Source organism: Helianthus annuus, chromosome 6 (assembly GCF_002127325.2).
Source record: "Helianthus annuus cultivar XRQ/B chromosome 6, HanXRQr2.0-SUNRISE, whole genome shotgun sequence".
Classification (NCBI taxonomy): Eukaryota; Viridiplantae; Streptophyta; class Magnoliopsida; order Asterales; family Asteraceae; genus Helianthus; species Helianthus annuus.
The window spans coordinates 3,823,024-3,895,112 of record NC_035438.2 but is presented as its reverse complement, the minus strand read 5'-3'; the positions used below and the strand labels follow the sequence as shown (position 1 = coordinate 3,895,112).

At 35.7% G+C, this 72,089-nt stretch overlaps 4 protein-coding genes and 1 long non-coding RNA gene across 7 annotated transcripts in view; 2 read left to right on the top strand and 3 right to left on the bottom strand.

The window, feature by feature from the left end:
- Positions 1 to 28,019: 28,019 nt before the first annotated feature.
- On the top strand, positions 28,020 to 28,884 carry LOC110864418 (probable E3 ubiquitin-protein ligase RHA1A). Its single transcript, XM_022113475.2, has one exon. The coding sequence runs from the start codon at positions 28,149 to 28,151 to the stop codon at positions 28,632 to 28,634; it is 486 nt and encodes a 161-aa protein (XP_021969167.1). The 5' UTR covers positions 28,020 to 28,148; the 3' UTR covers positions 28,635 to 28,884.
- An 11,965-nt stretch (positions 28,885 to 40,849) lies between these two features.
- On the bottom strand, positions 40,850 to 43,961 carry LOC110864417 (leucine-rich repeat extensin-like protein 1). Of its 2 annotated transcripts, XM_035974325.1 has the most exons (9): positions 43,599 to 43,961; positions 43,478 to 43,499; positions 43,035 to 43,091; positions 42,851 to 42,932; positions 42,678 to 42,773; positions 42,469 to 42,593; positions 42,097 to 42,115; positions 41,235 to 41,335; positions 40,850 to 41,135 (listed from the first exon to the last, which is right to left on the bottom strand). In XM_035974325.1, the coding sequence occupies exons 1-9, from the start codon at positions 43,699 to 43,701 to the stop codon at positions 40,961 to 40,963; spliced, it is 780 nt and encodes a 259-aa protein (XP_035830218.1). In that variant the 5' UTR covers positions 43,702 to 43,961; the 3' UTR covers positions 40,850 to 40,960. The 2 variants fall into 2 exon arrangements, with proteins under 2 accessions (XP_035830218.1, XP_021969166.1); XM_022113474.2 differs by having other exon boundaries at positions 40,850 to 41,335.
- An 868-nt stretch (positions 43,962 to 44,829) lies between these two features.
- Positions 44,830 to 46,861, bottom strand: LOC110945161. The gene is made up of 3 exons (XR_002595070.2): positions 46,434 to 46,861; positions 45,439 to 45,494; positions 44,830 to 45,014 (listed from the first exon to the last, which is right to left on the bottom strand). It is a non-coding gene; the product is annotated as an uncharacterized LOC110945161 (long non-coding RNA).
- A 749-nt stretch (positions 46,862 to 47,610) lies between these two features.
- LOC110864416 (general transcription and DNA repair factor IIH helicase subunit XPB1) lies at positions 47,611 to 57,090 on the bottom strand. 2 transcript variants are annotated; one of them, XM_022113471.2, is made up of 20 exons: positions 56,992 to 57,090; positions 56,828 to 56,874; positions 55,262 to 55,340; positions 54,997 to 55,165; positions 54,682 to 54,904; positions 54,302 to 54,358; positions 54,084 to 54,218; positions 53,883 to 53,963; positions 53,251 to 53,338; positions 52,838 to 53,175; positions 52,672 to 52,747; positions 51,649 to 51,842; positions 51,405 to 51,568; positions 50,459 to 50,531; positions 50,267 to 50,380; positions 50,055 to 50,135; positions 49,610 to 49,669; positions 48,877 to 48,960; positions 47,970 to 48,118; positions 47,611 to 47,899 (listed from the first exon to the last, which is right to left on the bottom strand). In XM_022113471.2, the coding sequence occupies exons 1-20, from the start codon at positions 56,999 to 57,001 to the stop codon at positions 47,818 to 47,820; spliced, it is 2,304 nt and encodes a 767-aa protein (XP_021969163.1). In that variant the 5' UTR covers positions 57,002 to 57,090; the 3' UTR covers positions 47,611 to 47,817. The 2 variants fall into 2 exon arrangements, with proteins under 2 accessions (XP_021969163.1, XP_035830217.1); XM_035974324.1 differs by lacking the exons at positions 54,682 to 54,904; positions 54,997 to 55,165; positions 55,262 to 55,340 and having other exon boundaries at positions 56,992 to 57,016.
- A 6,657-nt stretch (positions 57,091 to 63,747) lies between these two features.
- LOC110864415 (ethylene receptor) overlaps positions 63,748 to 72,089 on the top strand; it is a 10,394-nt gene continuing 2,052 nt past the window's right edge. The window contains exons 1-5 of the mRNA XM_022113470.2: positions 63,748 to 63,980; positions 68,067 to 69,017; positions 69,476 to 69,844; positions 69,913 to 70,179; positions 70,252 to 70,379. Of these exons, the coding sequence (XP_021969162.1) occupies positions 68,112 to 69,017; positions 69,476 to 69,844; positions 69,913 to 70,179; positions 70,252 to 70,379 (1,670 nt within the window). The 5' untranslated portion in view covers positions 63,748 to 63,980; positions 68,067 to 68,111. The remainder of the gene's footprint in view (positions 63,981 to 68,066; positions 69,018 to 69,475; positions 69,845 to 69,912; positions 70,180 to 70,251; positions 70,380 to 72,089) is intronic.

Here is a 72,089-nt window from a genome sequence, read left to right as displayed (position 1 = left end):
GGTTTTAGTCAGCTAAGAACGTTGCAAACCCATGATTTTATCCCACTAGAAACTAAAGTAACATGTATTTAGAGTTAATTTTGTGAACAAAGAAAGTGATTTCTATATATGTGTGCTTGCTTACACAAATGTGTTTTTTTAAATGACGACATTTTACTAGATAAAAAAGGACGACTAGAAAGTTGCTAGATTAAAAGAGAACATCAACAATGAATGCCTAGATTAAAAGAGAACATCAACAACAAATGAAACTATCAAACTATCAAAAGGAATTGAAATTACACTAATTCAAACATTCTTATGGATGCTTAGTTGTATTTGTTATAGGCTATTAAACTCATTCAATGGTGGTTAGGGCTGTTCAAATTGCTCGGCGCTCGACACTCGTTCGATGCTCGCTTGAAAAATGCTCGAAATTTGCTCGTTCGATTCTGCTCGATTGAAAAAATGCTCGGTCCGGATCGGTTCGGTTCGGTTTGTAAACGAACTGAGCACGAGCAAAGGTCCGCTCAGTTCGGTTCGACTCGGTTGGCTCGATTTGTTTTTGAATATATATATATATATATATATATCTGTGTGTGTATCATTTTTAATTAAAATGACTAGAGACTAACATCAAGAATGTTTGGTCTAAGATCCAAATAGAGGTCATTTTAGTAATTAGAATTGAAATCCAATACCAATAGTCAATTGTCCAATATTTAAATATCCATGTGAGTAATTGAGTCAAAATTTCAAATACTAAAATGTGAAGCATCGATCAATACTTGAGTCTCAACCCACCATTCGACTCAAAAGTACAAGACCCTAATGAAAACCTCTCTTTTGCCATCGTTATTCGATTTCTCCATCGCCACTCACCAAGACGCCAACTCGCCAAGGTTTTACTTCAATCGGTTCATCCAATCTCAAACTTCCGATAGAACAAGGGTATGTTTCAATCGGTCGATGATTTATCTTCCCGCTTAGTTAATCTTGATAAAACTTATTGAGTTTTTTCGTATTCCTTGTCATTTGTTAAATTTTTACTTGTGTTCTATTGGACGAAACATCAAGGATGAAAACTGCCCTTTATTCTAATAACTAGCACTCCCATCATCACTTTCCTTGTTTGTTCTATGACGCTCGATACTCGCTCGACGCTCGTTCGAAAAATGCTCGGATCAAAAGACGCTTGCTCGACTTTGGCTCGGTTGAAAAAACGCTCGGTTCGGTTCGGATCAGTTTGTAAACGAACCGAGCACGAGCAAAGATTTGATCGGTTCGGTTCGACTCGTGAACAGCCGTAATGGTGGTTGATTATTTTCTTTGTTAGCCACATTTTTATGTAATTTTATAATGTAATAAATTATTAACGAAGTTTGATGTTAAAATAAAGGAATAATGCTTGCGTATTTTGACAATGACAATATTTTTAATCCTTCAACATTAATTGGATATCCGAAAGAACTTAATGACAAAAAGACAAGAAAAGAGCTTTCCTATATTTTTATAAATAATCTCGGTATCATATATGTAAGTTGGGTTTCTTATTCTTAACGTATGTTCTTGGCTCTCTTGATAAAAACATATAATTTACGTAAACTAATTAAAAATTAGAATACCAAGCAAAACAAAAACAAACAACCTCTATTCCTTTATTTTAACAATAAGTATATTTTTTATTGAATCATTAATATAGAGAAATATAATAATCATATTTTGAAAGATTAAAAATACATTTTTGTTGAAATTTGAAATGAATGATTGGAAATTTTTGAAAAGAAAAGAGATTCACTCGATTAGATACTAGGATTTTCATGTGATGACACTTGATGGTACACTCCCATTTGTTAATAATAGGAACCATCCATCACTTATTATAGACAATATTTTTTTGTTTTGCCCCGAAATGGGTGGTATGGCATCTTGTTTGAAATGCTAGCATCATTTGGTCATCTTTGGGGTCTAAATCACTTTATTTTTTTAATTATGTTCTATAATATATTAGTAAACATGGGGACATTACAATATAACAAATTAGAAAGATATATTTTTTGTAGTTTTGTCACCATGCGTTTTGTGCCCTTTTGTATTTTATTTTTAGTAGAACTAATTTCATGAAATGTAGGTGTGTAAACAAGCCCAGAGGCTCGAGAGCTACTCGTGATCGGCTCGGTTAAAAGCTCGAACGAGTCGAGCCTTAACGAGCCCGAGCTCGAGCTCGAGTCTGAAATAGAGCTCGTTTAGTTATCGAGCCCGAGCTCGAGCCTGAAATACAAAACTCGTTTGGACTCGCGAGCCCAAACGAGCATAAACAAAATATTAGTTTTTTATATATATAATATCATAATGATGATGATAACATTGGTGAGCCGAGCTCGAGCCGAGCTTTGGCTCGCTTAATCGCTGTTGAAACGAGCTCGAGACGAGCTTTTAGCTCATTTGAGGTTGTTATCGGAATAGCTCGAGCCGAGCTCGAGCTTTGGGTTTTACTCGCGAGCCTAGCTCGAGCTCAGAGAAGTAGGCTCGAACCGAGCCGAGCTCGAGCTCGAGCTTCATAAATACATAACGAGCCGAGCGTGAGTCTAGTCGGGATCGGGCTCGGCTCGGCTCGTTTACACCCCTGATGAAATGTTTATCAAATGACGAATGTTATACCATAAGATGAATGGAAATACGAATGTGTTCTCAAGCATATTGTAAAACTTTTAACTAATATGACTCTAGTTTTGAGTCATATCATCGTATATAATTGTTAAGAGTAAAATGCAAAAATGGTCTATGAGTTTAGATATTTTTGCCAATTTAATTCGAAAAGAAAACTTTTTGTATCTGGGTTCGTAAGCTTTCATTTTTGTTGTCATTTCCATCCAACTGACAACTAGGTTAGAATTTTTTGTTAACTTCTCTTTTTTGTTTTCCTCATTTAATTAAAATATATTATAGCATAATTGACGATTATACCCTTCATTTAAATGATGAAACCGACAAAAGGGGGAGAAGTTAACAGAAAATTATAAGCCAGTTTGTCAATTGGATGAAAATGACAACAAAAATGAAACTTCGAGAACCTAAATACAAAAAGTTTCATTTTTTGACTGAAGAGTCAAAAGAGACCTAAATCACACGTGTATATGTTGACATTTAAGAGATATACAGTCAAAAAAATCAAGAGCAATGGTGATATATATGCGGATTAGACACCAAAAAATAAACACTCAAAAAATGGCTACAATTTAAGGAATGTGTTTAGTGACGGCATCAGATTCCTAATTGATGGAGAAAGGTCTGGTGGCAAGAAAAGCTGCTTCCAGGAGGTTGTCAAGTGTTTTTCCTCGACGATTCCATTCTTGGGTGGTTGGTTTGGCCCTTGTTCCTGTAACTCGAATCTTAGCCCGGTATATCCCATTTTAGTTTTACACCATTGTGAACCTTACGCCTTTTTTACTCTCTGATCGAGGTTCTCGGCATTGAAAAATCTTCGTAAACTAAATCACACGTGTATATGTTGAATTTAAGAGATATACAGTCAAGAAAATCAAGAGCAATGATGATGTATATGCGGATTAGACACAAAAAAATAAACACTAAAAAAATGGCTACAATTTAAGGAATGTGTTTAGTGACGGCATCAGATTCCTAATTGATGGAGAAAGGTCTGGTGGCAAGAAAAGCTGCTTCCAGGAGGTTGTCAAGTGTTTTCGTACGACGATTCCATTCTTGGATAGTTGGTTTGGCCCTTGTTCCTGTAACTCGAATCCTAACCCGGTATATCCCATTTTAGTTTTACACCATTGGGAACCTTACGCCTTTTTTACTCTCTGATCGAGGTTCTCGGCATTGAAAAATCTTCGTAAACTAAATCACACGTGTATATGTTGACATTTAAGATATATACAGTCAAGGAAATCAAGAGCAATGGTGATATATATGCGGATTAGACACCAAAAATAAAACACTTAAAAAATGGCTACAATTTAAGGAATGTGTGTAATGACGGCATCAGATTCCTAATTGATGGAGAAAGGTCTTGTGGCAAGAAAAGCTGTTTCCAGGAGGTTGTCAAGTGTTTTCGCTCGACGATTCCATTCTTGGGTGGTTGGTTTAGCCCTTGTTCCTGTAACTCGAATTAGTAAATCCCATTTTAGTTTTACACCATTGTGAACCTTACGCCTTTTTTACTCTCTGATCGAGGTTCTCGGCATTGAAAAATCTCCGTAAATTAAATCACACGTGTATATGTTGACATGTAAGAGATATAGAGTCAAGAAAATCAAGAGCACTGGTGATATATATATGCGGATTAGAGACCAAAAAATAAACACTCAAAAAATGGCTACAATTTAAGGAATGTGTGTAGTGACGGCATCAGATTTCTAATTGATGGAGAAAGGTCTGGTGGCAAGAAAAGCTACTTCCAGGAGGTTGTCAAGTGTTTTCGCTCGACGATTCCATTCTTGCCTGGTTGGTTGGCCCCTGTTCCTGTAACTCGAATCCTAGCCCGCTATATCCCATTTATTTTTACACCATTGTGAACCTTACGCCTTTTTTACTCTTTGATCGAGGTTCTCGGCATTGAAAAATTTTCGTAAACTAAAATCACACGTGTATATGTTGACATTTAAGATATATACAGTCAAGAAAATCAAGAGCAATGGTGATATATATATGTGGATTAGACACCAAAAAATAAACACACAAAAAATGGTTACAATTTAAGGAATGTGTTTATTGACGACATCAGATTCCTAATTGATGGAGAAAGGTCTGGTGGCAAGAAGAGCTGCTTCCAGGAGGTTGTCAAGTGTTTTCGTTCGACGATTCCATCCTTGGGTGGTTGGTTTGGCTCTTGTTCCTGTAACTCAAATCCTAGCCCGGTATATCCCATTTTAGTTTTACACCATTGTGAACCTTACGCCTTTTTTACTCTCTGATCGAGGTTCTCGGCATTGAAAAATCTTCATAAACTAAATCACACGTGTATATGTTGACATTTAAGAGATACACAGTCAAGAAAATCAAGAGCAATGGTAATATATATATATATATGCGGATTAGACACCAAAAAATAAACACTCAAAAAATGGCTACAATTTAAGGAATGTGTTTACTGACGGCATCAGATTCCTAATTGATGGAGAAAGGTCTGGTGGCAAGAAAAGCTGCTTCCAGGAGGTTGTCAAGTGTTTTCGCTCGACGATTCCATTCTTGGGTGGTTGGTTTGGCCCTTGTTCCTGTAACTCGAATCTTAGCCCTGTATATCCTATTTTAGTTTTACACCGTTGGAGAAAGAGCTTTTAAGGTGTAAGGGGGCGCACCCGCTTCCGCTAATGTTTCGGTTAGTAGTGTAACTTTCTGATTTTTCGTCTGAAATTTTTAAAATTATGCCCCCGCGAATTATTTTGCCTATAAATTCCCTACCCCACCAAGTTTATTGTCCAAAACATTTATACATATTTCCGTATTGGGTTAAAAAACGTGAAGAATTGGGCTATTAGTAATTTTTTTATAACCGTTTTTAAATTTGTTGTGAGTTAAAATAAAGTTTTAAACTAGTTTTAATATAAATGAAACTTGAGTGTTCAAATTTAATTTTTTTATATGTAAGAACGGGTCCTTTGAATGAATGAAGATTATTTAGCTCTATTTGGAGTTATTATTGTTTGACCCGACCCGAATCAAATAGCCGACCTGAACATATAATCCGAAACATTGCGATAAGAAAAAAATTTGGGTCTCCTGACTTTCCGTCTGAAGAACCAAAAGCCGTGGTTAGGCCGGAGCCTGTAAACGAGAGTTTAGATCTTGTCAAAGGTTGAGAAAGGTTCCTGCAAAACAGAAAACCGTTAGGCTCGCCGCAGAGATGGGAGGGCCTCTCTGCGACCACCCTCCGGCGTGAGGATAAGTATTTGTTTAGAGAGAGAAAATAGAGAGAGAAAGTAAGGACGGAAGCTCAGAAAACTGTACTTGGTTTTGTACTTGGCAGGGTATTTATAGTAGTCAACTGAGATGACGTCATCCGGCCCGACGCACTCGAATGGAGGTTCGTCTTTGGAGGTGCGTGATGTGGAACGGACACGTCATAGATGCTCGTCCCGGTGGAGCGCGATTCGTCCTGAGGATAATGTCCGGCTTCGGATATGCATCTTCAAGTCCCCTAGTTTGTTAAGTCTTGGTGAAGACTTTGCAAACTGAAGTTTCAAGTTTTTGTCTTATGCGGATGACGTGTCGTTGCTGGAATGGTTTTGAATAAATGTCGTGGTGTGTTTTGAGTGGTGGTGACGTGGTGTGGGTGACTTTTGTGATTTGTCCGTCAGTCACCTACACGTGATCTTTACGAATCCTGGTGTTGGAATTCGTGGGAGCATGCTTGATGCGACGGTCTGATTTGACACCCCCTTAACCGACTCAAGCCTTTATATAAACTTGCCCCTTTTCACTTTTTACTTCTTATTTTCCTGATTCTCTCTACTTGTGATCCTCTTTACCTTCTTCTTCTTCTTCTAAGAAAGGTGCGTACCTTCTTGTTTATCTTTTACAACATGGCTCCTGGTAAGGATAACCTTGCGGATAGCGTGAGTGTTCTTACCCCTCATCAGTTTGACAAGTTTATTAGAGAGTATAGGATTCCCTTAGACCTTCATCCGGTCCTTCCTTCCAGAACGGAGGCCATATATCCGTTCCGTCAAGGGAAGTTTCCCTTTTACACTCGTGTCTGTAATTTTGCTAACTATAGGGTTCCTTTCTCTCGCTTCTTGATTAAGGTTTTGCAATTTTTTAGGGTTCATATCAGTCAGGTTAACCCATTTGGTCTTAGCCGTGTAAATCATTTTGAACTTTCTTGCCGAGCCCTTGATCAGAAACCCGATTTAAACGTTTTCCGATATTTTTACAAATTTATTACGGCCGGAGACTGGTACACATTCGCACACCGGGAGAATGTTCCTTCTCCGTCCTCTAACGAGCGGTCTAGCTTGAAAAACTGGAAAGATAATTTCTTCTGGTTAGACGACCGTTGCCTTCCGGAGGACATGAGGTGGCGTTTTAAAGACCAGTCGATGTCCTTTGATCTTGACGAAGGTTTTGAATTTAACGAGAGTCTAGGCCGTGCCCTGGTTGAGCATCAGTCCCCTATTCGTCCTCTTCCCGAGCATTTCCTTTGGTTAGGTCGAATTAGTTTTTCATGGGCCCGAGGGGATAAGGATTGGCCGATTATTCGCCGAAAGAGTGATCGTAAGTTTCGGCTCTTTATATCCCCTTCGGCACCCTTGCTTAATTGTTTTGCTAACTCTCTTTTTGTTTTGGAAATGTAGGTGCCGCAAAGTCGCTTCTTGATGCTCTAAAAGTTCCGAGCATGGATGCTTTTGATTGGAGGATGTTCCGTTAATGAAACAGGTGGCGCCCTCGGCTCATCCAATCCGTGGCCAGACTGATCCGAACGTAGCCACGTCATCTGCTGCTGAGGCGACTTCCTCTGTTCCTAAGAGTCCATCCGAACAAGCTGCTATTGAAAATGTTTCCCTTGTTCCGATATCTTCAAAGCAGGCTGGCGGTTCATCCGGATCCCAAACTGGCCGGAAATCTATTCTTGACGACGTGGATGACGATCCGGAGATTCGTGGCTTGGATGAGGCCCTTCTCTCTCGGCCTTCGTCTTTAAAAAGCAAAGGTGTTGAGCAGGGTGCGGATTTAACGATTCGTTCCCGCAAGAGGAAAAATGAAACGGTGCAGATACGCTCCAGTGATCCTCTCCCAATGCCGAAGTTGAAGAAAACAAAGGGGGGTTCTCATTCCGAAGGTAATATAATGGACGAGCTAGATGAACACCTAACCGGAGGTAAGTTTTCGAGGGAGGAGGCAGCATTAGCTCACAACAAACCAGCTCCTATTTATTCAGGTGGTTTTGTTCCCGACAGTGAAGTGGAGAGCATGGAGGTGGAGAATCCGGTGGGTACAGATAAGGGCAAAGCCCATAGTGAACCAAAGGTGGTGACTTTTTCAGGTACGCACTTGGGATCATCTTTGGGTCCGGACTGTTTTTTGGATGATGAGGAAGATCAAGTGTCTTCGCTTCCCTCATCTTGGTTCGGACCTGAGTTGATGTCCTTTTTTCGATATGCAGATTTGTTTTCGGATGATATGGAGATTGACCCAGTGACTGCTGAGGAAAAATTTATTCCTGACTGGGATATCCGGAACAAAGATACAGTGATGGATACTTTAACTGCTAGGACCATGCTTTTTAATATAAACACTCCGATAGATCATGTCAGAAGCCGAAAGATGAAGAATCCGGATCTGGGAGCTGCGGTTTTGACTAACCAGGCTCAATCGAACATTTTCGTGACGGAGCTTTACCGTAGGTGGGTTGAGGCGGAATCTGTGCGGGAGAATCTAGAGAAAGAGATTCGTTCGTTGAAGCGCAAAGTCCAGAGGAGTCCGGAGGTGGAAAAGAAGATAGCTCAGTTGACCCAGGATCTTCGAACCCAGCAAGAGAAGGTCAATTCTTTGACTGCTCAGAATCAGTCGTCCCAAGCGGCTGCCGCTGCCGCAGCCGAGGACAGAGATAAGATCTCTTCGGAGTTCAAAGTGTTTTCTGAATCGATGAAACAGAAGGATGAGGAGCATAAGATGGTTTTGGCTAAGATGGAGGAATCTCTCAACAAGGCTCGTCTTGCTTATGAAAGCATGATGGCCGGTACGTCTATCTTTTTGCTTTACTTATCTCTTATTTTTTCCTGTTTTTCTAACATTTTCCCCAGAGCGTGATGCGCTTAAATCAGGGGAAGCTGATTTAAAAGACCGAATTGAGGAGATGAAGGCGGAGAATGCTTCTCTGAGAATAGAAGTGGACAGTCTTTACGAGACAAAAATTTGGATGCTTTCGGAGGGAGCTCAGCTTTTGGCAAAGAGTATCCACAAGGGTAAAGAGATGACCGCTGCCGTGGCTGGAGTCAACAATGCAATGAGTGCGGTGGGCATCAACTCAGGTCTGCATGCTGGTTACGTTCATGCCTTGCAGAAGAAGACCCCTTTCAAGGAGGTTCCGTTACTGAATCGCAACGCCACGGAGGAGCTTAAGACAGCGGTTGCTTGCTTTGATACTCTCAAGTTTCCGGTGATTGAGGACCTTCCGAAGCTTGGTGATGCGCCTCTTAGTGAGATCAAGAAAGTTCTCCGCTTTGCCAATGCCGATTCTACGGATGAGTAAGGTGGACATGCCCGGCTCCTCGGGGTATGCACCTTGAAAGTTTTTAGTTAGTCCGGATAATATCCTTACTTTGAATAGTGAATACAATCGGTACCTTGACAGGTGCCTTGTTATAATTTGTAATGATGTTTTTACTTTTGACAATTATCCTTTCATGAATGGTATCGATATTTATTCCGGTTGTTTATATCCGGATTATTTTGATGTAACTATTTTTGCACATGCGTCCATGTTTTGATGTGTACATTTTGAATTTTTTAGAACGTTCTTTGTTAGATGCGGATCCGTTTTGTGTTTTGTTAAGGATAATTTTGAGGAAATACGAACGATGCCAGTTCGTCCTTTCCCTTTAGGGTTGGACCCCTGAGTTCGGCCGGTGATTTTTTTATAAGTTGCAACTTTTGTTGATAGAAAAATTCATAACATTCTATTTATTGGGCTCGGAGTTTGAATTTTTCCGATAAGTACGAAGTAAAAACATGTTAAACAATCCGCAGGTATAACCCTCTGCGGTTCTTTTAATATAACTTGTGCGGGCAAAAACACCCGCTTTACAAGGAAATTTAAAAAGGTGACGGAGCTCGTAGCTTCCGTTTTACAATTATTTGTTTCGAAGCAAACTTCTAAAGATAACATTTTTTCAGGTGTACTCCGTTCCAAGTACGCGGAACGGAGGTTCCATCCATTTTGCTTAAAGTATACGCGCCATCCTTTCCAGCCGTTTTGATCTGGTAGGGTCCTTCCCACGGATGGCGCCAATTGAAGAACCAAAAGCCGTGGTTAGGCCGGAGCCTGTAAACGAGAGTTTGGATCTTGTCAAAGGTTGAGAAAGGTTCCTGCAAAACAGAAAACCGTTAGGCTCGCCGCAGAGATGGGAGGGTCTCTCTGCGACCACCCTCCGGCGTGAGGATAAGTATTTGTTTAGAGAGAGAAAATAGAGAGAGAAAGTAAGGACAGAAGCTCAGAAAACTGTACTTGGTTTTGTACTTGGCAGGGTATTTATAGTAGTCAACTGAGATGACGTCATCCGGCCCGACGCACTCGAATGGAGGTTCGTCTTTGGAGGTGCGTGATGTGGAACGGACACGTCATAGATGCTCGTCCCAGTGGAGCGCGATTCGTCCTGAGGATAGTGTCCGGCTTCGGATATGCATCTTCACCGTCCCCACGAAACTTTTGATCAAGCTCTCAGACTGTTTGTTTAGTTGATTTCAATTTGTGGTTTATAACGATTAAAGAACGTTACTAACGGGTTCACCTAAAAGTCCACAAAATCAAACCATAATATACAAACTTATTTCGTTGTTTATCGATCGGTAATATGTGAGCAGAAAAGTAATATAATTTTTATTATGCTTTTCAGAAAAATATATTAAAATAATATTAACTGTATATAAACAAAAATGCATCCCTTCTTTTTGTTAGAAGGGTACAATGCAACACGACAATCAACAGGGACATAAAAGTGTGACAATCAATGTATTTAAACTTTTAAGCATGTAGTAAAGAGTAATGTTAAACACCACCAACACTTTTTATCTTCTTTTTTTTAGCTTTATAATATGTTTAAATTATTTATAACTGCTCTTGTATTTAAAAAATAGAGCACACGGAGCCCAAACTTTAAACGGGAATACTTTGATCTACTACTAGAGTTACTGGGACGACAATCAAGTGGTAGAAAGGTCTTAACAAGCTGGATCAAGTGGTTTGGTCCAGCTGTTAGACTCAAATCCCTTGATCCAAGGCCTCGATTTCGTCAATCAAGATCTTCTCAAAAGTTTTGTAATCTTTTGCATTTTTTTCTTTTATAATTTAAACCGTGTAAATATTTTATTAGCATAAGTTACGTTTTTATCTATGGTATGAATTTTAATAATTTTGAATCTTGTAATTTCAAATATTTTGGCAAACCTCTCAAATAGAAAACTTCCTACAAAAGTGCACACATTGTATATATCATTCAAAAATTTACCCATACCCTTTGAGAATTATATTCTTTGCTTTTCGCTTTCGCTCTGCGTCAAACAGGGTAGTTAAGTTCAGTTCGGTCACGACGATAGGGAATGAAGAGTTGCAATGTAAGGTATTGGGTTGTCTCCAGGACTTGTACGCAATTAGCTTTGTATTGGTTTGTTTTATGGTCGGTTAAATGTTTAAGTCGAAAGGTGACGATGGTTAAATGACGGTTACACACAAACCATCATATTCGATCAATTGGACACCAGGAAAACAATTGGACACCAGGAAAACAATTGGGACCTTTTCCCCATACAAAGCACCAAAGCCTTTTCGTGACAAAAACTAATATTTTGGTTATGTGTTTTATTTGTTGTAACTCAAATAACACTTTTAGTCATAAACTCTTTTTATCTTGTATACCAGGTTGCTAACCAATTGTTGACACGGTTCTTTAGTTACTTGAAATCATTGATAACTCAATTGTTCAATCCCCTGAAGTACAGTGTTGGTAACGGATTAAGTGTAGTTTAAAAAGGTCAAAATAATAATTAACTATCTAAAAATATATTTATTAGACGTCTCATTATGCAAAATTTACTATTTGAGGAAGGAAAGATCTTGTCTCACTTAAATAGGCTTGAAGTTTAATGTTCAAGTAACCGTTTACGTACTTCACTAGTAACCGATTAACAAGATCTACGTGGATAAATACTATGTTTGTCAAAACGAAGGGGTCAAGCTAGATGAGTAACAGTTAGAACGGATTAAACGTAGTTTAAAGGAGTCAAAATAATAATTAACTATCTAAAAATATATTTATTAAACGTTTTATTATATGGTAAAGTCGGATAAGTAATAGTCAAAACAGGAAACTTATATATAAGATCATACTCCTAAATCCCAATGTTTTATGAATTGTCAATTATTGAGATGACTTGGAAAGATGATGAAAGAAAGACATTCGTGTGTTCGTCAAACTACATTAATCATAAATACTTAACATTGTGTTCGTTTTACGGTATAAATTTGACATTTTCGCCCCTAACAAAATGAAGCATGTTTTTGGTTTTGAACAACAAATTTGGATTACTAACAGGCCACTAGACTATCATCATTGAAAAAAATAAGCGTGTGACAACTTTGTTTTGAGAAGAGTTAAATGCCATTTTAGTCCCTGTGGTTTGGGCCATTTTGCCAGTTTAGTCCAAAGGTTTTATTTTTAACTTGTGGGTCCAAAAAGGTTTCACACAGTTGCCATTTTAGTCCACTGGATTAACTTCATCTATTTTTTTTGTTAACAAGAAGGCCAATTCGGTAATTTTGTATGTAATTCTGTTAACTAAAAGGGCAATTCAACCATATAAAATAACCGAATTGGTCTTCTCGTTAACATAAAAAATGGGTTGAGTTAACCCAGTGGAATAAAATGGCAACTGTGAAACCTTTTTGGATCCACAGGTTAAAAATGAAACATTTGGACTAAACTGGCAAAATGGCCCAAACCACAGGGACTAAAATGGCATTTAACTCTTTTGAGAAAATGTATCAACTAAAACCTACAACCATTTGATATTTAACCCATGGAAATTCACAAATAGACAAACTTCCCCCTCTCAAATATTTGGGCCACAATGTGTCCTAAGTTGCTATTATTTTGTCACTTCCCTTTCATGGGCCATCATGTAGTCCATTTTCATTTCTAAAAATCATATTGTCATGTAGTCCATTTTCATTTCTAAAAATCAATTGTCGGTTTTTGTTGGTTATTGCTGGTCCTCAAATTTATAACTTCGTGTGATTGGTCACTAGTTACCTCTAGGCCTTCTTGGGTGGTCATGAAACCAAGTATATGATGTTCCATTATCATAAGATTTAGGGTTCCCTCACATATGGACTTCCAAAGCTTCCTTATCATGAAATTCATAACAGTAAACAGTCTTCCTCATCAAACTGGTTATGTTTAATGGGCCTACCCCTGTCATAGGGCCTGACAGGCCCACCACGCCTATACTCATGATCCATTACATCACCATCTTTCACACCTTGAAGTCTTAGAAGTTAGAACTAGGAATTTTGGTTCGAGTTGAAATTTGGGTTTTTTAAAAGTACGATTCGAATAATGAACACCCCTTACTCACGACATTGTAGTCTTTGTTTTGTTTATTTTTTTTTACGTTTTTGAGCTTGATCCTTGTTAAAATTGCTATTTCGCCCTCGCAACTACCATTACCATTATAGCACTTTGGTACCATTAGGCTACATGCCTTTTTGTAACTGGTTATTTGTTAATCACTTGAAGTTGAAAAATAAGATGATCAGTTACAAACCTCACATCAACACATTTCTATATATATTAATTTTGTTCCACAAGTCTTAAGGTAAACAATACCTTCAAAGATACCAAGATCCCTCGAAACATCAACCTGATCGACTCAGTATAAACATCAACGTCCTGACAACTCAGCAATCACAACTATGTACCGATTAGTATCACCATTAAAACTTAGTGGTTGGCCTTGTTGCACACTTATTGACAATTATATAATAAAACTTAACGGTAAAAAAGCTACTTTTGTATAACGTATAATGTATATTGCATAATGTATACATAAATATTGGTTAACTTAAATGAAAACAAAAATAATACTTAAACACGATTTAAATTGTGCGTGTTATTTTATATGATTCTTATAAATACAAGAATTTACTTAGGTTTGTTTAATGATCATACAATCCTTGGGCTTTTGGAGCCCAATTTTATATGATGTACACTGTTATTAATTACAAGAATTTACTTAGGTTTGTTTAGTGATCACACAACCATTGGGCTTTTAGAGCCCAATAAGGCTATGGAAATCAAACAAACATGATAACGGCAGTCTACTCAATTGGATCGGATGGGTTGGACAGGTATCCTAATTTATTTTTTTGTTATGACCATCCTTTAAAAAATCACTTTAAAAGTTGTTAAATTCTACCAATAAAAATCATTATTTAAAAAAATTATTTAAACTTCCTGTGGTTTGGTCATTTTAACGGTTTTGCTCCAATAGTTTAAAAATAGTCATTTTCCTCCCTGATCTTTCGAGTTTGTCGCCAGTTTGCTCCCTAATCTTTTGAGTTTATCGCCAGTTTCCTCCCTGATGGAGTTAGAGGCTGGGAGCAAAATGAAGATAAGTTAGAAAAATCAGGGAGGAAAATGACTATTTTTAAACTATTGGAGCAAAACCGTTAAAATGACCAAACCACATGGAGCAAAACAAAAGTTTCCTCAAAAAAATAAATAGATTTTAACAAGGGCCAAGCAGTCCAGCTACTCTTCAAAGCCCAAACACTTTAGATTATCCAATGGACCAATACCCATCTAGCCTCCAGGTCATAAACTTTTGTTCTAAGTTCTCTCACATGACAATTCCTTTTTTTCAACTTGATAAACTTTAAAATTTATTATTTGCATATACTGAAATATAATAATACATTATGGTAGCGAGATAAGTTTAGTGTTGCATGTAATCTTAATTTATCAAAATGATTTTAAGTCCAAAAAGTTGTAAATAGATCTGTAAATAGATCTTTAGAATTAGTTATAGAAAAATGATAAAACGGATCCAATATACCGTTCAAAATTATCTTGATGGATCGAAAACTTAAAATTGAATTATTATACACATCCCAAATAAATAAATAAATAAATAAATATAGTAAAATGGGTTTGCCAATACAGATATGAATTTAGGACGGGCAAAACTGGTCTTATTTAACTGGTCAGATATGACATGATTAATACAAGTATCAAACATGAATACGACTCGTTTAACTGCTTTATACCTTATATCTATAGCCTCCTAATTTTAATTATTTTTAAAAGGTATAAAATCACATAATGTATTTTTTTAAACATATCTTATCGTGTCTTAAACATGAAATCATAGTTTGTTACTGAACTTCTTATTACATTTTTATTAACGGTAAAAGTAATAACGTAAAAATGAAAAATGCATACGCGAAGTGTTTATTACATAATTATAAACAAAATAAGTTATGAAGAAAATTGTTTCTAGTTCATCCGATCACTTTGACCATGAAAGGGCAAATATGAACGAACAATCGTGATTCATCTTAGATCCCATATAATTATTTTTAGGGTTATTGGATTTTGTCACCCAAAACTATTGGTTATTGGCCGCTGCCACCTCCAACTATCACTTTGACGTCCGTCACCCCCAACTTAACACTTAGTATGTTCTGTCACTATGTCGTTAACTGATCACTAACTTTTGATCATGTTACTATACTTTTGGGGGTATCCTAAGATCCTTAAAACCTTCCTAAGATCCCTAAAACACCCCTAAAGTATAGTAACAGGATCAAAAGTTAGTGATCAGTTAACGTCGTGGTGACGGAACATACAAAGTGTTAAGTTAGGGGTGACGGACGTCAAAGTAATAGTTGGGGGTGGCAGCGGCCAATAGCCAATAGTTGAGAGTGATAAGATCCAATAACCCTTATTTTTAAAATATTTATAACCAGTTGAAACGCCCGCAATGACGTTCCAATAAATAGACCTACGAAATACGGTGTTTGTGGTTTTTCGTCCCTCAATAGTACAATTCTTTCTAATTTTAATTATCAAGATATATCAAATAAAAGACTCTATTAATAATTTTAGTTACATGTGTATTACCTTTCAAACACCGTGTGTACTAAATATTTTATTATATCTATTGATATTGATGTCACATGATAATTTAAAATTTATTATATCTTATTGATGTCACATGATAATTTAAAATAACTATTTCGTTGTGACATGTTTTAAACACGAATCCAGGACTCATGGCAGACAACTTTTTCTGGTTTGGAGTTGGGTTTTGGGGAAGTAATCTTCTACAAATCTTTGGTTGATAATATTATATTGGATAATTTAAGCATGTGTATCTTATTAATTGTATTGGAATTAAGGTTGCTTTTAATTGGCTCAATCACCTTTTTACCACTTAAATTATATAGGATTAAACTAATATGTCACCAGTTTTTAATCTTTATTATTAACTAGAAAGACTAGAAAGATTATTTTAAATTTAGGATTTTTTTTAGTGATATACTATTTATACGTGTTTTTTCTTTAAACTGAAGAAATATATTAAATAAGACTAGCAAAAATTAAACAAAAATTACAAGTTACAAAAAGAAGTCCGAGAACTACAGCACTATGGCCAAAACAAAGTAAGTTGAAAAAAAAAATTATCGGAATAACTAAGACAATGTAAATCACTTCGATCTATTTTTAATCCAATTAAATGAAAGAAGCATAATTTCATCTACGATTTTTAATGGCTAACAAGTATCCCCTGAAAAGTAATCATAGTTTAAAAATGATCACTTAATTAATAAAACTTGACTCAAAAATGCTTAATGACCAAAATATTAATAAAACTTAACTCAAGAATGCTTAATATGCTTCATGACCAAATATAATCATATATAATGTTGAAATGATGTCAAATTTGTATAAAAGAAACACCTAGGGGTTGAAGTGAAAGTGAATAAAAAGATAGGCGGCGCGAAGCCACGATCAAAAGAAAACAGGTTTGGGGAGGCAGACGTTCGTGTAACAATAAAAAACCGGGCACAATTGGTCGTGTAAAACACATGAAATGGCGATTTTTGTGTAGTCTGTTTTGTTTTCAATATAAAGATTTTAGATATAAATTTGTTTTGCTACTTATATTTGGAACAAACTTCATTGTCATATTGTACACACCACCATAATAATTGAAACAGTTTAGACATACATGTCTTAAACGTGACAAAACATTAGGTAGAGTGATATTGTTGCAATTATTGAGGATTGAATTTTATTGTCAATGAATGTTGAAAATAAGTTTGAACACAATATGAAGTACACATACATTAAATATACTGTTGTTATTTTAAAAACTTATCACACCCTATAACCATTGAAGACGTAAATTTTTTCGAAAATTAAACTTCATTAAAACACACCTCCGACCCAAACGGGCAACAGGCCTTACAAGCAGACAAACCCCCGATCCAAACGGGTAAAGGGCCACAAATTAAAACATATACAATGGATATTTATACCAATCCTTCCATTAAAGACGTAAATATACTTTTATAGTCGTCAAAATTATGAAAGAAAATTATGACTTCACGACATTTCATTATTCTTCAAAAACAATGTTGATCCATTTTGTTAAACGAAAGTAAATATTGCGATCTTGAAGAAATTTAAAAGGGAACAGCCATTTTACATTTAAAAGAAATTATTAAAAAAAGAGTAAATTACGTTTTTGGCCCCTATGGTTATATCACTTTTACTATATTAGCCCAAAATAAGAATTTTTAACATATTTGCCCCCCATGGTTTCTATAACTAACTAGTTTGGCCCCTAAATCTAACCATTTTAGCCCCCATGGTCTCTATAACTAACCATTTTGGCCCCCATGATCTCTAGACTTAGGGGTCAAAATGGTTAGTTACAGAAACCATGAGGGCAGATATGTTATCTTATTTTGGGTTAATATAGTAAAAGTGATATAACCATAGGGGCCAAAAACGTAATTTACTCTTAAAAAAATTTAAGAAAGTAAATAGTGAATATTTTTTGAAGTTTTTTTTATGATTATAAAGGTATGGGAACGTTGGGCATGTCAGACATGCTGGTTGTGGATGTTGAACAAAAATTGTGAAACCTCTTCGCTCGATGTCTCCTTGTTTGCAAGGATGTATCAAGATGAAACTTGGTGATCGTCACGACGCCCACCACTTAGTTCTTGTAACAACATTCGAAGGAGTCGTAGCGAGGCGCCAGAGTGAGTGCCACTCGCGTTTTGTGGCTACCACTTTAATTTAATGGCACTTTTTTTCGCCGTTGATGAGTTCACCACCTCCCTTAAAGGGTTACGGGGCTTCATACATCCACACGTTGGTTTGGAAACAATGAAAGGGGCTGAGGCTTGGAACACCACCCCTTGGGGCGTGAAAGCGGGTGTAGGGGTGTTTGGGTAAAGAATGGCGGACGTTAGAGCAAAAGACATTTCTTTTCTTCTTTTGGTGGTTTAAGAAAATAATGGATTTAATGAGTCCTTAACGGTTCATTTGTTTTGATAAGTTTGAAATCCATAACTTGTTACTACCACATGCATGTCTTTATACACTTATAGAATTACTAATTGCAAAGATTAAAGACACGATGCATCAACAAAGTTGATATTCAAGTTTACAAAATATATATATTTTTTTAAAACAAAGCATGTAATTATAAGAGTTAATTGACCGGATGGTCCCTGTGGTTTCACGTTTTATCACGTTTAGTCCTCACCTTTTGAAAATAACAGGTATACTTCCTACGGTTTGTTATTTTGTTACTCAGATAGTTTTCTGAGTAGATGTCAGTTAGTTTGGAAATAACAGGTATGCTCCCTATGGTTTGTCATTTTGTTAGTCGGATAGTCCCCTAAGTAAATGTCAAGGGACTAGCCGAGTAACAAAATGACAAACCATATGGAGCATACCTGCTATTTGCAAAAGGTGGGGATAAAATGTGAAACCACAAAGACCATCCGGGCAATTAATTCTAATTATAAATTTAAAAGTTAAACACATTTTGTTTTAAAGTTAATCCTATTTAATTTAGACTCATGTAAACAAACTAGTGTTATGCCCGCTCGCGTTGCGGGGCGCTAAACCGAATATTTCTTAGTTTAATAACATGTACGTCTTTATTTCGCTCACTTATACATGCTACTTATAACACAATCTAAAAAAAGATACATCGAGTGAACCAATTAAACCAAAACACTACTATAGTTTTGCCAAAAAAAATAACCAAAATGATGGCAAGCATGTAATTTAGAGCTCGGGGCAAAACAATAATTTGTTAGGACCAATTAGCGAGTGCTAGGCGGCTGTTTGGCATGAATAAAAACTACACTGAGTCAACCAAGTAAAATAAAACGCTACCATAGTTTTGTCCAAAAGAAACGATGGCAAGATTACAATTTTGAACTGGGGTAAAACCATAATTTTGAAATGGAAGCAAAATCATATTTTGAACTGAGGGCAAAACAATAGTTGTATTTTGAACTGGGGGCAAAATCGTAATTTTTAACTGAGGGCAAAATCGTAATTTTAAGCTACGGGCAAAAACAAAATTTTATTTTGAACTGGGGCGAAATCGTAATTTTAAACTGGGGATAAATTCGTAATTTGGCAGGACCATAGCTGGGGCCAAAACCATAATTTAATTTTGAACTGGGGCATAATCGTAATTTTTAACTGAGGGCAAAATCGTAATTTTAAACTGGGGGCAAAACCAAAATTTTATTTTAAACTACGGGCAAAATCGTAATTTTAACTATTATTATGCTAACTTAAAAAAAAAAAAAAAAAAAAAAAAAAAAAAAAAAAAAAAACAACTTGTATTGGTTGCCGCCACTTTTGGCAAATCAAATATGAGAACTATTCCCTTCATGGGAAATGTATATGTTGAATAATAATAATAAATTCAAGTCTCATTTAGTCCAGCCATAATTTTTAAATTTATTTTACATATTTTATATTTTGAGTTAATTACATAGTTAGTCCCTGTGTTTTGTACAAAATAACATACTTAGGTACTAATAGTTTAAAATCACCTTCTAAGGTATTAACTTTTCATTTTGTAACGTTTGGAGGTATTAACTTCTAGGGTATTAACATAGTTAGTCCCTGTGGTTTGCACAAAATAACATACTTAGGTACTAATAGAATGTGATTTTAAACCTAAAAATAACGTTAATACCTCCAAGTGTTACAAAATGAAAAGTTAATACCCTAGAATGTGATTTTAAACTATTAGTACCTAAGTATGTTAATTTGGCAAACCACAGAGACCAACTATGTAATTAACTCTTTATATTTTTTTTTGAACGGCGAATAAAAACTTTTATTTATATAAAACAACTAACAAGTTGTTAGAAGGCACCATTGTGGTATACCCTCCAGATTTTACATAAAGTACATAGCAAAATTACATGAAAACATTAAAACTTTGCCATTGATTCCAAGTCATGTTCCTCTCCTTTGCCCGATATAAAATTACATATTTTATATTTTAAAGAATTATTTTTCTAGACACCCGGTTTCTCTGGATTCTCATATAATCTTTGGGCGTCCCTTAGGTTCTCATGTTTCAAATAATGTTGATTTTTCTTATATTTTTATTAGTCTGTTCTTATCAAGTAATCAATTTGATTTGTTATTCTAATATATAATAAAAACATAATAAATATGTATATTAATCCTACGAATTGTCATATTAGGAAAATGAAATCTCAAAAGAAGAACCACCACTTTAGGACGCAATTAGCCACCGTCATGGCCCTCTCTTGGCCATACCTTCACCGAATCAACACTTTCTCTCATTTTCTTTGCCCCCTACACACATTATTTTACCCATACAAGATTATATAATTATCTTAATAATACATACTCAAATATAATATATCCACACAAGTTTAGGTTCGTATAAAAATGACATTTTTTCTATACCTACATATCAATCGATATGCCTTCGTACGTAAAAAATTCCTTTATATATATATATATAGAGAGAGAGAGAGAAAGCTAATCAAAGTATGTAATTTTTCATTTGCAATTTCGGCATTAAAACTAAAATTAAGATTCTAAACTACAAATTTTATTTCAAGTGTAACAATCTATTAATGTAAATAAAAAGATTAAATAACCTGAAACATTGTGGTTAAGTTAGGTTACATGTCTTTGTTTTTGGTTTGGATTTTTGTGGGGCACTTCATTCATGCAAGTTATGATTAAAAGTGGAACCAATATAGTCCCAAGTTCCATCTAGTGCACCAAGGGGCCGGTGGTATTCATTGCGAGGTAATTGACTGATGTTTGACTATGAGGTGAATATGTTGTTTTTTTCTTCAGTTTTCACTATAGAATAAGATTCAAATATCATTTTCAAACAAATTATACAGAAATGTCAATAGTTGAACTTGAATGGGCAAATGACATAAAAATCTCCATTACATTACACATCTAACATCTACAACAATATGTAACACCCTATAGGATGCATAAATGCTACCTAAACAATTTGTAGTAGATGAAGGCATCAAAGAAGTTGTTAATCTCTGAGTGCATACCTATACGCTTTCAAGGTTCGGCCAGAGCTAGGGTCCTCAAAAAACAGGGGACTCCAATTTTTTTTAAAAACCTTTTATGTAGTATATTTGTGTTAGTGTATTAGGCCCAAATGAACTAAACAAACCCAACTAAAGAAACAATTTCAGAATAAAAAAAAAAAGCTTAATTCCAACTTCAAGCAATACGTTGTTCGTTTTTAATTTAAGCCGCCATCGTTATTCTCGCTAACTGTAACGTTACGTGCGCTTATTTTGCTCAATGGCGTCGCGAATTGGGGAGAAATTAGATGTGAAACCAGAGGAAATTCATGATGACGCAAGGATAATCCAAGTCAGTTAACAAGTATTTTTTTAGTAATCTCTATATATTGTCACTAGTTTATATACTCATATATTACACGGGTTTTAGGATAGAAAATGAAAGGTTTTAAGATAATCATGGAGTTGATCTAGTTCTTTGGAAAAAAAAATGTGTTTTCCATTTATATAAACTTGAATGAGATTTTTAAAATAAATATGTTATTGTTGAGGTTGGTTGCGTTTGAATGGCACAACGATTATAAGTTTTAATTTTTTTTATCTTTCATTCTACAAGAGTTTTTATTCTACAAGAAAACTATGTCAACTCACTTTTTGAACTTTTTTAGACTTTTAAGGATGAATAAAAAATGATTAGAACAAAAGAGCTAAGGTGAATTCATCACATACATCCAACTCCCTTTGTGCCAAATTTAAAACACATGTTTATCACATAAACGCTATACTATAACATGTTATAAATTTAGGTGGTGTTTGTTTTTTTTAAAAAGATCTGCGCGGACTCTTCAGTCTGCGCCATGTACGGACATTTCTATCTACAGACTGTTTGTTTTTCCGAAGACGTTTCATTAAAAAACGTCGATTTTTCTTAGTGCAGACATAGCCATTTTGTGTGTGATATGAGACCGCTTATAAAGTTAGTTGTAACATATAACTTGAACAATACTTGGGCACTCCAATAAGATATGTCAATAGGTGTGTTAAAGATAAAGTCTGCTTCTAATCATATGCATCGTTACTTGATGAAGAATATTACAAGTTATAACGTATGAGAAATTTAATAAGAAGTATAAGCAGAGAGAAAATAATCAAAACAATATTAACTATTAAAATAATTTGGACATATTTTGAATTTAATGTTTATGTATGTTATCTTTTTCTTATTTTATAAATTTGTTATCTTTTTCTTATTTTATAAATGAAAAAATGAACGCAAAAGGACGAGTATGACAATGCATACATGAACAATGAAGCAGAAATAGTCAAAGTTAACTGCAGGTTACATGATGTCAAGTCATATCCAGTTTTGGACTAAGCAAAAAAATGATTTTACTCACCATACACGACACAATACTATATTCTCAAGGTACAATGTATCCATGTGCTATCTTTATTACTGTTTTTATATTTTTATAACAAAATGGGTTTTTCTTTAACGGTAAATTTATTTTAGAGTAAACTTCCATTTTGCTCCATTTGGTTTGGTCATTTTAACGGTTTTGCTCCAATAGTTTAAAAATAGTCATTTTCCTCCCTGATTTTTCTAACTTATCTTCATTTTGCTCACAGTCTCTCACTCTATCAGGGAGGAAACTGGCGACAAATTCGAAAGATTAGGGAGCAAACTGGCGACAAACTCGAAAGATCAGGGAGGAAAATGGCTATTTTTAAACTACTGGAGCAAAACCGTTAAAATGACCAAACCACAGGGAGCAAAACGGAAGTTTACTCTTTCTTTTATTTTTCCTTGCTTGTCTGTGGAATTAAATCCAGGACTCTTCTCTCTCTCAAAGTGTTTAAAGGTTTACCTTTGTCAATGGATCACCACCCCATTGGTATAACAAAATGGTTTATACCTTGAGTTAATTTAAAAAATAGGATATCGCGAAATAGGGTAAGGTTATTGTAAAAAATGTTAAAAGTGTGAGAAATGTGAGAAATATTGTGGAGATGACATGTGTCCTAAATCTAAATTAATTCGAAAGGGTAAACAAATAATTTTATCATTAATTCAATTAATTAAAAATTTCCTATAACCGCCACCTTAATTATAAGAACTGGATTTTTTTTAAAAGATCTTTATAAACACCATTCAGCAAGTATAACACCATTCAGTAAGTATATAACAGTATAACACCATTCAACAAGTATATAATACCATTCAGCAAGTATATAACATCATTCAGTAAGTATATAACACCATTCAGCACATACATAACACCATTCAATAAAGTATATAACACCATACAATAAAGTATATAACACCATTCAGCACATATATAACACCATTCAATAAAAGTATATAACACCATTCAGCACATATATAACACCATTCAATAATCATTACATCTCTGTATCATCTTCTCAACTTCCGGCACCACCACTGCCGCTCCGTCGTCGCTGTCGTGTAGAGGTGGCCAACCACCCGACACCACCTTGCTGGATGTCTTTTTAGTCGCTCGTACCAGACCACCAGAAACCACCTTGCCGGAACCCCTGCACCTTCGGACACCCAAACCACCGCCGAAACGACCTTGCGCTAACCACTGCACCGCCGGAGATGATGAACTGGTGCTGCTAGAACCGTCGCTCCACTGCGATGTAGAGAAAGAGATCGAAATTGTAGAGAGAGATCATCTGGTCGTGCGATGTAGAGAGAGAGATCGAAATTGTAGGGATTTTGATTTATAGTTTCCTATTTTGAATGGATATAAAGACTTTATTATCCCTATAATTTTCAATTCAGCCCAGAAAAATAAAACAAATTTTACAATTTGGTCCCTATTAATCTCAACCATTAGATCAAAGATCTAATGGTGTAGATTCTTTCTTACCCTCCTCACACTTTTGGTCTTTTTTACACGAACCTTTATCTCGCGAAATATTAACCAAATTTTCTTTAATATTTATTGGAGTTGCTAAAACTTTTTCTCTACCCTCGCGTTTGAAAGCGGTGTGAGAGTGTTTATGAGGCTCTCATACATAGGATTTTTTTTACTGTTATCCCCGTTGAAGAGCTAGGCCAACATATGTCAGCGGTAGAATATCGAGCGATCCTTAGATACCGGTTAACAATCCCTTTGTTTCCGATTAATGAGCCTTGCCCGGTTTGTAATAAGTTTTAGTTGGATAACTTTGGGGAGCATGCAGTTCATTGCAATGAACTGCCAGAATTTAAGTACATACCTAATTTGGTCAAGGGTGTCCTATGCGATGTGCTTAAGCGCGAAGGAATGTTCGCAATAAAAGGCTCATGTGGATTTCCTGGCAGACCCGCATGAAAGGTTCACTCCTCGCCCAACGGATGTTCTCGTGTTTGATTGGGTAGGTGGGAAACGTGTTTGTGTGGACCTTACCGGAGTGTCCCATCTGTGTTGAAGGCAGTATCAGGGAAAGTTGCTAAGCATGAGTAAGCTTGTGTTGAGAATCAACATGCTTTCATTCTCTTTGCTTTTGATACCTTTGCTTCATTCTCTTTACTTTTGATACGTTTGGTTCCTAGCGTGAAGTTGTTGGTTTCATGAAGAGAGTGTAGAGAGTCATGCACAATAATTTCTCAATGCCAAAGATCCAGAGCTTTGTTTTCAGTAGGATCAGGTTTGCAATATAAGAGGGGATTGCGGCGCAACTTGTTGTCCGTTTATTTTTCGCTATTATGTAACTTATCATTATTAGGTAATTTCCTACTTGTAAATTTTTAAATGGAATATTGAATTGTAATAATCCTTAATATTTGTCGTTAGCCGTCAACAGTCTCAACTTCAAAAATAACCACTGCCAGTCCCAACTATTAACATATTGGTCTCCAATGGACCTTGACTACCAGAACCCTAACGCCGTTAGTCTCTGCTTGCTGGAAAAAAACGTTTTTTTGCTAGAAAACTCATTTTTGATCGGAAAACTCAACATTTTCGTCCCAAACCTCTTTGTAACCTTATTATGGATTTTTAGTAACGTTTTTCTAGTAAAAAACCCCAATTATTGAAGTCGCTAGAAAAGTATTTTTTCATCGGAAAACTTCTTTTTGGCCGGAAAACTCAACATTTTCCTCCCAAACCTCTTTGTAACCTTAGATCGGACCTTTAGAAACTTTTTTCTGACCAAAGACGGTTTTCCGGCTACCGGAGACTAGCGACACTAGGGTTCTGTTAGTCATGGTACATTGGTGGCCAATAAGTCAATAGTTTTGGACTGCCAGTAGTTATTTCTTAAGTTAAGACTGTTAACGGCCAACGACAAATAATTAAGATTATTAAAATCCAATACTCCTTTTTAAATTGATGAATACATTAGCTCATCACATTAGTATAATTTCTAAAATTGACTTAAACGAAAGCGAAAGATAAATTAAACTTTGTTCCGGTTTATATTTTTTTAAGACTAACATAAACAACAATATAATTAGTAACCTATAAATAATCAACTACTTTAAGCATAAGGTGGTTGTAACTTTGGTTTTGGGAGAGTTTCAAAAAAAAATGGAATTTTCCATTTTAACCTTCAAGTTTTAATTCTTAACAATTTAAGCTTAAAGTTTTAATCTTTTTTTACTTTTTAACCCTAGAGTTTTAATCTTTGACAGTTTAAGTTTAAAGTTTAATCTTTGGTAATTTAACCCCTTTAATTAATTTGATTTTTCACTTCTAATTCAAAAATTTCAATCTTTTGCGATTTAACCACTTTGATTTTTTTTACTTATGTGTTGTAATCTTGGCTTTTGGGGGGTTTTCAAAGAAAAAATGGTTATTCATATGGTTGTTCCGTTGTTGTAACCTTGGCTTTGGGGATTTTTCAATTTTTTTTGCTTTATAGCTCATTCGAAATTTTGTGACTTAACATATCGCAACGTGCGTCTTTGGTTTAACGTTTTTACATTTTGTTCTAACGCGAGTTAACACGACGCAACGTGCGTGTGTGGGTGAACGTTTTTACATCGTCTATTTTTTCCCGTTTGACAGGTTTAACATAACGTGTGCATCCTAAATCGACTTAGTTATAACTAAAGAATTCCCGCCGCATTGCGGCGGGTCGTAATTCTAGTTAAAGTAAAAAACTAACAAATAGACATTTAGATAAACTGAAAGCTTGTCATTAAAAAATAAATAAAACCGTAACCACCGATTTAATAACAAGTCCATTTACGAAAACATTAGTTATCACAATACCATAATCATGTTCATACGATACGACATTAAAAGTAACGTGTACGTAGTATCTACTATTTACAATCTTCAACGAATTAGTCTTCTTTTCATTTTAGTTTTTCGTTTCATACTTGTGACCAATGTTTTTAAATGCTTTTATGAACCAGCTAGTTATACTGGTTAAATTGGATACGGGTTTGGTATGATAAAAGTCGGTAAATCCGAACATAGTATGTCTTATGTACCAGCGGTAAATCCGGTTTTATCAGTTCAAACTAGTTCACATTATCTTAAAATTTGATTTTTTAATTTTAATAAAATACAATATTAAGGTGATATTGGCATTCATATTTCAGTAATTAACCTAATGCCTTCCATTTCAATATTCCATCGTTGTTGAAACTGTTACTCATCTCGTCCAATGTAATATTGTTTATAAATAATAAAAACTAGTATTAACTCCCCCGCGTTGCGGTGGGGACGTAAAACCATGACAAATAGCACGAATGTCACAGTACCGTCAGCAACCACTAACACTTAAATTGCGGTGTGTTAATACGGATAAATTAGACCGAAATGTAAAACATAGAAAATAATAACTAAGTCGATTTAGGACATGCGTATTACGACGAATCTATCAAACGGGAAAAAAATAGGCAACATAAAAACATTGAACCACACACGCACATTACGTTAGTTGACTTGCAAGTATTAGAACAAAGCGTAAAACAAAACATAAAAACGATGAACCACACACGAACGTTACGCCGCGTTAACTCGCAAAATTTAGAACAAAACGTGAAACAAAAATTTTGCGAGATATGAAACATATAGGTGCCAAAGTTGAAAGTGAAAAAGTTGTGAACTTAAATTGGAAAAATAAAAAAAACTTATGACTTAAAAATAAAAAATCAAATTAGTGTTAGGTTAAAAGTGTAACATCCATATTTTTTTTTTAAAACCTCCCTAAACATGTTGTACAACTTCTTTATGCAACAAAGTGTTTCTTTTTTGAAAACCTCCCGAAACATATTGTACAACTTCTTTATGGAAGTGTTTCTAATTTATAACAGTAAATACTTAATATTTTACAAGAAAATAATTGGTTTTTAGATAAAACCATGATCAATTACATAAATTTTTATTAAAAATGGATTGTTTTTTGAAATAAATTTATATTTTATAAAATTATAGGGTTATCTGATAATCCTGTTGAACTGCCCGATAAAACTCGGTTCAACTGATATATCCCTTTACGAGCCCTCGCTGGTATCATTTAAAAACCGGTTTTTGAAAACAATGCTTGTAACACTAAAATAAAAAAAAATATCTACAACTTACCGTGTAATCAATCTTATCAGACAACGTGGCAGTGGTCCAATCATAGTACTGAAACAACTTCCCTTTCACCCCTTCATCTTCACCTTATTCCACTTTCACCCCCTCCTTTTCCACCACCCACTATAAACAACCCTATCACCCACCACACATCTCACCTTCACTCTCATTCTTCTTCAACGTCACCGTGTATTGACCACTTTCAGAAATTTCAACCTCAACTTCCTCACTTCAAACACTCCTATAAATTCACACCAGATCCATTAATTTTATTATAAACTTATCACAAAAACATTATGGGGTTTCCAATTGGGTACACAGAGGTTTACCTACCCAGGTTGTTAATCTATGTTCTAACAGTTTTGGGTTTCATTAGAAAACTCATTTCCAACATTTTTCGGGTAGTCGGGTTAGGGGATTTCTTAGAACCCGAGTTTACACCCGAGCTTACCCGAACAGAAATGTCGTCGTTGAATAATCAAGTTCGATCGGCTTCTGCTTTGCTTATTCGTGAGATGCTTCCAGTGGTGAAGTATTCGGAGCTTGTGGACCCGCCGGAGAGTTGCGCTGTGTGTTTGTATGAGTTTGATGCCGGAGATGAGATCCGGCGGTTGACGAATTGCCGGCATGTGTTTCACCGGAGTTGTGTTGACCGGTGGATGGACCATGATCAGAAAACTTGCCCGCTTTGTCGGTCGCCTTTTATTTCTGTTGAGTTACGGGATTCGTTTAACGAGCGGTTGTGGGCGGGTTCTGGGATCGGGGATTACTACGACGAGTAGTTGGAGATTATTAATTAATGGATTTATGGACCATGCGTCGTTTCTTTTAAAGGTGGAGGATTCAAATCCTGCGAGATGACGTTACAGGATAGATTAGTTTAATTAAAATATTTTGATTTTAATTACTTTAAGTTATATTAGTGGGTGGTAGATTGGTGATGGTGTTATATATATGATGCATGTGTATATAGGAATGAAAAAAGTTCCATTGTTGAAGTTTATAGGAATGTTTATTTGTTTTTGTTCATCACATACCAAACTACATATTTTTGTCATATGTATTGATTTTTTTTTTTTTGAAGTTGTTTAAAAATAAGAAAAGTCACATGTGGATTGTGGACCAAAAATTAATAAAACCCTTGACGTATGTAAGAGAAAATGTAGAAAATTAAGTCGGATTTGGTGGAGAGATTACCGTGTGACGCTAGCTGAAATCTGTGTGTTAGTGGGAGAATTGGTTAATTCCATCTATTTATATATTAAAATCAAACATATTTTTCTTAACCTGTTTGTTTCGGTTATAAGACCACCTGTGGTGGGGCATGATTTTTAAAAAAAAATTGAAAAAAAACGCCCCATAACGCCCCCCCTTCCGTTACACCAGACGTTATAGGGCTTTAATTTTGAAAATTTTGCATGAAAGCGTTATAAAAAAAACACCTAAGTGGTTTGATGAGGAGTAGATGTGGCCAATGATTGGAAGAGAGAAGTTTGACTAGCCAATGAGCTAGTACTTTGTTTTTTTTTTCTTTTTTCTTGTTTAATGATTGGAAGGGCATTATTATGCATTATGCCCACTACGCCACTTTTGTAATAACGCCCCATGCTAACTGGATTGCCACGTGTCGGATAATGCCCCATGGTGGGGGCATTATTTTTCTTCACCACTACACATGGTCTAAATATAAAGATCAATATGATCTGGATATAAGATGTGGTTCAATAGTGAACACTCATTATATATCCTCCATCACATCCACTATAGTGTTTCTCTTCCACCGTTTTCTTTAACGGCAAATTTCTTTTAGTTCTTGTTTGGATTTGAATTGAAAATTTCCTCTCAAACTCAGGTGTTTAAATGTTTTGTATTTACCAATAGACCACCACCTCATTGGTGACTCTTCCCACAATCTCTCTCATTCACTATCCAAGAGTGTACTGACCATCCCTTCCTCTCAACTCTCCTCCACAAGCTCATGTAGATCTCCACCAATGCTATGACAGGGGGTGGTGTGCCGGTGCACCATGATGGCCATGAGCGCCACATTGCCCTTCACGACCACCTTCGATACCACACCTTTCAACCTTACTAGAAAAGATGAATATAACCGTTCGTTAAGTGTTTGCTTTAGTCGTAACAACTCTAGATAATTTTAATTAACTAATCTAACTATATCTTGTGTGAAAGAAAATATTTGTAATTATCTATATATTAAAAATAGAAGCCAATGAATACTAACTTTAATATTATAATATTATATATAGTTTTTTATATTTTTATTATTCTAATGTTATAATAATTATTTTCTTTACTTTTTAAGTTTAATACATTTTCATATTTTTTTCTTAACTTATTTATATATATTAAAAATAGAAGACATTATCTATATATTGAAAATATAAGCCAATGAATAGTAACTTTAATATTATAATATTATATATAGTTTTTTTATATTTTTATTATTCTAATGTTATAATAATTATTTCCTTAACTTTTTAAGTTTAATACATTTTCATATTTTTTTCTTAACTTATTAGTTTAATTTGTAAAGAAAAGTAATACTAAGCCTCAACTAGTATAATTATTTACTAAAAATATATAATACAATTTTTATAACATACAACATATTTATTTAAAAATAAAAATGTAAAAAGGGGTAGTTCCCATTTTTTCTGGGTTTTTTTTTTTTTTTTTTAAGTCGTTTCCGGTGTCACTGCGTTCAACGATAAGGTTCACAGTGTTTGACCCAATGTCAAACGTTCAAAGATAAGGTCCCCATGGTTCAAATCCGATAAGGACAATGCCCTCATATGGGGTTGAGAAGTTTCCAACTTCTATGACTTCAATAAATATATATTCAAAAGAAAGAAAGTTTAATGTAATTTTTTTTCTAGATCAAATTCATTTGGTTATATATTTATATATTCTAGGTTTGGACAATTGTTAATGGGCAAGCATCCAAACCAGGAAGAGAATAGAAAGTTTTGTAGTTATTATAGTTTATTAACTATTAAGTGTGTCCTCTTATGTTTTAGGGTACATTTTAACCCTTTTCAGCTTTATCTTGGTGTTACATTATCTTTTTCCTAATTTCTTTCACCATAAATACAATATTTTAACTATCTCCTTTAACATATTAATAAATAACTCCTTTAACGTCCCTTAATACAAGAAGGGAGTAGTGTACAATGCCGGTTAACAACTAAACATGTCATGTCACCATTAAGGCCCCAGGTGTTAGGGTACACCCCAATGCATTATAAAAGAAATAACAACAGATAACGACTTAATACTAGAAGGTAACACAAACGGGTTAGTTATGTGCATGGTTGTAAAAATCCCGTCTAGGCTCCGATTAGTCGCACATAATTACTAATCGGAGGTTCACTGAGTAATTGCGATCAATTGCTAGGAGGTCAACGACAAACCTATTCTGAATAAATTTCGACCAAACCTTATAAATTCTCTCCAATTACTTAAAAATGGGCCAACGAGTTGTTAAAACATGTCAACATAAAAAAATACATATAAACATGTCTACAAAACCAAAAATTACATATAAAAATATCAATCCGATTAATCCTGATTAATCTCTGTTAATCTTGATTTCACTCGCCAGTCTAGCCAATACCTCACCGACCAACTAGTGCCTACCAATTCTTAGAACCGAACACAAACATGAAATGTCAAATGTTACCATTTAATCTACCAATTTAGCAATAATAATAGTAATAAATATAATAACGACTTAAAATTGTCACCATTTAATTTACCAATCTTTTCTTTTTTTTTTTGAACGGCCAACGAATCCTCCAAATGGGCTACTGGCGAAATTCACCACATCGGGATACACTCGCCTTCCGAACCGGGGAAAACCCTCACCTAGGGCCGAAGCCCGTGAACACTCGCCCGAAGGCACGACAGTGCGGTGAGGTAAAACCCGCTCAGTTCAAGGATCGAACTAGCGATCGCCGCCTACTCGCCTAGTCTCCCATCATCACCAGGTGCCGCAGAAACTAAATGCTAGGGGTAGGAATTGAACTTGGGTCACTTGGAACACAAGGTCTCTCCCTTACCACTCCACCACTAGCTCATTGGCTTTTAATTTACCAATCTACATGTAGTGGTTCATTGGTAAAAATAGTAAAAACAAAACCTTTAAATACCTGAGTTTGAGGCAAGCTGGTTGTTAGTAACTACTAACTATAGAAGGAAAAATAAATATGGGAGAAAAAGGAAAAAAAAAAAAAAAAAAAGCGATAAGGGTGTTGGCCAAACCGTCCATTGTCGGTCACATCTCACTACCTAGCCCATCAATGTCGTTCCATTGTTGGTGACACCTCTCTACCTAGCCCACCATTGTCACTCTCACTCAACAAAGAGTTTTCATTTAAAGGAATCTATATCTCTACTAACATATGTGAAAATAATATTATAAGACTGTGACGTTGGTTAATTAAAAAATGTAAAAGTTATCGTTACGTAATTGTTACATATACAGTAAGGCTTCAACTAAATTACATATTCATAAGGATGTAGAAGTTAACTAGTAAATTAAAAAAAATGAACGTGTGCATATATGATTGGTGGAAGGTGATGGATCCGTCTTTCTAAACCATTCACGCTCATTAAATAGACAACGCCCCCACTCATGGTGGCCCCCGTTGCCAAAGCCATATAGGGTGTTGGGCTCGTTCTCTGCCCGTCTTGGACCAGCACAACCACCCCCTTGTGCCCGTCATCGTCGCCATCGTCCTCCCAATGCTGCCTGCGACGGGGCTATCACAAACACACACATATAAATACACATGTGATACATATGTATATATAAAGGTGCTCATTCGAGTCATTCCCAAACCCTAGGCCCATCCCTTTACTCCTTTAGGCTCATCCTCACACCTACTGACGTGGACGCCTACGTGACGGGTCATCCTCAAGGGGCTACTCTTCTCCGCACTCTTTATTTTTTTTGAATGGTAGATCAACTGGATTTCCAGCTTACTCCAAAGGGTCAGCATATGCTGTTAAAACCCCTCACCCCAAGTTCGAATCCCTCCCGGAGGTGTTCTCCCGTATTTACATAATTTTGCACTTAGTAGGAATCGAACCTGAGACCTCCCAGAAGGAAACCACTTAATGGAAAACCCCCTGACCAACTGGGCTATATCATATTGGCTTCTCCGCACTCTTTAGCCTAATGGCGTTTAACTAGAAAAGATGGTGACTTGGCATTGGACTTAACGCCCGCTACATAGAAGTGTCTACGTAATTCAATGTTTTAAATACCGGTATGAACCGGCCAGTTATACCGGTTAAACCGGATATCGAACACGAGTCCGGCACGATAAAGGCCGGTAAAACCCAAATACGGTATGTCTTATGTACCGGCGGTAAATCCGGTTCTACCGGTCTGCATTATCTTAAGATTTGATTTCTTAATTTTAATAAAATACAATATTAAGGTAATATTCATCTTCCATATTTCCGGTAATTAACCTAGGTCTTCTATTCCAATATTTCATCGTTGTTGAAATTGTTACTCGCCTCATACAACGCAATATTGTACATTAACTAATAAAAATATTCTTAAAATGCTTAATAGTTTACAATAAAAATAGTTGTTTTTAGATAAAACTATGATAAGTTATATAAATCCTAATTGAGATTGGATTGTTTTTTAGATGAATTTGTATTTTATGGAATTTATAGAGTTAACTAGTAACCCGGTTTACCCGCCCGATACAACCCGGTTCAACTGGTTGAACCATTTTAGAGCCCAACCCGGTATGACTTAAAAACCGGTTTTTAAAACATTGTATGTAATTATACTAGTAGAAGACTAATTACCTAATGACTAGTCACCTAACTAATAAAGTGCAACTAATTCATCTAACTTTTTATTATGATGTTCTCCCTCAGACTAAGCATCGATCGTGACATTAGCTTGAAACAAATAGCAATAGTTTTGTATGATTTCAGATCTTGCAATCCTAGCATACATAAAGTTTTAATTTACAATACAATTTTATATTTTATATAACCAAATGTTTATAGAAGTATAGAACCAAACATGGTCCTCGGAAACTAGGGTATTACATGATGTAATAAACTAAAAATATATATTAAATATATGCAAAATGCACGGAGCAAATCGTTGTTAGAAAATAAACCTATCAGCGAATACAAACAATCAGTGCTCATCACATGCAAATAAAACAAGCCAAAAATTAACTTTTTAAATGTTTGTCTATGATATGTCGGTCATCACTGACAGATTACTGTCAGAGCAGACAACTTACCCGACTATAAGAAAAAAAAGTTTAGTTTTTAAATAACCTTAGCTAAACATTTAAAAAGTTAATCAATCATTAAAGAGTCTATTGTGATCTTTCGATAATACTTGTCGCCGAATTTGGTGATCGATTGTGATATTTGGATTTGATCTTTTGCTTGTTAGAATCCAGTGGCTTCGTTGTTCGTAAGGTGTCATATGTAGGGTTGTTCACGAGATGAGCCGAACCGAGCGGACCTTTGCTCGTGCTTGGCTCGTTTACAAACTAAACCGAGCAGAGGGGCTCATTTAAAACCGAGCCTCAAATCAAGCGAACATTTTCCGAGCAGTAAATATTTCGAGTGAGCGTCGAGCGAAGATCGAGCGATTTGGACAACTGTGTCGCCTGATTTAAATTTGTTGAGAGAGATAGTGACAATGTTGGGTCTCAAGTTTTATGTCTTTAAAAACAAAAATAAAAACACACGTTTCATGGCATAATATTTTTCTTGTGAGCGACAATGTTGTGGCCAACGAGGCGATGATCATTTTACACGAACAATGACGTTAAAAGCTGGAGACGATCGACTTAGGGTAACGACATGAAACATTGAGGCGATGAGCAGACTGTCATTTATCGGTTTAGGGTTTAACTTTTAGATTTAATATTAATTTTTTTACGTGGTTGGGCTAGTACGTATAGATTTAGTTGTAAATTGTATATAGTTGACCAAAATCTAATAGAGTGATATATATAAAACTATAATTTTTTTTTTTTACAAATCATTGGCAGGTAGTCGGGCAACAAGTTGCGCCGCCACCCAATGTAGGGGAGGTTCATTTGAGAAGAAAATTAAACTGGTATGTGTAAATGTATATGTATATATATACTAATTAAAAGTAATAATTCGAGCCGAACGGACCTTTTCTCATGTTTGGCTCGTTTACAAACCGAACCGAGCAGAGTGGCTCGTTTACAACCGAACGTCAAATCGAACGAGCATTTTCCGACCAATTTCCGAAAGAGCGTCGAACGAGTGACGAGCGGCGAGCGATTTGAACGGCCCTAGTCATATGACATCCAACACTGTCTGTAATATTCCCGTTGCGGGTATTCTTTACTCTTTACATAAACTCTCTATGGCTTTCTTGTCCGATCCAATTCCCATCCTCCTTCCTTTTAACTTTATTTCTTTTATATATACAAAGTTTATACATTAATCATATGCGAGAGACAACAACAATCTTACAAACTGTATGTGGGGTTGCATGTTGCGAATGTGCACCGTTCCATGTTTGTATGACCCATCACCATCTTCGTCCTTTTATTTACTAACAAAACAAAAAATATATATATATATATATATATATATATATATATATATATATTCATACACTCCTATCCTTTATCTCTCTTAATATATACATAGATATATAGTGAAAGATAGAGTAAAAAAAGATTAAGAATAAGATATAATGGTATGGGAATAATGATAGCCTAAAAATAATATAAAACAAATCACAAAATGTTTAAAAAAAAAAAGATTCCGTTTAACACCCTTCTTGTAAATTGTCATGTTTCTTAATATTGATAGATGCAAGTTTGGTGGATGAGAGAACATTGCCGATTAAGTACTAACCCTATTACTCTATTAGGATTTTGAGTTATTTTATAAGATATTAGTAGTTTTAGTCATTTTGCTAGAAGATGTACCATTGAGTCAGTTTTGTATTATACTAGGGTTATGCGCCGTCCGCGTTGCGGGGCGTCAAACCGAATATTTCCTAGTTTAATAACATGTACGCGTTTATTTCGGTTACTTATACATGCTACTTGTAACACGATCTAAAAAAAAGATGCATTGAGTCAACCAATTAAACCAAAACACTATCATAGTTATGCTTAAGAAATAACTAAAACAATGGCAAGCATATAATTTAGAGCTGGGGGCAAAACAATAATTTGTGAGGACCAATTAGCAAGTGCTAGGCTGTTGGCACGAATAAAAACTATATTGAGTGAACCAAGTAAAATAAAACACTACCATAGTTTTGCCAAAAAAAAAAACGATGGCAAGATTGCAATTTTGAACTGGGGTGAAATCGTAATTTTGAAATGGAGGCAAAATCATATTTTGAACTGAGGGCAGACCATAATTTTATTTTGAACTGGGGGCAAAATCGTAATTTTTAGATAAGCGCAAAATCGTAAATTTTTAGCTGGAGGCAAAACCAACATTTTATTTTGAACTGGGGACGAAATCGTAATTTCAATCTGGGGATAAAATCGTAATTTGGCAGGACTATAGCGGGGGCAAAAGCATAATTTTATTTTGAAATGGGGGCAAATCGTAATTTTAACTGAGGGCAAAATAAAAATTTTATTTTTAACTGGGAAAAAATCGTAATTTTAAACTTGGGATAAAGTTGTAATTTAGCAGAAGTTATAGACAACTATTATAAACTTATTAATAAAAGAAAATAGCACCAGCACTTTTAGCCAATCACAAAACAAAACTATTCAAAAAAAAAAAAAAAAAAAACTAATTCTGGCCGCCCAAACCCACCATTCAGAAAACAAAACTATTGTCCCTCATGAGGTTTGTATACGTTGAATAATTTAAATTTAATGAGATATAATATAATAGATATGAGTTATTTTATAATACCTGTGAAGTGAAAGGAAATGTTTTTTTTTCTTCAGAATGATGACATTCTTGTATTATGCTACCATACTTTTTAAATTGAAGAGTCATGTTGTCTCATTCTGGCCAGACTACATTGTTTTAACTGGGACCATGTTGGTTTCAGAGTTTGGCTTGGCATTCCCCAGGGAAACCATGCCGTCGACTGCCACTTGACAACCGTTGTGCCCCTACAAGAGCTGAACACTCTCTGACGTAACACACGGTGGGACCAAAACCCGAGTAGGCTTAGGCTAGAACCTGACACCTCTGCAAGGAGGCTAGGCTCTATCCATCATTGCCTAAGCCACCAAAGTGACACAAGTAAGGATTAAACTTGAGTCTCCATAATTTATTTATTATTCAATCAGATCGTTTTTTATCAGTAAACCTATAATATAATTGCATAGGAGAAAAATAATTGTTAATGAGTTGGTGGTGGAATAGTAAATGAGAGACCTGGTGTTTCAAGTGACTCAGGTTCGATTCATGTCCCCATCATTTAGGTTTGAAGACACCTGGTGATGATGGGAGACTAGGCGAGTAGACAACGGTCGCTAACTTGATCCCTGATTCAAAGACGAGTGTATCGCGATGTAGTGAAATTTATCAGTAGTCTATTTAAAGGAATCGTTGCCCGTAAAAAAAAAGGAGAAAAATAGTGGGTAAAAGTTAAAGGATGTATATTAAACTTACGAAAATGTTTGAAGGCAGAAGCAAGAAGGTTCCTTGGGTGGACAGGATCCAATCTGGAAAGTCCATAGAATCATCCGATTAACGTGTATTTGTCTACTAGGATACTAGTCAACATATTCCTCTTTTTCTAACTTTTATTTCAGTTCAACAACCTTATTCCTCTTTTTCTAACCTTTATTTTAGTTAATATGAAACGTTATCTAACCAAAACGGTTATCCAAACCAGCAGTCTACTAATTAGAACGGTCCATCTATTTTCAAAAAAAAAAAAAATAACATAACTAATAATTTAAAAAATAATAATCTTAAGCATACATAAATGTGTAAAAAAAACGAGCCAAGAGCTGTCTCGAGCTTTTTATGAGCCAAGCTCAAACTCGATTTTTAGCTCGATAAAATAAACAAGCCGAGTTTAGTCGTTTATGTTCGAGCACGACCTCGGCCCCAACATGGCTCGTCTTGGCTTGGTTCGGCTCATTTGCAACTCTAAAAATTACTAAGATAGTAGTTTTAACTCCTGACTAGTTGATTATACGATTATGACACACATAGTGCTCCCTCAATCCCATGCGCCAGTAAGTTAACTAAGTGACCATAAAAACAATGGGTGTTGTGGTTAGGGGGTAGGGGTGGTCATCACTCACTCACAACATCCATTCAATTTCCGCCATGTCATCGAGCTTTATTCCATCACTAGTGGTGGATTTTAGTGGAAACGCCCATCACTCACAACACACGCATCTCCATCATCAAAATCATTCACAAAACAACAAACAAGTCGAATATACAACGCGTGATGGTGGTGATCGGCGGCGGTGCGCGTTATAATTTCACGAGTGATGGCACCTCCATCACGAACCGCCCCGGGTCCCCTGATAAAGTACAAAACTCATTTATGGTTTTGTAATGTTATATTTTATATTGTATTTAGGTCCTTATTAGGGGAAAGGGACACTCATCAATCATTATATTCATCATACTATCACAACCAATCATCAACCTCATTCCCTTTAATTCCGTCACACCTTCACTAAATTGCTTTTACCACCTATCACAAAATCACCTACAAAAAACCAACCAATCACCACATGCCAACTCATTCTCCCCTTACACCATCAAACAACAACGACCATGACCACCATAACGCCCATCACTATTACTGATCACGCCACTTGCAGCGGTGTGATCACGATGATCATACCATCAGGATACTCATCACGGTGGTGCCCAAGCCCCTTTAAATAGTGTTTTCATATATCCAACTTTTAGAAAAGAAGCAAAAACTCATGCATTCATCATTTTCCTGATGAACCCATGTTTTAAACATTTGGTCTATAACACCTTACTATGTATAATATTTTTTATGTTGTCATTAAATTTATTTTATTTAAATAATCTATAAGGCGTTTTTATCTCCCAAAATTTTCTTACCCTACCCCGAACTTGCATTAAGGGGTGTTTGGTGTTGCGTTTTCAAAATAGATTATGCGTTTTTAAAATAGATTTTGCGTTTTCAAAACTGTGTTTTGAAAAAGCATGTAGGTACATGCTTCTCCAAAACTGCGTTTTGAAGACAGATAATCACTTTTTCATCCAAACATTTTTTTAGATTATTTATGTTTTACAAACGCAATAATCAAATAATCACTTCAAAACGTAATCACAAACACCCTCAAAGATAAATTGTCATTAGTGCATAATCTTTTTAAGATTTATTTATTTGAACTTATGTTGTGATATAGATATTGCTATTAGAAAGATAAGATGAAGAAAACGTGACCTTAATGATTTATGAATGAATATACATGCATCCATATCTGAATATGGATGGATTAGGTCATCATCATGGTTGAATTACATTATGTTCATTTAATATTGTTTTCCTCTTTGTTTACTTTACGGGAGTGTGCATTTAATATTATCTTAATGTTTTATTAATCACACATGCACATTTTATTTATTTCCACGAGTCATAACAAGTTTCATTAAAATATTTAATACTAAAAGTAATATTTTATTTTTCTAATTTTCATTTTCACACTATATGATATATAATATACATTTTTAGCTATTTAAATTTTTAAGTAATTTAATTTTTCTTTTTAGCTTTCATTTCATACCTTATACTATATGCTTTTAACCTATTTATTTTTTTTTAGTAATTTAGTTTTTCTCTAGTAATTCATTCACTTAATACTAAAATGTAACTGAATGAGCAGTGAAATTACTATTTTATTTTTAATATTCATCTTCACTCATACTATATAAAATATAAGTTTTTAACCTACTTAACTTTTAACTAATTTGATTTTTCTTTAATAACATGTGTTGTTAGCATTCTTTTGAAAAAAAATTTGAATATGTGCTATGATTATTTTTTTCTCAACATTCCGGTAAAAACTTAGCTGAGCGGGGTTGTGTTCAAATTCTTTTTTTATTTGTATCGTAAGCAATGTCGAGTGTCAGTGTCATACAAGTACCACGAGGAACATAACTAATACCGACCAAACAACATCGGTATCGATATCAATATTATCGGAACTGACATTGATACCTATACCAACATCGATATCCATTTGTATGGTTTTTGATCAATGTAAAACACAACTTTTTTTTGTTACATGACTTCATTTTTCGAGCTACATCAGACGATATTGGTAACACTATTCCTTTTTTTTTTGTTTTTTCGACCAATGTAAAAGTTAGTATTCTTTTAGTTATAACTTTATTTGTTTGGATTTTCCTTTTAGGTTACTATATTGAGTGTCAGCAATACTGGTACTGTAACAAACTGAACAGTACTGATAACATGATAGATAGTATGATAACATATGCATAGGTTCTAGTTATTTAACATAACCAATTAGGGTCTTGTCCTTCTACTTGAATTAAAAACGACAACTCACAACCAACAAGAATAAGACCCCGGACACACTATCTCACACATACAAAGTAGTTAACCCACAAATTACCTAGAATATATTTCAAAAAACTTAGGTAATAATCACGATTTCACTAATCTTTAAACCAAGTTTGAGTCATAACTCATAAGGCTCCATTCATAATTTTTCCAAGATATAAAGATGAAAGGTCAAAATTTCTTTAAGTGTAAATATGGGGTTAATTTATTTGTAGTTTGTAACATGCTTTTAGAGTAGTTAGGTAACTTAAATTATTAGACAACAAATGTGACTATATATTTATAGGGATTTGTTGATAATTATTGTGGTAAGTGCCTTTCAAGTAGAAGATTTATAATATATATATATATATATATATATATATATATATATATATATATATATCCACACATCTCAAAATGAGAATTGTTGCAAGTACCAAGTTAAAACTATGTATCATGTACAGGAAAAACAAATATGCTCAAGCTACAAAAGAACATAACCACAAGAAATATTTACTGTTTTGCCTGTTGTAATAATGACACCAAAATGAATTACTTGTATTGACCTGGTGGCGGGTAGCCTTGAACATGAGGCGGCGGAGGAGGAGGAGGTTGAGAAGGATAAGGTGCGGGTGGGTAGCCTTGATGTGGCGGAGGATAGCCAGCGGGTGGGTACCCTTGATAAGGTGGAGGATAGGCGGCAGGTGGGTAGCCTTGAGGTGGAGGATACATTGGCGGGTAGCCTTGATATTGTGGAGGATAGGCGGCAGGCGGGTACCCTTGAACATAGGGTGGTTGTCCGTATTGTAAATGTGGTGGCGGATATGCAGGTTGATCAATCCTTGACATTTGCTGGACCGGTGGGACATCCATCGGTAGCATTCCAAATTTTCCATCTCGTTTGTCCATTTCAACCTTGTGTTGGGTCTACAAAATCAATGCTAATGAAATTAGTATACCTTTTGTAATAGTATTTGATACACTTATTTAGAAACATTACAATTTTTAAAAGAGAGGTGTATGAATATGACCTAACCAGACCCGACCCATGCTAAAGTACCCATTTTGACTCAAAGTAATAGTTTTTACCCGTTATCAAACATGCCTACTTTACTATTATAAATAAGTAGGGCTGCAGACGAACCAAATGTTCGGCGAACAGTTCGTGAACCCTTCGGTGGAAAGTTCGTTTGTGTTCATTTGTTTATTAAACAAACGAACACGAACAAGAAATTCCGTTCGTTTGGTTAAATGAACGAAAATGAACAGAGGTCGCGCTCGTCCATTTATGTTCGTAAACGTTCGGTAACGTGTTCGTTTGTGTTCAATAATTAATTAGTGTTTATCTTTTATATTTTATTTAAATACTTCAAAATTCCGACAAATAATATATTTAATAAGTGTTAGTGTATTATATATTTTGTTCATGAACTTTTGTTTCGATTTGTGTTCATTTGTTTCGATTTGTGTTCATGACCATTAGAATTGTGCTCATTTGTGTTCACCAACCTTCGTTGCCTAAAATTAACAAACACAAACGAACACAAACATAAAATCTCGTTTGGCAAGTGTTCATGAACAATTCGTGAACACGTATATATCTCTTAACAAACAAACACAAACAAGGTCGTTCGTTTGCATCCCTATAAATAAGCTATATTCCTATAGGGAAGAATGTTTTGGCATACCTGCATGCAACTACAAACCCTACAAAAGAAAACCAAAAGATTGATATCATTAAGTATTATTTTTTATTTTGGGAACTCTATTATAAAATAAAATAAAGAGTTAATTATTGTTTTCGTCCATGTGTTTTGTCAAAAAATCACTATTTCAGCTCATTAGTTTAAAAATTGCGATTTCATTCCCTGTGGTTTCACTTTCGTAACTATTTCAGTCCCTGTACTTAGGAGAATAAATGGATTGAAATGGTTACGAAAGTGAAACCACAGGGACTGAAATCGCAATTTTTAAACTAATGGACTGAAATAGTGATTTTTGACAAACCACAGGGACGAAAACAGTAATTAACTCTAAAATAAGCCTATGAGACAACTTACGAGCAAAAAACCATATCAGCTAAGCAATTGAGTATCTGAGATGCCTCATTGAGTTCATCACTTCCAAGAATGCAAGCAATGATGGAGAATATACATGCAACATGTTGGAGACATATCATGCAACCCTAAGCACAACAAAATGTTGATCAAAAAATTGGACAATTAACTAATAATGATAACTAGAAAAAAAAGGTTCACCAAGAGATTACAATGATACAATTATCACATTTTGTTGTTTGTATGTTCAACTCGTCTTGCAACATAAAGCGGGTGGATGCTACAGAATTTCCAAAGCATAACAAGACCTGAAAATCGCGTAAATAGAAGATACTTCAAATAAGCGAAAACGTGTTTTCTTTTATGGAAACGTCTATACACATACCTCTGTGCAAAGACAAAATTGAGGACATTTACGCTCACCACACTTTCCACTACATGGCATATATCCACCACAACATGTATACCTAAATCAGACATTAACAAATGTTTAATATAATTCAAATAATCTAGTAATCTCCATAGGTTGTTTATTAAGTTTGTACGATGAGAGAAAATTATTTCTTTACCTCGACATATCACCATAGAGAGCTCGCTTACGAAGCGTGTAGGATGCACATGGTCCACTACATTTTTCAGTGTTTAAGAAATATGATTACAAGCAAATTTAAACCTCAAATACAAATGTAAATATTATTGAAGACCAAACATTCTTCCCACAAACACCATTTTTCAAGATTATGTTGCTAAAGAAAATGTTGCCATTTAACTAGAAACTTTATTAAATCTTCACTATTCATGCATTTGCCTATGAAAAGATTCATACTCTAGGAGGTAGCCACTATGTTATGGAACCATTAACATATTGTATAGTCTTTTCTTATGTATTTTACATATTGAGATAGTATAGGGACTAATTTCTAACTATTAGTATAAATTTTGGTTGGCTTTCATATTAGGAATAAAATGTAATAACAACTTAACAAAAATAAGAAAAGATTAACTTTCTTACCAGAATAACGCAAAGCAACAATCTAGAACAAGACAACACAAACAAAAAAAAAATTAGAATTCAAATTTACCAAATATACCTAAAATAATAAAAAAATTAAGGATCGAAATGACAAAATTACACGAAGGATTGGCGGACATGGTGTTCATGAGATCCGTGTGCCATACGTTGCGGTAGCTCTTCCGGTGCTTCATTTTGTGCACTTGCTCCTTTCCTTTTGCCATTGTCGATTCCTTTCAGAGCCAATCGAGTTACAAATCCGACGATGATAAATGCTATTGAATCGTCGGTTTTGTTAATTTGGCTAAGTTAGGAACCGACCAATAAAAATTGAAATGCAGAAAGCCCTGAGCTCCTGATTTCAATTTTATGATTGATTGATTGATTCTGAAAAAAAAATTATCAAGAAAATGAGGGAGGGAGATGTTCTAACTGAATTTAGAAATTTTAAATTTGCAAAATGACCCTCTTTATATTTACATGTATATTACTAGCCCTTTTTAGGGTTGTAAAGTTAAATATGATGCCCTCTAAATTTGGTATCACACGTGTCATGTACATTATTAATCACCGCGCAACCAGTGGAACCACCCGATCATATCTATTTCCACTAGGCAATAATGTCTATACACCAATTCAGAAGGAAAAACCAATAAATCTGAGAAAAACCATCTTGTGAGAAGAACCCAGGACCATATGGTCCCTAAGCCTTATCAACCCCCCCCCCCCCCAACACATGCCACAACTATAATGTGATGAGCCTATATCTAGCTTTTAATTGCCATGGGCCTATATTTAGCTTTTAATTCCGTGATAATTCACAATATATAACTTTAAGAATCCATTGAAATCCAGGCATAGCAGTCTCAAATGAGCTTTCGTTACGCTTATGCACATGAACAAGAAGACAATTACGCTTACTTTTTTATTACTTTAAATCCGTGAGAACCATTATCGGAAACCCATTGGATCTCATTGATACCTTGTTAACCGGTGAGATCAGGTAACAAAATAGCTTGTTCAGGGCATCCGGCTTTCACAAAATTAAATACAAAAAAACAAAGGAAGCTAAACTCAAACCTAAAAGATTTGTTAAGGGACTCAACAGTCACCGTTGCTCCATCCTTGAAGGTCATGCTTCATGCATACTCGAAATAGTGTGCAGTGATATAAATATTTACATAAGAATTAAAAAAAAAAAAAAAAGAACCTTAACTTTTTCATTTAAAAATCATATGAAGGATTTAAGAACCAACACTTGTTACTTGACCACTTTCCTTCTTTATTTTATTTTTCTTACTTTTAGATTATAACTTTAATGTTCATTGTAACACCCCAACCCGGCTTGGGCTGACATGCCACTTATACAGTGTATCAGTGGTCAGAAGATCATTCCATAAATTGTAAAACTTTACATTATTTCAAATAAGTCAAATAGTGTAAGAAAAAAAAAACACTATAAATCTTTTTAAAAATCCATGTGCGTCTTTAATCCCTCGAGCCATCCGTCCAAATCTTCCCGAATATTCCTTGTAACCTAACGTACATGAGAAGAAAAATGTACGCCTGAGTAAACGAGGTTTACTCAGTGGGACAACAACAATAAAGTATACAATTTCCTAACAAAATATACATATAACAATATACGTATAACACATTCAGTTAGTCACCTTCAGTGGGTCACATTCAGTAGTTCAATGCGTAGTCAGTTCATATTCAGTGCGTCACATAATCACATTCAATAGTTCACATTCAGTTTTTCAGCGCGTCACCTTTCGGTGTGACACAATCAATAGTTCAGTGCGTCATATTCGATATTTGCCAATAACATAACTATATATATAACTATAATAACACATAATCTTAAAGATCACAAAAGCATAAAATAACAAATCTAAATCTCCAACTACGAGGTAGTGAAAACTTAAATTCGTGCACATAAGTTGTTCAAGAGTCCGTACCTTGGTTGTGTAGATCCAACTCGGGCAACTATAACACCTCACTCAACAATGACAACCTACATCACGGTCGTACTTAACTTATAAGAACGAATCATGTATTTATATATTTACCAAATGTCGACTTGGATTCGAATTGCTTTACTTATATACCCATTTCAACATCTCGAGTTATCTCTAAATATTTACTATATCGAAATTTTAATATACGTGTATATACATATATATACACTATGTATGTATACATAGTGATAATAATAATACTAGTTTTCAGTATGAAATAACAGTTAAATTCATCTAAATATTGAAGGTTAACTAACAACACATGCTTTTACTTATTTATTTTTAAAGAAAACTAGTGGAGTTTAATTACCTTAAAAATATATAAAAGATTGATTCACTTAAAAGCATTTTGACTTGTTTATCTAGTTATGAAACTAATATTAGAAATTCCTTTTTCAACGTAAATTTTATTATTATTATTATTATTATTATTATTATTATTATTATTATTATTATTATTATTAATATGGACATATAGATTTAAAAAAAATTGACTAGTTTGGAGGTCGTGAAGTAAAATAACAATATTGTGAAGGGTGGGATTAGAACCCATGACCATGTACATTGTCCAATAAGCTCACCCCATATTGTTTTAAAGTCTTGTATTATTATTTATCTTAAACTTAAATGTCATGTCTTTATAACTAAATTTATTTGTTAAACTTTGAGCTTAACAGAATGCCATTTACTCTATTTTAACAGTGCAAGTGAGAGTGCAGGTTGTTAAGAAACCATAAAAAATGTGGACCAAAATACTTATTTGAGAAATATCTCATCCAATTACATGTTTATTTTAAATTCTTATAATATATCATTATATCATCTTCTTTTAAAGCAACTAGGCTATTATGAGCAGCTTGTTAAATCCCAGAACCCACAACTTTGTTTCAGAAACATAGACAACAACTCGACATATTCAACGGTAGGATTTTTACCTGCGGACAACGGAGATTGAAGTTGGCGACGTGGTGATGTGTACGGTGGCAAAGACGTGCGGTGGCGGCGGTGCTCGGAGTCGTTGCAGTCTTCAGAAAACACGATGGCGGCGGTAAGGTTTGGTTTTTGGGTGGTTCCGTTTCTTTTTATACGATAATAACGGTGGAGGAAACAAGCTTGGTTCACATGGTTGTTAAGGTGGTGAATAAGTGGTGGGTGGCGGTAGGGCTTCGGTGATCGGTCTCCGCCTGGAACTTGACACGAAAGAGATCTACTACAGATTTGGCAAGTGAATGGTAACCCAAGTATTTATTTATAAAGCATGAAGGAAGCTTGGTTACGTACAAATTTGGTAAGATGGAATGGTGGGGGTTTGCTTTGAGTGTTGTAAGGTAAACAAATAGCCAAAGGTACATGGGATGGTGTGAGTGCAATTATATGCATGGTGCCTTGTATCAGGAACTTGCTTGTAGGATGTAGCTACTCTTTGTTACTAGAGCCAAAAGTCAACAACTCCTTTTTCTTTTCATTGTCATGAAACACATATAATCCTTTTGTAAATTATATATACATTATTACGAATGCTACATATGTATGTGATTTGTTATTAACATATTTCTTTTATTAACTAACTTGCTTTAGTTTAGTATTATTATTAGTTTTAATATATTAATTATTTTATTTATTTATTTATTTATTTATTTTTAAAAAAAATTATTACACTAAACAACGGTTATTAATATATGTGTGTGTATATATATATATATATATATATTAAACATGACATATTCATATCTAATTGCGGGTATTTCATTCATCTTCATCCTAATATATACACGATTTTCAGTATACAAAATCTTAATTTTATTTACATATCAAATATCATTTAAAGGAGGTACCAGACCCCCCTTGGCCCAAGAAAACAATCCAATTTTATTAGTGGCCCAACCCAACACTCCAAAAACCATTGGATCACCAGAAGCCCTTTCTTTCTTCCAATCTCTGCTGCCCGAGTACCCTGACGGTCGAAGAAACGACAATGTCCACGATGGTCCAACGACAAGCATCCAACAAGAATATCCCCCTGGGGGGGGGGGGGGGTGGAGCATAAGAGGAAGCGGGACGACTTTGAACGTTAAAAATAAACAAGTCAAACGGCAAAACATGTTACAACCGTAAAAAGAAGCCTAGAGATATACACATTAAGCACTTCAAACGGGACGACTTAAACGTTAAGAGATACGAGGTCACACTCCAAGCCCATGATTTGGTGGTTTTTACATATTTATACCAGAATTACCGCAGCGCCAAAAACATTCAAAGCAAGAAAAGAAACCTAGAGATATATACATGAAGCACTTCAAGTGATTTGTTTGTACATGTTCATACAAAACGTTTCTTGAACAGCTGATGCCGCTTTGGTGGAACCTTCGGCTTGCTCTTTGCACCACCTTTTTGTCCAGTCCTGTCAACAATGTTAACAAAATCAGAACGCTGTTGTAATAACAATGTTAACAAAATCGATAAATCCATACCCGAACTCATGATAGACCATTCCTTTAGCTCCCGACATAGCACTCATGGACCCCGCAACGCGACGGGCCTGAGCTTTTTGAAGTGCTATGTCATCTGTATCATATTCCAGTGTTTCCAAACCTACCGTCTCATCACCAGCGCTTAACACCTGCCATAGAATTAATCAATAGTTAGTCGAATACGGAGTACGAAATACCTAATGACAATCATACTAGAGGTTTAAGTGGAACTTAGTACGATAAACGAGAAACTAGGGTTGGCAATTTTACACGAATACACGAATACACGACACGAACCTACACGAAGTTGACAGGTATCGTGTATGGCCTTAACATGTATCATGTACCAAACAGGTAGACACGAGATTACCTGTTAATTTTCGTGTATAAACAGGTTAAATACATGTTTACCTGTTAATACCCGTTAGTACACGATAAGAAATTAAATTAAATAAAACTCATCAGCCATGTTCGTGTGGGTTCCTTAATTCCTTTCTATTTTCATTCCTCATTCAATTAAAAAAATAAATAAAACCCTAAACTCCCTCTGTAACTCTCAGATAGCATGTCGTGTTCGTGTTTTTGTTCGTGTTAACAGGTATTAACAGGTAATTTTCGTGTATAACAGTCGAACAGCCGTGTTAACAGGTATTAACAGGTAATTTTCGTGTATAACAGTCGAACAGTCGTGTTAACAGGTATTAACAGGTAATTTTCGTGTAATCGTGTCGTGTCCGTATCCGTGTTCGTGTTCGTGTTCGTGTTTGAAAAAAAGGACACGATAAGTTATCGTGTCGTGTTCGTGTATGGGATTTCGTGTATCGTGTCTTATTGTGTCGTGTCTTATCGTGTACGGGTATACACGATATGCCAGCCCTACGAGAAACGTGTAAGAAAGATGTAAAACCTTCCCGAGAAGAGAAAGTTGATCTTCTAAACGATGATAGCTCAACTCTGCCCCTGTATCCGGTGGAGGCAGACTTGTAATTACCTGTTAATCGGAGAAAAAAAAAATTAACCGCCTGATTTTACGGTCATTTTGTGGATCCCATTCATTGCAAACGAACACGAACAAGACCTTGTTCGTGTTCGTTTGTTAAGGAAATATGTGTTCACGAACTGTTCAACACTTACCCCGTGTTCGTTCGTTTAAGGAAATGAGCATGTTTGTGTTCGTTTGTAAATATTAGGTAACGAACGTTCATCAACACAAACTAACGTTCACGAACACAAACTAACGTTCACGAACACAAACAAGCGTTCATGAACAAAATATATAATACACTGATACTTATTAAATATTTTATTTGTCGGAATTTTGAAGTATTTAAATATAATTCAAAAAACTAAAAACACTAATGAACATGTTAGTGAACGTTCACGAACATAGATGAACGAACACAGCCTCTGTTCATGTTCGTTCATTTAACTAAGCGAACGAAATTTCTTGTTGGTGTTTGTTCATTTATTAAACGAACGAACACAAACAAACTTCCCGTCGACCGATTAACGAACTGTTCACTGAACGTTCAGTTCGTTTACAGCCTTGCTAGTGCTTAATTAAATAAATGAAGCTATGAAATGCTATTTATATCTTGAAATATATGAAAGACACTAGAAGTGTGTAAGTAACAAATTACCTTAAAACTATAACCTTGATCAATCAGAAATTGTTGTCTCTTAGTTGAGTAATACATTTCCTACATTGCAAAAAAAAAAAAAAAAAAAAAAAAAAGAAGTTAATTACCAAATGATGATATGTTTGTTTCTAACAAATGAACACAGAGTTAATTACTGTTTTCGTCCCTGTGGTTTGTCAAAAATCACTATTTCAGTCCATTAGTTTAAAAATTGCGATTTCAGTCCCTGTGGTTTCACTTTCGTAACCATTTCAGTCCCGGTGGTTTCACTTTCGTAACCATTTCAATCCATTTATTCTGTTAGTACAGGGACTGAAATGGTTACGGAAGTGAAACCACAGGGACTGAAATCGCAAATTTTAAACTAATGGACTGAAATAGTGATTTTTGACAAACCACAGGGACGAAAACAGTAATTAACTCAATGAACACATAATGGTATTACCTGTGTATCTGTAGATACAAGGGAGTAAAAAAACGCATTGTATTCCTCTTTTCCTCCAACCATTCTATCCTGGAGACGACCCTATACTCGACAGCATAAAAAACGTCAATGATAATTACTTCATAAAAGAAAAAAGAACATGTAATTATCGGTGATATGGACCGCTATAAACTATATAGATAAGATGATGATTTCGAAAAAGAAACAAGTACCTTTGCCCTGAGAATACGTCCAAGACGTTGGGCTTCTTGACGCCTTGAACCAGCATGTGATGAAATTTGAATAATCACATTTGCCTCGGGAATATCTATCGAATTATCACCAACCTAAAAGAACAATGCTTTCAGTATTAAAACCGTATGAAATAAAATACGATGTGCAACATGTTACTTTATGGATCGTACCTTTGAAAGGAAAACAGTGTTTACTTCTTTGCTAGTCTTGAAAGCCTCTAATATCTTTGTCCTTTCAATATGGCTGCAAAGAAGATATAACACTTATTACTTGAAAACATACAACACAAGTATATATATATATATAAAAAAAGCTTTTCAGAAAGAGTAAAATGCCATTTTCGTCCCTGAGGTTTGGCCACTTTTGGGTCGTCCGTCCAAAGGTTTGTTTTTTCGCATTTAGATCCAAAAGGTTTGATTACGCCCCGCTTGCGGTATGCGCATATAATGGATATGTGTGGGCCCTCGGGGCAAAAGTGAAAGTGCACTGATTTTAACGTTATTTTACTAATTTAGTGAAAATAACGTTATAGCGGGGGACGGTTAATCATGCATCTGTGGTGGCATTGATAGCCGAAAGACAAAGGGGTACATGCAGTAATCAGCTTTTGTCCCAATTACCGAGTGTTATGTGCCTTATGTCCAAGGCTTGAATCGAGCCGGGTGTCTAACTGGAAGCAGTCTCTCTATATTCCTACAGGGTAGAGGTAAGGCTGTTCACATCTTACCCTCCTTAGACCCTACCTTAGCTTTGCTATTGGTGGGATTTACCGAGTATGATGATGATGAAATCCAAAAGGTTACTCGTTAATTCCATCCATTTTTCTCCGTTAAATGAGGTGCATTTCCATCTTTTTGGACATTTTTATTAAAATAAAAAAAAAACACTATCAGAAATAAAGATGCACCTCTGTTGACTTTCTCCCCACCCAAACCCTTTAATCATCACAAAAAATATCTAAAAAGACGAAATTACCCCTGACTTAACGTCAAAAAATGGATGGAGTTAACGAGTTGGATGAAAATGGCAAGATTTCAAACCTTTGGACGAAAGTCGCAAAAGTAGCCAAACCTCATGGACAAAAATGACATTTTACTCTTTTAGAAATTATAAGACCTTGTGGCACCATAAATCATCGGTTTGCGAAGCTTCATTGCATATTCCGTGAGTGCAAAAAGATTGTCGGCAAAAACAATTATCTTATCACCACGCTGCTGTTCATGAAATCGAATAAGAAATTCACACGCTCGAAACTTGTTAGGGTTCATAACATACAATGCCTGCAAATTAAAACAAAACATAAACAATTTAGAACTTGTTACGGTTCATAACATAAGAACAATTTTCTAAACCAGCATACCTGTTTCTTCTTAGAATTTTCCTTTTTTAGATACTCAGCAAAAAACTCTTTTGTCATCGGACACCACACTTCCGCACATTGTACGTTTGCGATAAATCCACCCTTGACCAAATCCAACCAATTCGCTTCATACAACTTCGGCCCGATAAGAAAATTCAAATCCGTAATTCGTTCGTCCTCTCTGACAAGTGTAGCTGCAATATTAAGAATTTCCACCTCAGACAAAGAAAATAAATGGTAAATTGCCATTTTAGTCCCTAAGGTTTGGTCCGAAATGCCACTTTAGTCCAAATAGTTTTTTTTCTCCCTTTGGTCCCCAACATTTGCAGTTTTGTGTCATTTTAGTCCAACCCACTAACTCCGACAAAAAAATACCAGTTAAGGGTATTCTGGTCAGATAAAATACTTCTTTAGTTTTTTGCCATTTTCATCCACCCCTTTTTAAATATTTTTTTGGGTAAATTACTTTTTGAGTCCCTTTGTTTTAGTGGTTTTAACTAGTTGAGTCTAAAAGCAAAAAGTTTAACGACCTGAGTCCCTATAAGCGTTTTCATTAACCATTTGAGTCCTTTTGAGTCCATTTTTTTTGGACTCAAATCGTTATAAAATGAACAAAATTGGACTCAAAACGTTATAAAATAAATGACTAGGGACTCGGGGCGTTAAACTTTTTGATTTTGAACTCAAGTGGTTAAAACCACTAAAACACAGGGACTCAAAAAGTAATTTACTCTATTTTTTTTTCTTTTAATCATATATATATGTGTGTGTGTATGTATAATCGTAATAATAATTATAATTATTATTATTGTTTTATTATTTAACTGACATTTTTTGACGGAGTTAGCAGGTTGGACGAAATGATAAAAACCACAAATGTCGGGGACCCAGGGGACAAAAAACTATTTGGACTAAAGTGGCATTTTGGACCAAACCTCAAGGACTAAAATGGCAATTTACTCAATAATAAATAATAGCCCTATAGGATGTTGTGAATATGAATATATCTATACAAGAACATACCGGTAAGCCCCAGCTTGCAATGAGATTTAGTGATACTAATGACTTTACGAAACATGTGTGCGGGAACCACGTGCACCTGAACAGCCGCCACAACTAAATTAAACGTCCCATTTTACGTGGTTACGATTATAAAACACACAAATGAAGTTATGTTTTGCAGTCTTACCTCGTCCATGAGTAGCAAACCCCATTCTCGGTTTCGTATTTCTTCGATGATCTTTTCGGATTCCTCGGATCGTTTACCGTTAAAGGCAATCATGTTATACGTTGTCACAACAACTCCAGCGTTTCCGCGAAATCTTTCTTTGCTATCAGATGTAAACCGACATATGTTTTCGTCGCGAATGTTTGACCACAATTTGAACTGAAACGCCCATTGGTCAACGGAAACAGCATTCGTTGCTAAACAGAGACAGCTTTTCTTTATTCTGCAGGCTGCGGAAACACCGACTAACGACTTTCCGGCACCGCATGGTAAGACGATGATGCCGGACCTCGCTCTACCTGCAAATCAATACGACATGTTAAACGTGTTGAAAGTCTTATCTTTAATCGTTTACATTATTATTGTAATAATACCATTTCCGAACATCTTGCTAAGACTCTTCTCTTGATAAGGTCGCGGTTGTGCCTGAGGCTTTAATTCCATATCGAGATCGGGATTGATCTGCAATGTGCGAATGAGTAATTATCAATTACAGAAAACGACTAAAAATTTTACAAGTAAAATGCCATTTTTGTCCCTGAGGTTTGGCCAGTTTTGGGACTTTCGTCCAAAGGTTTGTTTTTCCGCATCTGGATCCAAAAGGTTTGAAATCTTGCCATTTTCATCCGGCTCATTAACTCCATCCATTTCTCTCCGTTAAGTAAGGGGTATTTCCGTCTTTTTTGATAACTTAAAGGACAATTCGGTCTTTTTCACTTTATGTATAGGTATTTAGCATAATGTACAAGTGTTCAAAAGACCAAATTGCCCTTTAAGTTAACAAAAAAACGGAAGTAACCCTGACTTGAAGGAGAAAATGGATGGAGTTAACAAGCCGGATGAAAATGGCAAGATTTTAAACCTTTTGGATCCAGATGCGAAAAAAACAAACTCTTGGACGAAAGTCGCAAAACTGACCAAAACTCAGGGAGGAAAATGGCATTTTACTCTTTTACAATCAATATTATCTAAATAAAAAGCCATTTCAGCCTAAATTATAACTCACGAAATCGTTGCGGAAATCATATTCTTCCAACATGGGATAGTTTAGAGCTTTCGGCAAGCATCTTTGCTTTACATTTTCTACCTGTCATGTAAAGTTGTTGAATCAAAAATATCTAAATTGACGGGTCAACACTCAACAGCGTAAACATATGTGCTTAAAGGATGGGTCAAAGTACTAAAGTCGGAGACGAAGAAGTAATACCTGACTAGGATCAATTTCAAACGAATGCGCTTCTTTTTCTTCGGCTGCAGCTGCCAGCTGTGCTTCATTTAGCAACTCATCGTGTGTACCGTCAATTTCACCGATTGATCGACTAATAGTGAATGCATCGCCTCCCTGAATGTTAAAGCAAAGCCAAAATCAACGCCATAAACGATAACACAAAAAATTAAGAATAATTGTCAAAATAAAGAATTTGCCTCGTTGAAAATCCTCGCACGAGATATCACTTCATCGCTTAACAACCTCTTCAATACCTGTAACAAGCATTAAATAAGAAACAGGGGGGGGGGGGGGGAGGATAGTGCACGGTCCTCCCAACCGCTGGAGTGATCTCACTCCGGGAGCCGCTACCCGGTCAAGCTAGCTCCGCGGTGAATTCCCCATGCCGAGTTCTTACCCTGGTCGACATATGCCATTCCCAAGACTCGAACCCGGTACCTCTGGGAAGAGGTGGGTGTCGGTGGCCAACTGGGCTACCCCAGTTGGTTTAAATAAGAAACTAATAATCAAATATCCGACATCTGACGAGTGGGAAAATATAAAAAAAAATAAATAACTAAAAGATGAGCAATCTTGCCTCGGGAAAAGGAGATTCAACTAGGTATCGATTCTTCTTAAGTACGAGCTTTACTTTTCCGTAATTTGCGGTGGATTCGTGAATAAAATCGATCATTTCTTTGGGAAGCTTAGTTTTCGAAAGCTTGTTCAAAACATCTATGATGGTTTTCGTTTCGAGACCGACGGATACAGCCGCATAAAGTGAGTGCGGAGTGAGGTTGTATTCATGCATTGATTCGGGCCTGAACGCACAAACCGAAGCCCCAAAAAAAACTCAACTTCTATGCTTACAAAACTATATATTTACATTAGTTAACATGCGGACATATGCTACCTGCAAACAGGCTCTGCAATAGCGATAAGAAAATCATATGCTTGTTTATACAACGGTGAGAACGTCTCGAGAAAGATCCGGCCGTCTGCACAAGCCCATAAAGGCCGATTGGCATGATCTTCTTTAAGTTCTAGTTTGGTAAAATCCATCTTGTCCCCTTCTCCGTCACCTTAAAACAATCCGAACAAATTTCGTTTGCTCACACTCAAAACTTAAAAACAAGTATAAACACAACCCGTATTATTCATCAAACAGATAAAGATACCGTCGCGATCATCATCACCAAAATCGTCAACATCATATGCATCCTCGTCCTCAAAAGCCGCAGCTCTTTGGTCATCATCCTGCATTATAGCACATACTCGCCCCACTCAGTTGACCTGACCCGTCAATTTCGTCATCTACACTCCCTATATCCTAATCTACAGGATTCATTTTTAACCAAGCATACTTATGAAATATCATGTAACAAATGACATACTTAAGAGCATTTAGGGGTTGTTTGTTTACCTCTTAATGAGGCTTTTAATAGTTCAGACTTCTTACTGGTTCAGCACTTAATGGTTCAGACTGTTTGTTTTACGAGCAGATGTCTGAATGGTTCAAACATTTGCCTCTGAATGGTTAAGATTTATACAGAGTCTGAATGGTTAAGATCTCTAATCTGAATTGGTCAGACATTTGCCTCTGAACGGTTAGCATTATATAGGCTCTAAATGGTTCAGAGCTCTTACTGGTTCAGCACTTAATGGTTCAGAGCTCTTACTGGTTCAGCACTTAACCATTTAGGTGTCGCCAAACAGCCCCTTAAAAACATCTATGCTCCCTCTATGATATCACATCCAGTCATACACCCCACCTTGGTTTAAGAAAGTGCGCCAGGTGCAAGGCGCAACAAGGCTCAAGCCTCTGCGCTTTTGGTAGCACAAGGCGCGCTTTTTTTTCAAAAAGCGCACCTGAGGCGCGGTTTCTTGCCAAAAAATTGACCCTGATACACGCGCCTCATAATTATTAAAACATATATAAAACATATATAAAGCTTACTCGTCTCTAAATATATGGTAAATGGTGCTAGAAACCTATAAAAATAGAGTAAATTACAAAAATCGTCCTTTATGTATGTCACTTATTGCAAACCGGGTCCTTTGTCTTCAATAATTACAGAAAACGTATTCGATGTTTGCAAACCCTTGCAAGTTATGTCCTTTAGCCCTAACTTAGTTAACTTTTTGTGGTTAAATCTGACCAAATGGACCCCACATGAGGGTATTTTGGTCATTTTACTCTCATGTGTGGTCAATTTGGTCAGATTTAACCACAAAAATACCCTTATGTGGGGTCCATTTAGTCAGATTTAACCACAAAAATTAACTAAGTTAGGGCTAAAGGACATAACTTGCAAGGATTTGCAAACATCGAGTACGTTTTCTGTAATTATTGAAGACAAAGGACACAGTTTGCAATAAGTGACATACATAAAGGACGATTTTTGTAATTTGCTCTAAAAATATATAAAAAAAATTATATAATTATTAGCGGCCTCGTGTACGAAAAGCATTGTGCTTGGGGCTTTGCACACCGGTTTTAGACATTGTCGCTTTTGCGCGATTAAAAGCGAGACACCCCACTCAATTCATCAAGTAACAGTTTATCAACTCAATTAAACAATTACGTGCCTGACCCACCCCCTCCCAAAAAAATATATAATAATAATAATATATAAATAATAATATATAAATAACTGTACAACAGGTTGAATTGACAGTTCTTCATATATAGACAATGAAACAAGTATTATAGAATTAAAAAGAGGTAATTAATTGTGAATAACCTTGGCTGATGATTTGTGCTTCTTGTTAGGTCTCTCATTTTTGTCACCTGTGAGCAAACATGTAAAATATTAATGAATTAATTAATTATATTATATACAAATGTAGAGTGTTTTTTGGTTGTTGATCAAGAAGGTGGTAGAATTAGGGTTTGTTTGAAATATACCGTGTCCCATGATGGGTTATGTTATGTTTGTAAACAGAAAGAGAAAGAAGATGAGAGTTGTTAATGGTGAATATAAAGCCCGGGTGATGAGTCGGTTGTGTTTCAGACTGGCGGATAATTCCGGGTCGGGTCAGTTGCCCGTATATTACCTTCAAAATAAAATTGTGATAAATTGAAAAAATTGTAACACCGCCCGTAATTTGGGCGTGTTCTGTGAAAAATTTTCGAGAAAAACGTCAGAAAACGCTCGATAACCACTACATATCGGCATGATTGAGCGTTATTTTGGACGATTTGGTATTTGGCGTTTTTTAAATCACGCTTCAAGGGGGTTTGACTGACCAATCATAAACTAGCAACGGCTAGTTTGAATTTTTTTAATTTTTTTAAACCTTTTACCTAATTTTTTTTAAACCTTTTACCTATATATATAAACTCCTTCAAATTTAAACATCAAAACTCTCTCAAAAACATTATCATTTTATAAAAAATGATGGATTCCTCTAGTTCTTCATCCATGGTAAATTTTTACTACAGAGAGTTTTTGCGGATGGCGATGAATCCACTGATGAGGAGGTCGAGCAAGAGGCGGTTACGAGTGCTTGTTAACTAGCGGTGAGATATGTGAAGCATTGTCGCCGCCCCGAACCAGAAATCTTTGTCGTGCATGGACCAAGCAAAAAATGAGAGATGCTATGTACGCTTGTATAATCTTGCACAACATGGTTTTGGAAGATGAAGGAAAGGCGATATGCCAGAATTATGTGCCAGAAGTCGTTCAAGAGGAGCATCCACAGGCGTCAATGGAAGAAAGAGTGAATAATGCGCGGGAGTTGCGTTACGAACCGTACCATTCCGCGTTAACGGTTGATTTGGTACAACACGCATGGTCGGTTCGGTATGTACCACCTGAGGGTGAAGAAGAAACGGAGAACGAGAAAGACAAAGTTGGCGAGGGTGAGGAAAGCGAAGACGAAAAGTAATGTATTTTTTTTTAATTTATTCGGATTTTTTTTATTTCTAGTATTGTTTTTTTTTTATTTAGTGAAGTATTTTAAGTTTTTAATTAAAATATAATAATTGTTTAATGATCGGAAGGGGCGTTATTGGGCATTATTTCCACTACGCCATTTTTGCAATGACGCCCAATAATGTCCCTATGCTGACTGGACTGGCATGTGGCGCAAAACGCCCAATGATAGGGGCATTATTCACTAAGACCATAAATAAGACCCTCCGTAGTGGGCCGTTTTTTTTTTAAGTTTCAAAGATAACGCCGAAAAACGCCCCGATCCCATTACGCATAGGCGTTTTCGGGCATTTTTTATTTTTTGAAAAAAAATCGATCCGCGTTGTTTGAAAAACGCCTTCTCCAAATTTCAACCACCAATCACATTTAATCTTTCTTTTTATTGGCCAATAGTTTTTTTTGTGGGTTTTTTATTTTTATTTAATTCTCTACACCCTTTTAACATAATGTCCACATCCCCACTACAACCATTTTAGAAAAACGCCCAATAATGCCCCTTGCTGACTGTACTGCCACATAGCGGAAAACGCCCAAAGGTAGGGGCATTATTCACCCATACAACTACGCATGATCTAAGTGGTTCATACTTTGTATATGCTTTTTTTAGGTCATGTATTATTTCAGGTGTTGGAAATAGCAAACTCATTTTAAAAGCAAACTCATTTTAAAGCAAAAAGTGTGTAGTGGTTTGTGTCTATTTGGGTCATGTATTATTTTTGGAAATAGCAAACTCAATTTAAGGCAAAAAGTGTGTAGTGGTTTGAAGTGAACTCATATTGAATCAACTAATCAACAATGGAAATTAGGGAACAACTAACACAGGTTCATATTAATCCAAGAAGATATGGGAAATACAGAGAGAAAGTTGAGATGAGAAACTAGAACTTTTTATACAAGCTAATTCTTAACCTTATACTCTTCCATTCATTTCTTTATTTATCGCGATTGAAGCCCGATCATTCACTTGTTGGGCCTTTTGATCATGTTTGACTGGGTTGTCATGCGTGGCCCAGTTTGATGTAGTTGAGCGGACACCCACATGAAACGGTTCATAACATGGTTTATGCCTATTTGGGTCAAGTGTTGAAAATTGGTATTCGTTCCTAAAGCTTATATTTTGAGCAAAATATACTTTTTTGAGTTAAATTCCATCTTAGTCCTTGTGGTTTGGGCTATTTTGCCAATTTAGTCCAAAAGTTTATTTTTAACATGTGGGTCCAAAAATGTTTCACAGTTGCCATTTTAGTCCACTGGGTTAACTTCATCCATTTTTTCTGTTAACGAAAAGGTCAATTCGGTAATTTTGTATGTAATTTTGTTAACTAAAAGGGCAATCCAGCCATATAAAATGACCGAATTGGTCTTCTCGTTAACAGAAAAAATGGGTGGAGTTAGCCCAGTGGACTAAAATGGTAATGGTGAAATCTTTTTTGACCCACAGGTTAAAAATGAAACCTTTGGGCTAAACTGGCTAAATGGCCCAAACCACAGGGACTAAATTGGCATTTAACTCTACTTTTTTTTCCTTTCTATTTTAAGAGGTGGCAATGTCAACCATTTAACTTATAAATGTGTTTATTTGGGTCATGTTTTGTCTTCTAACGGTCTTAGAGACTTAGAGTCGGAAGTCTCTTTGGAAACGACCTTTTTTTATCCCTAGAGATAGAGGTAAGGTTTGTCTACATTCCACCCACCCCAAATCTTACCAATAGCTTTGCTATTTGTGAGATTTTTTTATCCCTAGAGATAGAGTGGCTTTAACACCCGGTACACATAGTCTGACATGACTTTATTTTACAAAAAGTTATGGGGTAACACTCTCTAACTATATCAACTACAAGAAAATGATTATTTTTTACATTTTGGTTTGTTGTCGTACATTAATATCCATACTTATACAATGTAACTATGCTATGGGTAATGGGATAACGCCCAACCCACATTGTCATTACCCCAATGTTACTGATGGAGAGTGTGAAACACGAGCCTTAAGTGTATTATCTTGTGTGATGTAATGCGTTTTATACAGTTATATGTTTCGAATGTGATAACTACGATCTTTTGTGGTTTTACAAGTTAATCGGCTTAATTCGGTGAAGTTAGGATGCTTGGAAATGAAGCGGAACACCCGTGGATGATAATTAAGGTATATTACATTATTCGGTATTGATTTCGGGTTAGAAGATAGCTTGAAAGTGCGAGAAAATGCAAAAGAATAATGTCCAGGGGTCTATGTGTCATTCTATGAAAGTTGTGATTTGAAGAAAGTTGAGTTGTGAGTTGCGATGTAAGCTACGGCTAAACTGTAGCCTACGGTTCTATTACAACGAAACAGATCAGCAGCTACGTGTTGTAGGCTACGATTCATCTGTAACCTATGGTTCAGCCAGACATGTAAGGCCCTAGTTCGTATTTGACAAAAAGTCGCAGCGGAAAATTCGTGCCATAAAATTTCTTTTATTATAAACTTTATGCCTTACTTGAAAGTTCATTTTTAAAACAACTCTTTTATATTGAATACATCAATCTAACTCATTTACAGAATAAAACATAACTTATGTGTATCAAATTACATCTTAGACAATCCCGTACAATCCTTCAAGTGACTCGGTCCTAGATCTCTATCCCTTGATGATCCTCGTGTTTCGTACTACCTGTGCTCACCACATAAAATTCATAACATTAGTACGCATCATAAACATACAAGATTTACTCACGTTTACTTTTTGTTCCGTTAACTCTTTACATTTCGGCTTTCCATCCGATCATACAATCCGCGGTGAGACTTCTTTGCTATTCCTGCGTTACCCTTCGTTCACAAGGTACACTATTAATAATGTCGATACTCGATCGTATTGAAAACTTGCGTACAACCATGCATACTTACTTGCTTACATGCATACACACGTACCCACAAACATACATACTTTAAAGCATAACTACATACTTGTATATGTTAATACATAACTACTTCCGTACATACCAACAATCCTACGTACATACGTACGTACATACATACATACATACATACATACATACATACATACATACATACATACATACATACATACATACATACATACATACATACATACATACATACATACATACATACATACATACATACATACATACATACATACATACATACATACATATCCTCACCCATGTCTACATCTCCTAAAACATGAAATAAATCAATCATACTTAGTGTATAAGCGTTTAAAAACGGTCTAAACGGGTTCGCATTGCATATACAATTAAAATATGATTTTTTTCAACATTCTGGAGTCCGTGGCGTCGCGCGACGCCCTATAGCCTTCGCCGTCGCGTCGCGCCACCACCCCTTTTTAATAGAGTGTTCGCAGTTGTTGCTGCATATTCCCAGCGTAACTCAATTTTACGGAAACGAGCAAAACTTTCTCGTTTTTTATCCGTTTTACCTGATTCTTTTTCCTACGTGATCGTAATTTAATTCTCCACCACATGGAGTTAACATCCGACATCCGGATGAACAAACTTCGAGACTTTTAAGCTATCGACTTATCACCTTTTTAATAAGTTTCGACCCGTTCATGCATTTATCAAAATAATTTGTTTATTTGACCTCAAATTCTCATGAGCCTTGTAATTTCAACGTTGTTTATCATAAAAGATTAAATTATTGGATATCTTACATCCTCTTAACACATTTTCGCTAAAAAGCCTATTTTGACCCGTTATGGGTATTTACGTATTAAATGGTCTATGACATACAAAACCATACTCTTCGCTTTCACACATGACCAAAACATTACTCTAATTGACTAGCTTGTTTCCAATTGACACTTAAGGTCGTCTGCCCGATATACCTATCAAGTGCGTTTTTGTCAACATTGTTCCATCCTGTACAACCAAGGACTTCATCGCATATTTAACCAATCCTACCACTTAACTACAATTCTAACGCACATACCTTGCTCGGACCAAAGCTAAGATCCGTTTAATACTTCATCCACCATGTTAAATGATCTCAATGAAGTCCTTCCGCTATTCATTCTGTAAAATTCGTAAGACTTGCCAAACAATTCATTAGTCGATATTACCAAATGGTGATATCTTCATCATTTGGCCCATTTAGTTTAAATGCCCATTTCATCCTTATGAGATATTTAATTAGTCATTATTCCCTCCATGTAACTTATCCCTTCATTAACTCGTAACTAAAATTACCATACTACCTTTTTTACCCTTTTCAACCATGAAACTTAGTCTCTTACCATGACCACATGTTCCGACCCGTATCAAAACTTGTCGGAACATCATACTTCACATATACATTTACCATGTTCATAATCTATTCAACGAGTAGATATTCTAATACGAACAAAAAGGGGTAAGCTTTACTTACCTAACATCCGAATATGCTTCCCGTGCGCATCCCGATTGACCCGTTTCTTTCACAAGCTTCCATGTCACTTATCAAGCATCAACTATCATATATCATTCTCAAGATAGTTAGCTTATTTATCATTCATCACAACCTTTTCATCACACGGGTTCTATATTAAGTTTATCATTTAACCTTATAACATGCTAATTCATCATTTCTTATCCAATTTCTTAAAACATACATACACATATATGATTTTAAAACATCATTAACATAAGCATATCATTACTTCTATCATATCATCAAAACCCACTTCATAACTACCTTGTTAATCACTTACAAGTGATCTAATCTCAAATTCCTCATAAGTTCATCATACATTTGGTGTGTATACTACCTCCTAAGCATTGTATACAACTAATTCATGCATATTCTTCTAATCTCACAGATAATTCATCAAATTCTTCATTCTAATCAACATGAATCATCCATACATAAACATCGACCTACTAGTATCACATTTCTTTCAATCCATCTAACAAAAATCCATCATATATATCAAAATACATCAATAATAAGCAAAAATTTGGACATGGATGATTTACCCATGTCATCATCTTCACCATAACAAACGGGTTTCACCCTTAAACATCAAATTAACCTAAACCATGTATAATCCATGTTTTATATGATGATTCTAACACACACCCGTTCTCAATTTCATACAAATTCGCAACTTACATCATAACCACTTCGTGAAAGATCACCAATCTTGCCATTTTCGCCCTTATTAATGAGAAATTACAAAAATACCCATAATATGGTCTAAATTAACTTGGTTAGGTATTTGGATGAAAATGACAAAAAGTTAGAAACGTTGGGGGCAAAATGGTACAAAACCTTCATTTTGGATGAAAATTGCAAATGTGCCCGAACCTCAGGGGCAAAAATGGCAATTAACTCATTAACTTATTTTGATTTAATAATAGTCTTATGATCTAGAAAAGAATATACTTATTTAACTAAAAGAGTATGATTAAAAAATAATTTGGGTGCAGTAAAAACGAGTAAAACTATTACACAATGCAGTGAAAACCAGTAAGTGAACGAGTTTGGGCTTTTACAAAGATACGATAATTTATAAAAGAGAGTGCTCTTGCGGTATCCACATGACTTTCTTCATCGGAGGTTGCCGACGTTTATGACAATATGTCATATACGAGCTAAAGGTTTTACCATTTTGGGTCTTCTGACGATACGTTTACCGTCATCAGTGTTGTCCGTCATCGCACAACATTCGAAAAAAAAAAGAAAAATAAAAAAGAAAACCAAAGCCTTGGTAGTTGAATATGAAAGAAAGCCCACCATCATCATCTTCGTCATCATTACCACTCTTCTCTCTCTCTCTCTTTCTCTCTCTATCTCTCTCAAAGTCGGCTTTCTTTCCCATAAAGTCGTTCTCACTCAACTACATCCCGCTGATTGCTACACCCAACACTCACCTGATCGATTTCACATACTTCCAAGTCTTCCTTTTCCATCATACTTACCGATTTGATGATTGATCGATAACCCATACGCCTCAAGGTAAAAAAAATCACATCTTTATTCGTTTTCTAGGGTTTTGCTTTATTTCCTAAACCCCCAGATTGCAAGTTCCCCCTTTTACGATAGTCGTTGACTTGTTTGCTATTTTTAGGGCTTATTTTGTTAATTTGCATTGACTTTTACTAGATCAGAGTATTGATCTGAGTTTTAAGTTTTGGATTTGATTGGAGGTTTGGTAATATGTAATTGTTGATGCCCTAAATGATGACTTTGATTGACAAACTGCCCAATGGTCACCGGCACCTAACTTAAACCGGTTCGAGGCCTAAAGTGCTCGGGTTCGAATCCTGCTTACAGGCTCTTCGCTCCCCTCGAAACGGCTGGGTAGTCACCGCCAGGCAGCATTGCCGGGTCGCTAGCTTGGGGAGGGGGATCCCTCCCGCGGCCAGGGGTACCGTGCAATTACCCTTTTTAATGATAGTTACAACTATGAGTTATAAGTTATAAAAATGTAATCTGATTAGGTATTTGTGGAGATCATGTTGTTTATACCGAGTTTGAAGCTTTAAAGTCGTCGTTTTATCGTATTAGGTATAATGTTTATACTATCTCTCTAACAGAGGACGCCTGCCAAGCGCAAGCAACGGTTTACTTGATCCCGTTGGTTAGGGGATATCAATTATCATGGTTACCGTTTATACTACTTCTGTGGTTAATGTAGTTATCACTATTGGGTATAGATTTGCTTATAGTTTAGAATTGAAATAGGTAGAATATAGTTATTATCAATGCTTTAAATACCGGTATGAACTGGCCGGTTAAACGGGATACCGGACACACTTGGTTTTAGAAAGCGAGAGGCGCACAAAAGCGACAATGTCTAAAACCGAGGCGCGAAGCACAAAAGCGGCGGGCTTTTCATACCCGAGACGCAAGCTAATTATATATTTGATATACATATATATAGGATTGGGTTCAAGAGTGAACACTAGTGTAGCTTGCGAACTGGGTGAACCAATCCTGGCCATACACGTGTGTAGATCAATGGCCAGGATTTGATGTTGAAATACGCTAGTGTATTTTACAATTTGATGATGAGATCCTGGCCATACACGTGTGTAGATCGATGGCCAGGATTTGTTCACTCAGTTCACAAATACACTAGTGTTCACTCTAGAACCCCACCCTATATATATATATATATATATATATATATATATATATATATATATATATATATATATATATATATATATATATATATTTTCCAAAGGTTTCTAGTATCATTTACCTAAAATTGTGACACAAGTAACCTCTATATATGCTTTAATATTTAAAAAACCCGTAGATACAACCTAAGAAGCACAAAATCTCTACTATACACTCAAAATACAACTAACGAAGTTAAATGACAATCAATAAAACTCCATAAAAAGCAAAAAAGAAAAGGAAAAAAACCAAGTTAGAAGAAGTTTTGGGTTAAAAATTTAAAATAGTATAACATTAAGGATGAAAATGGTAATTTTGTGAAAACAAAAGATAAAAAGTAAAAAGGGTGTAAACCCTAAAAAAGTTCGGCCGTCACTCTCTATTTCATATCTAGCCATCACCCTAAAAAAGTTCAGCCGTCACTCTCTATTTCATATCTAGCCATCACTCTTACATCTCCTTCTCTCAAAAGCACTTCAAATCGTTAATTTTGGCAATATTATCTCCAGTTTTATGAATAGCTAGGTGTTTCATCTTCACAGGTATGGTTGTTTCTACACAGAACGTATAACTTTCGTATAAGGTCCTTAAAGCGCACGCTTCAGTGCCTCATCGCCTAACAAAAAAAGCGCTCAAGCGCACCGCTTCTTGGGTTCACTCTAGGCGCTAACTCGCTAAGCAAAAAAACGAGGGACCCTGAGCCTTGATGAGCCTCGCGCCTAGGCGCGCCTAAGGCGCACTTTTTAAAACCAAGCGGACACAGGGCCGGTACGATAAAGGCTAGTAAAACCCGAATACGGTATGGCTTATGTACCGGTGGTAAATCCGGTTCTACCGGTTCAAGCTGTTGAAGCGGTTTGCATTATCTTAAAATTTGATTTTTTTTTTTAAATTTTAATAAAATACGATATTACCTTCCATATTTCAGGTAATTAACCTAGTGCCTTACATTCCAATATTCCATCACTGTTGAAACTGTCACCTCAGTCCAATATAATATTGATTATAAGTAATAAAAAAATGCTCTTAAAATGCTTAATATTTTACAAGATAATAGTTGTTTTTAGATAAAACCATAACCAGTTACATAAATCCTAACTGAGATTGGATTGTTTTTTTTTTTTTGTTTTTTTTTTGATGAATTTGTATTTTATGAAATTATAGGGTTAACTAGTAACCCGGTTGAACTGCCCGGTTCAACCTGTTGAACCATTTCAGAGCTCAAACCGGTATGATTTAAAAACCGGTTTCTAAAACATCGAGTTATTATTTCTAAACGTTGTCTGGTTTAGTAATTGGGAGATCATCAAATTGACTCCAATGGTTGCTTCATACAAGGGCGGAATATGAAGTTTTTAGAAAGATGATATAATAGATTAATACCCGACACACCTTCCTACAATAATTATCTTCACATGGATCTTATTATCCTTAAAAGAACAAAAATTTAAGAAAGATATTTGAATCATCCTCAGTGGCATTCAAACATAGAAAGCAAAGCATACATCTATCTAAAGCAGGAAAAAAAAACATATTTATTATTATAATAAAAAAACGTACATTTGATTGTTTTCCTATGTAGTTAATATCGCCGAGTGATATGTCGGTTATCAGTCCTCTGGTGAGATATCGGTGCAAGATATCGGTACCGATATTATCGGCGATGTTGAACGATATTTGACTGATATATCACCTATGATGCACTGGGACGGGTACGGGAACGGGGTATGGGGACGGGTACGGGAACGGGAAACGGCAAAACTAAAAAATTCAAGAAGCGGGGACGGGACGGGAACGGGAATAAAAACATATAAAAAAATAAATATATATTAAAGATAATATAACACAAAACCCCAAAATAGTTATATATTGATGTAAAGTTCAAAAATCCCATATCTTCCTAATCTAATCAAACGTTAACAAGCAAATCGCTTTCAAGTTCCGGTTCATCTAATGAAAGATCAGCAAACTCCAAAAATCCTACATCTTCCATCGAGTCAAAAGCATCTCCACCCACATCCCACATATTTACACCATCATTAGGGGCCCTAGACAAAAGCCGAAGAATGTTGTGGATGTAAACCAAGTCTTGAGCACGACTTGTAGTCAATTTGTTCCTCCTAAGCGAGTGGATAAATGCATAGGTGCTCCAATTTCGCTCAGCACATGAAGACGAACTAGGTTGTTCAAGTAATTTAAAAGCTAAAGTTTGGAGAAGAGGGGTTTGAGCATAATTTTGGAGTTTGAATAGGAAAAGAGAAGAAGAAGAAGAGGATCGGCAATTCGTAGAGGGTGCGTAGGGTTTTAAACGTGATCATCGCTTGGTATAACTGAATAGGAAGGGGCGCTATTTTAGAATAGGATTAAAAAATCTTTAAAAAAAAAAAAACAAAAAGAAAAAATAAACGGAAACTTGACGGAAACGTTTCCTGCACGTCCCCAAACCCCGTCCCCTTCTGCAGCGCGTTTCCAGGCCGTACCCAACATGCCAGGGACGTTTCCTGGTCATCCCCGTGCCGTTTCCGTCCCCTAGCAGTCCCCAGGACGGGAGACGGCACCTCAATGGCGTTTCCGTGCTTCCGAGTATATCACCGAATTTCCCGATATCAGCACTTTTCTTTTTAGTCTACCATTCGTCTTTCATCTTATTGCTGCTATTAGTGTTTTAAGTCTTAATCAGTTGGTATTTGCTACAAGTGTTAGTGTTTTGCAAGTTGCAAAAGGTTAATTTGTTAATGGTCGGAGAGTATACTGAATTGTTAGTGTTAAATTGCTATATATACATAGATTCTACGTGATATTAAAATTGCCGATATCCTACCGCGATTACCGATATCTCAAATATCAGTCCTTGACCGATATCCGATTTTTTACCGCATTAACTACTTAGTCATTTTCTTCATCATTGTTTTACAGGGAAGCTGACTGGCATCGTCATCCAGTGGTAATCACTAATCAGCAATGGATTCATGCAATTGCATCGAGCCACAATGGCCACCGGATGAACTTCTGATGAAATATCAGTACATATCAGATTTCTTTATTGCTCTCGCTTATTTCTCGATTCCGCTAGAGTTGATATACTTCGTTAAAAAATCAGCGGTTTTTCCGTATAAATGGGTGTTTGTTCAGTTCGGTGCTTTTATCGTTCTATGTGGAGCTACACATCTTATTAATTTATGGACCTTTAACGTGCATACGAGAACCGTAGCTATTGTTATGACAACTGCCAAAGTCTTGACGGCTGCAGTATCATGTGCAACCGCCCTTACGCTAGTCCACGTTATTCCCGACCTGCTTAGCGTAAAAACAAGGGAAGTATTCTTAAAAAACAAGGCTGCTGAGCTGGACCGTGAAATGGGTATCATTCGAACCCAAGAGGAAACAGGCAGACACGTTCGAATGCTGACTCATGAAATCAGAAGCACGCTTAACCGACATACGATTTTAAAAACTACGCTTGTCGAACTGGGAAGAACCTTGGGTTTAGAAGAGTGTGCGCTTTGGATGCCAACACGTAGCGGTTTGGAACTTCAGCTTTCGTACACCCTTCACCATCAGAACCCTGTCGGGTTTACGGTTCCGATTCAGTCTCCTGCGATTAATCAAGTTTTTAGTACGAATCGTGTGGTTAAGATCTCTCCGAATAGCCCTGTTGCTAGATTACGACCGTCTTCCGGTAAATATATGCCCGGGGAGGTTGTTGCTGTGCGGGTCCCACTTCTACACCTCGATAATTTCCATATCCATGATTGGCCTGAACTTTCAACAAAACGTTACGCGTTGATGGTTTTGATGCTTCCGTCGGATAGTGCAAGACAGTGGCATGTTCATGAGCTGGAGCTTGTCGAAGTCGTTGCTGATCAGGTTTGTGCGCGCTCTGATTTTCTTGATAAGAGTAAAATGTCATTTTCGTCCTTGAGGTTTGGCCGGTTTTACTTTCGTCCATAGGTTTGTTTTTCTGCATCTGGATCCAAAAGGTTTGAAATCTTGCCAGTTTCATCCGGTTTGTTAACTCGATCCATTTTTCTCCGTTAAGCCAGGGGTATTTTCGTCTTTATTGTTAACTAAAAGGGCAATTTGGTCTATTTCATTATGCTAAATGCTTGTACAGAATGTGAAAAAGGACTGAATTGTACTTTAAGTTAACAAAAAAAGACTAAAATACCCCTGACTTAACGGAGAAAAATGGATGGAGTTAACGAGCCGGATGAAAATAGCAAGATTTCAGACCTTTTGGATCCAGATGCGGAAAAACAAACCTTTGGACAAAAGTCGCAAAACTGACCAAATCTCAGTAACGACTTCATCTTCTTGTTGTTTAGGTGGCGGTGGCTCTTTCACATGCGGCAATTCTAGAAGAGTCTATGCGGGCCCGGGACTTGCTCATGGAGCAAAACGTGGCCCTTGATCACGCACGAAGAGAAGCCGAGACTGCCGTGCGTGCACGTAATGATTTTCTCGCAGTTATGAACCATGAAATGAGAACCCCGATGCATGCAATTATCGCACTTTCGTCGTTACTATTAGAAACCGATTTGACACCCGAGCAACGGATGATGGTCGAGACCATTCTTAAAAGCAGTAACTTGCTCGCCACGCTAATAAACGACGTATTAGATCTTTCAAGGCTCGAAGACGGTAGCCTTGAACTCGATTCCGCTACTTTTAACCTTCATTCTCTCTTCAATGAGGTACACTCTGTTATTATCTTGATTGTTCAATATCGTATTTGCTTACGGATTTTCTACTTATTTTTCAGGTTCTTAACTTAATAAAGCCGGTTGCATCGGTCAAAAAATTATATGTGACGTTGAACCTTTCTTCGGATTTACCCGAGTATGCCGTCGGTGATGAGAAGAGACTCATGCAAATAATTCTAAATATTATCGGGAATGCTGTTAAATTCTCGAAAGAGGGCAGCATTTCGCTTTCTGCTTTCGTGGCAAAACCGGATTCTTTGAGGGACCCACGAGCCCCCGACTTTTTCCCGCTTCCTGGTGATAGTAATTTTTATATGCGTGTTCAGGTTCGTTTTTTCTTCAACTGTATCCTATTTAATGTATCGAGTTCGGTTCTTAAGTACACTTGCCTAGCGTAGGTGAAAGATACGGGAATTGGAATCAGTCAACAAGACATTCCGAAGCTCTTCACGAAATTTGCGGAGAACCAGTCAACTGCGAGTAGAAATCCAGGTGGCAGTGGACTTGGCCTTGCCATTTGTAAAAGGTATTTGTGCTTTTTCTTCTGTAATTTTCGGTTTAAATTCCTGTTTGGTAGGAAGGAATAGAAATATTTTTTAAAAAGTAAAATGCCATTTTCGTCCCTGAGGTTTGGCCAGTTTTGCGACTTTCGTCATAAGGTTTGTTTTTCAGCATCTGGATTCAAAAGGTTTGAAATCTTGCCATTTTTACCCGGCTCGTTAACCCCATACTTTTTTCTCCGTTAAGGGTTGTTATTTTTGTTTTTATTTAGCTAGGGTATTTTGAATACTTGTACATTATACTAAGGTAGCGTTCGTTTCATGGAATGGAATGGAATGGAATTAGGAAGTTTTTCTTTGTAAAATTGATCTTGGTTGGGGGAGGGAGGAATTTGAAATCCAATGAATTTCTTTAATCAATGAAATTTGTGACTATTTCAACATTCCTTAGAAATCCTTCACTCAAATGAAGGAATGGAATGGAATGTTGAAATAGTCACAAATTTCATTGATTAAAGAAATTCATTGGATTTCAAATTCCTCCCTCCCCCAACCAAGATCAATTTTACAAAGAAAAACTTCCTAATTCCATTCCATTCCATGAAACGAACGCTACCTAAATGCTTGTACATAAAGTGAAAAAGACCAAATTGCCTTTTAAGTTAACAAAAAAAGACGGAAATGCTTCTGACTTAACGCCGGTGAAAAATGGATGGAATTAACGAGCCGGATGAAAATGACAATGTTTTAAACCGTTCGGATCTAGATGCGGAAAAACAAACCTTTGAATGAAAGTCGAAAACTGGCCAAACTTCATGGACGGAAATGGCATTTTACTCATTCTTAAATGTCAAAAATATTATTTAAAAACTATAAATTAGCAACAATTAGTTGCTTTATATGGTTGTAACATATGAATGGGGAGTTTTTCAAAATTTTTTTGCATTTTTCACTTTTAAACCCTTTGAGTTTTTTAGTTTTAACCCTAAGCTTTTCAACTAGTCAATTTAACCTCAACACTTTTTAATTTTCAACTTTGATCCATAATACTTTTCATTTTTTACAAGTTTTTCATTTCACACTTCGTTCTAAATTTTGCGAGTTAACACGCAGCAATGTGCGTGTGAGCTTCAACGTTTTTTTGTCTGTTTTTGTTCCCGTTTGACAGGCCAATCACAACGCATCTATTTTAATGCGTTTGACAAGTTCGTCGCAACGCGCGAATCTTAGATCAGCTTAGTTATTCCTTTATACGTTTTACGTTTCTGTCTAATTCCATCGCATTAACACGCCGCAACGGGCGTGCGTGGTTCAACAATTTTACGTATGTTTTTGTTCGGTGTTATTTTTTACCCTTTTATATATTTGATTTTTACAAGCTCTTCTGATGTTGGTGTTCGCTGCAATGGTTTGGCATTAGTGCTACTTGGCACAATTTTACAAACTTTATTGACCTATTAAGTTTTGTACTAATAATTTGTTTTGAGTTTACCGTTATACCTCCTCTACTTAAGAAAAACTATTTTTTCACGTGCATATTATTATGTATGTGCTGGTATAAATTCGATATGCTCTACGTGTCCAGATAAACTTTTTCTTGAAACGAGTCAGGTCAAATATAATACGTTTTCGTTTAAAAAAACATTTTTATGTAAGTTTCGGTTTAATTTGAGTTGGTGTATGTTTCGATGTAATTTTTTCTGGGAAACGAGTTAGGTGATGTTTTGTAAATTTTG

Bases quoted from the DNA above. Each gene is read 5' to 3' on its own strand.
- LOC110864418 (XM_022113475.2), top strand. From the start codon at position 28,149: ATGGGGTTTCCAATTGGGTACACAGAGGTTTACCTACCCAGGTTGTTA.
- LOC110864417 (XM_022113474.2), bottom strand. From the start codon at position 43,701: ATGGCAAAAGGAAAGGAGCAAGTGCACAAAATGAAGCACCGGAAGAGC. The intron at 42,774-42,850 runs GTATGTGTATAG...CGCGATTTTCAG, and splicing joins AATTTTGTCTTTGCACAGAG to GTCTTGTTATGCTTTGGAAA. The intron at 42,594-42,677 runs GTAATCTCTTGG...TGTTGTGCTTAG, and splicing joins AATGTGATAATTGTATCATT to GGTTGCATGATATGTCTCCA.
- LOC110864416 (XM_022113471.2), bottom strand. The intron at 54,219-54,301 runs GCAAATTCTTTA...TTTAACATTCAG, and splicing joins GTGCGAGGATTTTCAACGAG to GGAGGCGATGCATTCACTAT. The intron at 51,569-51,648 runs GTATGCTGGTTT...TTTAATTTGCAG, and splicing joins AAAATTCTAAGAAGAAACAG to GCATTGTATGTTATGAACCC.